General features: G+C 47.1%; 1 protein-coding gene across 1 annotated transcript; it reads right to left on the bottom strand.

The window, feature by feature from the left end:
* Positions 1-3973: 3973 nt before the first annotated feature.
* On the bottom strand, positions 3974-56042 carry LOC116986621 (lymphoid-restricted membrane protein-like). The gene is made up of 18 exons (XM_033042200.1): positions 55916-56042; positions 51383-51538; positions 50013-50065; positions 46316-46386; positions 45208-45257; positions 41715-41808; positions 40127-40199; positions 38081-38108; positions 35707-35847; positions 34604-34735; positions 33747-33894; positions 30541-30590; positions 26950-27000; positions 24204-24304; positions 22719-22832; positions 16104-16208; positions 5544-5675; positions 3974-4149 (listed from the first exon to the last, which is right to left on the bottom strand). Exons 2-18 carry the CDS (start codon positions 51512-51514, stop codon positions 4026-4028), a joined length of 1599 nt encoding a protein of 532 aa, XP_032898091.1. The 5' UTR covers positions 51515-51538; positions 55916-56042; the 3' UTR covers positions 3974-4025.
* Positions 56043-57005: the final 963 nt, after the last annotated feature.

Below are 57005 nucleotides of genomic sequence, written 5' to 3'. Positions count from 1 at the left end.
GTGCATGTGTGTGCATGCGTGTGCATGTGCATGACCAGTATGTGCACATATGGGGACTGGATGAGAAGGTTGGACATGTGTGCTACCCCACCCATTGACATAGTCATACATCGTGTAAACAGGCTATTTGGCCCAGCTTGCCCACACCGACCAACATGTCCCATCTACACTAGCCCCACCTGCCTGCGTTTGGCCCATATCCCTCCAAACCTGTTCCATCCATGTACCTGTCTAACTGGGGTGGGAGATTGCAACCTTCACATGGTCCGCCCTGTTTCGACGAATGCAATCAACCTGGCGTGCACAATCAAATAGAACAAATTGTCCTACAACTTTAGGCTGTGCACGCCATACGCAAGAAGAAGAAGAAGAAAAAGACCTGTCTAACTGTTTCTTTCACATTGTGATAGTCCCTACCTTAACTACCTTCTCTGGCAGCACCTCAGTCCTTGCAGTTAATATTACATTTTGACAAATTGTTTCTCATGTTGTATTTGCTGTAATCCTTTCTTTTTCCAAAAAGTTACCAGTTGTAATAAAAAAGGGGCGGCACGGTGGTGCAGCGGTCTAGTTGCTGCCCTACAGCGCCAGAGACCCAGGTTCAATCCTGACCACGGGTGCCGTATGTATGGAGTTTGTACGTTCTTTCCGTGACCTGCGTGGGTTTTCACTGGGTGCTCCAGTTTCCTCCCACACTCCAAAGACGAACAGGATCGTAGGTTAATTTGTAAATTATCCCTACAGGGTACAACTAGTGTACGGGGTGATTGCTGGTCGGCGCAGACTTGGTGGGTCGAAGGGCCTGTATCTCTGACCTAAACTAAACTAAGTCTGAAGAAGGGTCTCGACCCGAAACGTCGCCTATTTCCTTCGCTCCTTAGATGCTGCCTCACCCGCTGAGTTTCTCCAGCATTTTTGGCTACCTTCGATTTTCCAGCATCTACAGTTCCTTCTTAAACTAAACTAAGGATCACCAGTAGATGGCGTCCAACACCTAATATTGCAGAACCAATATTGGTGTCAATAATCCAAGCTGGGAACATGTCAGGCAGTTCTTTCAATTAAAATGTATTTACAATACATACAAGAAACAAGTCTCTCTGGAAGTTACTACAGGGCCTCAATAGACAGAACAAAATCAACAAACAGAGCTTGCTGCCGAAGAACCAAATGTAATGGTTAAAAACAAAGTGCGGCACGGTGGCGCAGCGGTAGAGTGGCTGCCTCACAGCGCCATAGACCCGGGTTCGATCCTGACTAAGGGTACTGTCTGTATGGATTTTGTACGTTCTCCCCGTGACCACATGAGTTTTCTCCAGGTGCTCCGATTTCCTCCCGCACTCCAAAGACGTACAGGTTTGTAGGTTAATTGGCTTCAGTTAAATTGTAACTTGTCCCTAGTGTGTGTAGGATAGCGTTAGTGTGCGGGGAACGCTGGTCAGTGCGGACTCCATGGGCCGAATGGCCTGTTTCCGCGCTGTATCCCTAAACTAAACGAAAGTGCCCGGAGTCTGAAGAAGGATCACGACCCGAAACATCACCCATTCTTTCTATCCAGAGATGCTGCCTGTCCCGCTGAGTTACTCCAGCATTTTGTGTCTATCTGAAGTGCTGGAGCGGGCTAGGTCGGGCAGCATCAGTGGAAGCTGCCTCAGCATCTCCTTATCTCATAGCTTTTCATCTTCTTTTCATCTCTATCCTTTGTTCACCCATCTGCCAATCAGTACCCCCTCACCTGTATCTACCTATTACCTTTGTGGCTTTGTCCCACCCCAGGTACACAAAAATGCTGGAGAAACTCAGCAGGTGCAGCAGCATCTATGGAGCGAAGAAAATAGGCAACGTTTTGAGCCGAAACCCACCCCACCAGTCTTCCACCGGTCTCCCTGCTACTACAATCGATCTGAAGAGAGCTCGTTGCCTGAAACGTCACTTATCCATGCCCTCCAGTGGTGCTGCCTGGACTGCTCAGTTACTTGAGCATTTTGTGAACTGGACTACAGGAGTCGATGCCTCCAAAAGGCAGCCAGCACCGACGAGCCTCACCAGTCACTCCTTCTTCTCCCCTCCCCCATCAGGCAAGAAGTACAGAAGTGTGAAAACGCACACCTCCAGATTCAAGGACAGTTTCTTTTCAGATGTTATCAGGCAACTGAACCATCCTACCAACAACTAGAGTGCGATCCTGAGCTACTATCTACCTCACTGGAGACCCTCGGACTATGTCTAATCAGGCTTTACTGGACGTTATCTTGCACTAAACGCTATTCACTTTATCCTGTAACTGTATACTGTGGACGGCTTGATTGTAATCATGTACAGCCTTTCCGCTGACTGGTTAGCACGCGACAATAGCTGGTCACTGTACCTCGGTACATGTAATAATGTATGAACACCAAACATGTTTGTAGTAGGTTCTTTACTGTAGTGGATAACTTGTCCATGCAAAGGCCGTGCACAATACAATTCGCTTGATACAATATTTATGTTCAGATTAATTCACTTATGTCTATTATTTCATTCCGTCAAAACCTTCGTACATTCATTGTTCTCTTTAAATAAGAGGCAATTCACAGTGGTCCTCACAAGCGGCACATGATGCCCATTCCTGGTAACGTCGACAGGGATGTCACAGAGATGCTCCAACATTATAGACCAGGGCTAAAGGTGCGGCATGGTGGCGCAGCGGTAGAGTTGCTGCCTCACAGCACCAGTGACCCGGGTTCGATCCTGACTACGGGTGCTGTCTGTACAGAATTTGTACGTTCTCCCCGTGACCACGCGGGTTTTCTCCGGGTGCTCCGGTTTCCTCCCACACTCCAAAGACGTGCAGGGTTGTAGGCTAATTGGCTTGGTGTAATCGTAAATTGTCCCTAGCGTGTGTAGGACAGTGTTAGTGTGCGGGGATCGCTGGTCGGTGCAGACTCGGTGGGCTGAAGGGCCTGTTTCCCCGCTGTTTCACTAAAACTGAACTAAACATCGGGTAGTATTCTGGCTCTGGTGAGTTACTACTATGACTCTCTCCCCTCCAAGCCACTTGATCAAATGAACCACACAATAACAATGAGTGTGAAAGGTTTGGTGCTTACCCTTGAGTGTCAGTGGCTGTTCTTTATTGAGTCTGTGCAGATCAGCAATAGTGCCTAAGTACTCGTGGAAATATAAACAGGCCTCCAGTCAAACTATGAGAGGAACTGCGAGAAATGCTACAAAGCTCAACTGAATTGTACTATTACTCTGAAAATGGACACAAAAGGCTGGAGTAACTCAGCGGGACAGGCAGCATCCCTGGAGAGAAGGAATGGGTGAAGTTTCGGATCAAGACCCTTCGTCAGAGTGAACAGTACTGTCTAAGATAGTGTCCTGACTCTCAGAGACAGAGAGGGAGAGTGACAGAGACAAAGAGAGAGATAGAGTGAGAGAGACAGAGACAGAAAGAGACTGAGACAGGTAGAGTAATAATATTATACACCCACTGACCGCCAGTTATCTAGACTACCCACCCTTCTCTCCCTCTCTCTCTCTGACTGATACTGTCCCTGTTATTATCTGCATATCTCCCATTCCCTTTGTCTCTGTCTGTTTCTCTGTCTCTGTCTCTCTCAATCTCTATCTCTCTGCCTCATTCACATTGCTACTGTCTCCCCCTCTCTCTCAATCTCTCTCTCTCTCTGTCTCGCTGTGTCTCTCTTTCTCTCTCTCTCTCTCCCTAGGTGGGCACGGTGGCACAGCGCTAGAGTTGCTGCCTTACAGCGCCAGAGACCCAAGTTCGTTCCTGACTACAGGTGCAGTCCGTACAGAGTTTGTAGGTTTTCCCCGTGAACTGTGTGGATTTTCTCCGGGTGCTCCGGTTTCCTTCCACACTCCAAAGGCGTGCAAGTTTGGCTTGGTAAAATTGTAAATTGTCCCTAGTGTGTGTGGGATAGCGTTAGTGTGCGGGGATCGCTGGTCGGCGCAGACTTGGTGGGTCAAAGATCCTGTTTCCGCGCTGTTTCTCTAAACTACACAACAATCCTGATTACTCATTAAGTTAGGTACGCAAGCATCCATGCGACGGTGAGGGTGAGGGTGAACACAGCAAAGGTGATCATCTTCCGGGAAGTTGAGAGGGACGACCACATCGCAGTTGATGGGGGAAGGCACTCCAAACTGAGAAAAGAAAGAAAGGTTTGCATTTCTATTGGGTCCTCATACCATGACAGGATGCGTCCTAAAATATTCAAAGGGTTGGCAATAAAAACAAGCGTTGGGAGTACATAGAACACCAGGGCAGCACGGTGGCGCAGCGGTAGAGTTGCTGCCTTACAGCGAATGCAGCGCCGGAGACCCAGGTTCGATCCTGACTACGGGTGCTGTCTGTACGGAGTTTGTATGTTTGTATGTTCTCCCCTTGACCTGCGTAGGTTTTCTCCGAGATCTTCGGTTTCCTCCCGCACTCTAAAGACGTACAGGTTTGTCGGTTAATTGGCTTGGTAAATGTGTGTTAAAAAAAAAATTTGTCCCCTGTGAATATAGGATAGTGTTAATGTTCGGGGATCGCTGGTCGGCACGGACCCGGTGGGCCGAAAGGGCCTGTTTCCGCGCTGTATCTCTAAACTAAACAAAACTAAACTAAACCCCGCGGACCGCAGCCAAATGGAGGGAAGCAGCCGAGCCGGGCCCTGCTTGTCCTCCACAAGACCCGAGACCGGATGACAGAGCCAACGATGACGACAATGGACGTGACGGGCGAGGAGAAAAGCCGGTAGTTACGTCACAAGGTCAGAAGGAACAGGAGTAGAAATAGGCCATTTGGTCCATCAAGTCTTCCCCGCCATTCAATCGTGGCTGCTCTATCTCTCCCTCCTAACCCCATTCTCCTGCCTTCTCCCCATAACCTCTGACGCATGTAGAGGGAACCGGGGTCTGGCCTACCTCGTCCTCAAGATCGGCTTTAGACTTTAGGCCTTACTTTAGACTTCGACCTGCCAAGTCCGCGCCGACCAGCGATCACCCCGCTCATTAGCACTATCCTACACAGTTTTACGATTTTTCTGAAGCCAATTAACCTACAAACCTGTACGTCTTTGGAGCACCCGGAGAAAACCCACAGAGAATGTACAAACTCTGTACAGACAGCACCCATAGGCGGGATCGAATCTGGCTCTCTGATGTTGCAAGTGCTGTAAGGCAGCAATTCTACCGCTTTGCCACCGTGCTGCCCTCAGGCAGTATCTCTGGAGAAAAGATTCTGAAGAAGGGTCTCGACCCGATACGTCACCTATTCCTTTTCTCCAGAGATGCTGCCTGACCCGCTGAGTTGCTCGATGGAGCAACTCAGCGGGTCAGGCAGCATCTCTGGAGAAAAGGAATAGGTGACGTTTCGGGTCGAGACCCTTCTGTCTTCAGAGAGATCTCCAGATGGTTCTTTTCACTCAGCTATTGCAGCGGCACGTTGATTTGTTCTGCACTTCCTTCGTTATTTTTGGTTTCCAGTCATCCTGCATGTTGTTTTAACTCTGGCAGCAATTGTACACGAGGTCGCCTCAAGACGTATCACTTACGTCAACGAGCCCTCGCTTGTTGTGTCTGGGCTGCTCTCGTCTCCACCCTCCTTCTCCGAGTCCCTCTCATTCAAGTCACAACTCGATGCTTCGTTCTCTGTTGCACTGCCAGCCGTCTCTTCCTGCTTGCATCTAAAGATGGGAAAAGGACAGAAGGGTGTGTTAAGTCAGGTCGGGGGGAGTTTCCCCCGCCACGGGTACCATGTAATCCCGTGCTACATAGAACCATAGAAACATAGAAAATAGGTGCAGGAGTAGGCCATTCGGCCCTTCGAGCCTGCACCGCCATTCAATATGATCATGGCTGATCGTCCAACTCAGTATCCTGTACCTGCCTTCTCTCCATACCCCCTGATCCCTTTAGCCACAAGGGCCACATCTAACTCCCTCTTAAATATAGCCAATGAACTGGCCTCAACTACATTCTGTGGCAGAGAATTCCAGAGATTCACCACTGTGTGAAAAATGTTTTTCTCATCTCGGTCCTTAAAGATTTACCCCTTATCCTTAAACTGTGGCCCCTTGTTCTGGACTTCCCCAACATCGGGAACAATCTTCCTACATCTAGCCTGTCCTACCCCTTAAGAATTTTGTAAGTTTCTATAAGATCCCCCCTGAATCTTCTAAATTCTAGCGAGTACAAGCCGAGTCTATCCAGTCTTTTTTCATATGAAAGTCCTGACATCCCAGGGATCAGTCTGGTGAACCTTCTCTGTACTCCCTCTATGGCAAGAATGTCCTTCCTCAGATTAGGAGACCAAAACTGTACGCAATACTCCAGGTGTGGTCTCACCAAGACCCTGTACAACTGCAGTAGAACCTCCCTGCTCCTATACTCAAATCCTTTTGCTCCATGGTCGGATAGTCGACGGCTAAACCGTCTCCCCCACCTGGTTTGCCAGGTGAGGAGGGAGCTGTGGAACCCCAAGCAGGACCAAAAACAAGACCTGTCAAAGGGCGGATGAATTCCTAGCGAGCCAACGGCCATCCACACTTCAGTAGAAGTTGCGATCATTGTAAGATATGCCCGTCGGAAACCAGCACTGCTACGTTGCTAATATTTTCAACGATTTGATAATAATAATAATAATGTTAATAAATTGCCTTCCACCGGTTCAGTGTTTCCGAACTCGAGAACCTCGGTGATCACCGTACAACGCATGCCTTCCACGGAACAGGTCCCATCACAGAAGGCAGACACAAAAAAGCTGGAGTAACTCAGCGGGACAGGCAGCATCTCTGGAGAGAAGGAATGGGTGATGTTTCGGGTCGAGACCCTTCTTCAGACTGATCTAGGAGTGCAGGTACATACTTCCTTGAATCACAGGTAGATAGGGTGGTCAAGGAGGCCTTCATCAGTCATAGTATTGAGTATTGAAGTTGGGAGGTCAGGTTACAGTTGTATAAGACATAGGTGAGACGACATTTGTGTTCAGTTTTGGTCACTGTTGTAAGAGTGATGTCGTCAAGTATTTCCTGGGCACAAGTTCACAGTCCTGTTGAAACCAGGAACAGTTGTTTCTCTGTCTGAAGAAGGGTCTCGACCCGAAACGTTACCCGTTCCTTCTCCCAGAGATGTTGCCTGCCCCGCTGAGTTACTCCAGCATTTTGTGTCTATCTTCGGTTTAAACCAGCATCTGCAGTTCCTTCCAACACAGGTCCCATCAGAGTAGGCAGTAGGCCCAAAGTGGTAGGCCTTTCCAGTTAAGGAGCCTGACTCTGAGACTCTGCCCCAGATGATATTTAAACCTGCCCTACAAAATCATTAAGTTATAACTCTGGGTTTGCATTCTGGCACAAGAGAGAGGAGAAAATTGTGACATAAATGAGTTATAGAGTCATACAGCGTGGAAACAGGCCCTTCGGCCCAATTTGCCCACGCCAACCAACATGCCCCATCTGCATTAGTCCCAACTACCTGTATTTGGTCCATATCCCTCTAAACCTGTCCTTATCCATTGAGTCAGAGTCATTGTCATACAGGATGGAAACAGGCCCTTCGGCCCAACTTGCCCACGCCAACCAACGTGCCTCATATACACTAGTCCCACCTACCTGCGTTTAGCCCCTCTAAATCTATCCAATACATGTACTTGCCTAAACGTTTCTTAAACGTTGCAATAGTCCCTGGCTCAACTACCTCTTCCGGCAGCTCGTTCCATACTCCCACCACCCTTTGTGTGAACCCCTCAGGTTCCTATTAAATCTTTCCCTCCTCACCTTGAACCTATGTCCTCTGGTTCTCGATTCCTCTACTCTGGGCAAGAGACTCTGTGCATCTATTCCTCTCATGATTTTGTACACCTCTATAAGATCACCCCTCACCCTCTTAAGAGGAACCTAGTCCCAGCCTGCTCAAACTCTCCCTGTAGCTCAGGCCCACCAGCAGCCATTTATTCCTCTCATTGTTTTGTACGTGTCTACATTTACGTAACGCCAGTATTCACTGTCCTGTTGAGACCAGGAACAGCTCTTTCTCAGCCTGAGGAAGGGCCTCGACCCGAAACGTCACCCATTCCTTCTCTCCAGAGATGCTGCATGTCCCGCTGAGTTCCTCCAGCATTTTGTGTCTATCTTCGGTTTAAACCAGCATCTGCAGTTCCTTCCTAAACAGTCGTTTCCTGTTGGATCATCGCAAGCCACAGTGACTGGGGTCAGTGAGTTTATTGACGTCTACTGGGTATGAACTAGGCTGGGGGATGGCTTACATATACACACACAGACACTCCCACACACACACTCATACGCACAAGCATTTATAAACATAAACATTCATATGCGTACACACGCACACACACTCAGTCATACATGCAGACATTTATATAGATAGTCATGCACACATAGACAAATAGAAAGGTCTATCATCTACAGATTTTTGGAAGGAAGTGAGAGCTCTTAGCAGTTGCAAAACATCTCTACCATGTACTGTAGATGGAATCTCCGGAACAGCTAATATCGCGGAGTTATGGCGACAACATTATAGCACTTTATTCAACTGTGTCCAAGGTGACTTGTATAGGGTGGAAAATATTGAGAGTAATGACTCGATGGTAATTATGTCACATGAGGTGTATCATGCCATGAACAAGTTGTCCAACAACAGAGCAAGTGGCTTGGATCATATCTCTGCTGAACATCTTAAGTATGCGAGTATGAGGATAGCTCCTCCCCTAGCTATTTGTTTTACTGGCTTTATGATTCATGGCTTGTTACCAGACTCAGTGTTGTCTGTCCTGTTAGTGCCGGTCATTAAGGACAAAGCTGGTAAAGTAGGCAGCCTAAATAATTACAGGCCCATAGCTTTAGCCAGCATATTGTCAAAAGTCTTAGAAAGAGTTCTGCTGGATAGAATAAATGAGTTTGTTAACTCCACAGATACCCAGTTTGGCTTTAAAGCTAAACATGGCACTGACTTATGCATATATGCCCTAAAGGAGATTGTAAACAAATATAGAGGCAAGGTTTGTCATAATCCAGCTAAGCACAATGCTAACAGATGTCCAATCGAAATGGATTGGCCAGGAGATGTGCCAATACTGTGAGATGTGGGAATTTGTCGACACCATTGATGTAGATGATCCCTACAGCTGCAGTAAGTGTTTGAGGCTAGCGGAACTCGAGCTCCGCATTGATGAGCTGGAGACCCAACTTCATACGCTGCGGAACATCAGGGAGGGGGAGTATTACCTGGATGTTTTGTGCCAGGGGATGGTCACACCGACCAGTTTAACTAATTCAGTAGTTAGTGAGCAAGGTGTGGCCATAAGCGAGGCAGGTAAGGGGAACCAGGAGGAGATGCGGCAGGAGCCACAGCCCTTGTCCCTGACGAGCATGACCGAGGCTCTTACTCAATGTGAGGACGGGATCAGGGGCTGTGGGAGGGATGAGCAACCTGGCTGCAGCACCGTGGATCAGGGGGCCATTCAAGAGGGGGGAGTTAGAAGAAATGCCGTTGTGATAGGGGATAGTATTATTCGGGGGGTAGATAAGGTTCTCTGCGGCCAGCAGAACATGTCCCGAAGGCTGTGTTGCCTACCCGGTGCTAGGGTTAAGGATATCTCTGCGGTGCTGGAGAGAAATTTGCAGAGGGAGGGGGAGGATCCAGTGGTCGTGGTCCATGTGGGGACCAATGACATAGGAAGGACGAGGAAGGAGGATCTGCTGAAGGAGTTTGAGCAGTTAGGGAATAAATTAAAAAGCAGAACCTCGAGGGTACTGATCTCCGGATTGCTACCTGAGCCACGGGCCAAATCGGCGAGGGTACGTAAAATTAAAAAGCTGAATGCGTGGCTCAAAGACTGGTGTGGGAAAAATGGGTTTGGTTTCTTGGGCCACTGGCACCAGCACTGGGACAGGGGGGATCTGTTCTGTAAGGACGGACTTCACCTGAACGGTGCTGGGACTGGGGTCCTGGCAAATCATATAACTAGGGCAGTAGAGAGGTCTTTAAACTAAGTAGCGGGGGGGAGGTATCAAGGGGGGTAATAACGGCAGGGGTAGAGGAAATAGAGCAGGGTATCAGTGGGGAAGCGGAAAATCAAAATGTGACAGAAGGATCCAGAATGTGTGAAGATAAAGCTCTAGATGTAAAAGGGGCAAAAACGGAAAGGAAGGGTAGTAAAAATCATCTGAAAGTGCTTTATCTAAATGCACGGAGTATTCGAAATAAGATAAATGAATTAACGGTGCAATTAAGTATATATAGTTATGATATCGTGGCCATTACGGAGACATGGCTGCAAGGGGATCAGGACTGGGAGTTAAATATAGAGGGGTACTCGACAATTAGAAAAGATAGACAGGAAAGAAAGGGAGGAGGGGTGGCCCTTTTAATAAGGGAGGGAATAACGGCAATAGAGAGGAAGGATATTGCGTTGAAGGATCAGGATAGTGAAACAGCTTGGGTACAGATAGAGAATAACAAGGGGAAAAAAACACTAGTGGGTGTAATTTATAGACCTCCAAATAGCTGTGACGCTGTTAGTCAGAACATAAATCTGCAAATAGTTGACGCATGTAAAAAGGGAACTGCTGTAATCATGGGGGACTTCAATTTTCATATTAATTGGGTAAACCAAACTGGGCTGGGTAGACTAGAGGAAGAGTTTATAGAATGTATTAGAGACGGGTTCCTAGAACAGTATGTCGCAGAACCGACAAGGGGGGAGGTAATCTTGGATCTGGTCCTGTGTAATGAAGCAGGATTAATTAAAAATGTCATAGTTAGGGACTCGTTGGGAACAAGTGACCACAATATGGTCGAATTCCATATTCAAATAGAAGGGGAGCAGGTTGAAACTCAGGCTAGGGTGCTTAGTCTAAATAAGGGGGATTATGAAGGTATGAGGACTGAGCTGATCAAAGTTGACTGGGATAGCAGACTCAAGAATAAGACGGTACATGAGCAGTGGTGTACGTTTAAGGATCTACTGTATAACCTTCAAGAAAAATTTATTCCTATGAAGAAAAAAAGGGGTAAGGGTAAGAACAGTCAGCCATGGCTCAGTAAAACTATAAAGGATAGTATTCGGCTGAAGGCAAGGGCATATAAGGTAGCCAGAAATAGTGGGAGGGCAGAGGATTGGGAAGCATTTAAAGGTCAGCAAAAAATAACTAAGAGATTAATTAAGACGGGGAAAATAGACTATGAAAGGAATTTAGCGAACAACATAAAAACTAATAGTAAGAGTTTTTATAGCTATATAAAAAGAAAAAGGGTGGCTAAGGTGAACGTTGGTCCATTGGAGGGTGAGACTGGAGAGTTGTTGGTGGGGAACATGGAAATGGCAAAGGCATTAAACGAGTATTTTGTATCAGTCTTCACCATAGAAGACACAAAAAATATTCCAACGCTGGATAAACAAGGGGCGGTAGGAATGGAGGAGCTAAATACTATTAAGATCACCAAGGAGGTGGTATTAGGGAAATTAATGAGACTGAAGGAGGATAAATCCCCTGGGCCTGATGGATTGCATCCAAGGGTCTTGAGGGAGATAGCGGTGGGGATTGTGGATGCATTGGTGATAATTTTCCAAAACTCCCTGGAGGCAGGAACGGTCCCAGTGGATTGGAAAATGGCCAATGTAACACCTATATTTAAAAAAGGAAGTAAACAGAAGGCGGGTAACTATAGACCGGTTAGTCTAACATCGGTGGTGGGTAAAATGTTAGAGACAATTATTAAAGAAACACTAACGGGGCACTTGGATAAACATGACCTCATCGGACAGAACCAGCATGGTTTTGTGAAGGGGAAGTCCTGTTTAACGAATCTGCTCGAATTCTTTGAGGAAGTAACAACCCGGGTGGATAAAGGGGAACCGGTGGATGTGGTATACTTGGACTTCCAAAAGGCTTTTGACAAGGTGCCACATAAGAGACTATTGCTAAAAATAAAAAATTATGGGATTGGGGGTAATATATTAGCATGGGTAGAGGATTGGCTAACAAATAGGAAGCAGAGAGTGGGGATAAATGGTTCATACTCGGGATGGCAACCGGTAACTAGCGGGGTTCCGCAAGGGTCGGTGCTGGGACCCCAGTTGTTCACAATTTATATAAATGATTTGGAGGAGGGAACCAAGTGTAATATATCAAAATTTGCGGACGATACAAAAATGGGAGGAAAAGTAGGGGATGAGGAGGATAGGAAGAGTCTGCAAAAGGATATAGATAAGCTAGGTGAGTGGGCAACAACTTGGCAGATGAAATTTAATACTAATAAATGTGAAGTCATTCACTTTGGGAAAAAAAATGATAGGGCAAGTTATTTTCTAAATGAGGAGGAGCTGCGTTGTAATGCAACGCAAAGGGATCTAGGGGTATTAGTACATGAATCACTAAAAGTTAGTATGCAGGTGCAGCAAGCAATCAGGAAGGCCAATGGAGTTTTGGCCTTTATTGCTAGGGGGATTGAGTATAAAAATACGGAGGTCTTGCTGCAGCTGTACACAGTATTAGTGAGACCACATTTGGAATACTGTGTACAGTTCTGGGGTCCATACTTAAGAAAGGATGTACTAGCCCTGGAGGCAGTGCAGCGAAGGTTTACAAGATTAATTCCTGCAATGAGGGGATTGACATATGAGGAAAGGTTAAGTAGGCTGGAACTCTACTCTTTGGAGTTTAGAAGAATGAGAGGCGATCTCATTGAAACATATAAGATCGTGAGGGGCCTTGATCGGGTGGATGCACCGAGGATGTTCCCAATGATCGGGGAAACTAGAACTAGGGGACATAGTCGCAGAATAAGGGGGGGCTCTTTTAAAACTGAGATGAGGAAGAACTTCTTCACCCAGAGGGTGGTTAATTTATGGAATTCACTGCCCCAGGGAGCAGTGGAAGCAGAAACGTTAAATATATTTAAGTCTAAAATAGATGGTTTTTTAGCGGCCAAGGGGATAAGGGGCTACGGGGAGAGGGCAGGGATATGGACCTAGGTATGGTTAGTATAGTAAGACCTGAGTGATCTCCTGGACAAGTGTCGATCGCCTGGATTGGGGTCGGAGAGGAATTTCCCGGATTTTTTTCCCGAATTGGACCTGGGTTTTTATCCGGTTTTTTGCCTCCCCCAGGAGATCACGCGGTTCTTGGGGTGGAGAGGGGTGATAGCGGTATAAAGGGGAGGGTAGTGTCTTGTGTTCTGTGTCTTGTGTCTACTGTTTGTGGGTAAGTGTGTCTGTTTAGTGTTCAGCCATGAGCGAATGGCGGTGCGGGCTCGACGGACCTGGTGGTCTACTCTCGCACCTACTTTCTATGTTTCTATGTTTTTAACTCTTCAATCCTTATGTGCTTTATTGATGCTTCCAAAACCTTTGACCGTGTTAATCACAGAAAGCTGTTTGGTAAAATGAGTCAAAGAGGGGTGCCTGAATACATTGTTAGAATTCTGGCCTACTGGTATGCCCACCAGACTATGCAAATAAAATGGGGCAATAGGGTCTCAGCCCTATTTGGGGTTAGCAATGGTGTTAGACAAGGGGGAATTTTGTCCCCAATCCTTTTTAATCTATATATTGATGATCTGTCTAAACAATTGAAAGCCTGTAACACTGGGTGCGTGATTGGTAATATTTTATTGAACCATATTATGTATGCAGATGATCTTGTGGTCTTTAGTCCATCTAGCGCTGGTCTCCAGCAGCTCCTTACTATATGTTCTGTGTATGGTGTGGAACATGACAATAAATATAATGCTAGTAAGAGTGCTGTTATGGTCTGTAGAACCAAAGAGGATAAATGCCTAAAATATCCTGTTTTTAAATTGTCTGACAACAATCTTAGTGTCTGTAATAAGATAAAATATCTAGGGCATATTATTACAGAACAAATGACAGATGATGAGGATATTTATAGGCAACGACGCATGCTGTATGTACAGGCAAATATCCTCTTGCGTAAATTTGGTGCGTGTGCAGATGTGGTGAAGATGTCGCTATTTAGAGCATACTGCACACCCCTCTACACTGCGCACCTGTGGTCGAACTATTTAAAGACAAGTATGCAGAGACTAAAGGTGGCATATAACGATGCCATGAGAACACTGCTAAGGCAACCTAGATGGTGTAGTGCCAGTAATATGTTTGTGGCTGCAGGAGTCAGTACTTTAGAAGCTATCCTAAGACACCACATGTATAAATTCATTTGCAGGATAAATGACTCTAAAAATGTGCTTATTGTGGCCTTGACAAACATAAGGGTCAGCACTACACGCTACGAATCCCAGCTGTGGAGACACTGGTATCGTTGTCTCGTTGTAGGACATTGATCATCTTTTAATCTGGATTTTTAACTTAAGTATTGTGGGTTTTTGTTAAATATAAATTATGATGTTTTTATGTGATATACCATGATTTTATATATATTTATGATATTTGATATGCAATGCATTTTTAATGTAATGTTGCCCCTTGTCTGGACCTTGAGTCCGTAATAAAGGTTATTATTATATCATTGAAAATCTGCAGGATTCAGTACAGGTGGGTTTGGGTCTGTCGCTGTATAACACTGGGGTACAGTACCGGTAGGGATGGGTCTGTCATTGTATAATCTTAGGGTAGAGTACAGGGCTCATGTTGTCGACCTCTTCGCGGTGAGTCCTGTCAACTGACCTCAGTCAGGCGAACGACATCCATCAAAGGCAGCAGCAGGAATAATGTAACCTCAGTCACCGCAGTTTGCAGCTGTCACTAATGCAACCACAGTCGCCGCGGCTTGGCGCCAACCCGGAGCGTGCGCCCTTTTTAGGGCAGGCACCTACGGATGACATCACCCTGCTGCAGCTGAATGCGGAAGGCCTAACTGGCTACAGCTCCTGGAGGGCGTTATATAACTTCAGCTGCCTCAAACGCAAGCAGAGGAAGAAGGGGAGAGTACCCGTGGGGATGGGTTAGTTGCTGTATAACACTGGGGTACAGTACCGGTGGGGACAGGCCTGTCACTAATGTTATTAATGTTTAGTGTTTTCTGAGGCATTCGTAACTGTCACTGTATGTCATGTTGTTACTTGTGGGCGGAGCACCAAGGCAAACTCCTTGTATGTGATACTTGGCCAATAAACTAACTTACTTACTTTACTTACTATATAACTTTGGGGTACAGTATTGGTGGGGACGGGTCTGTCACTTTATAACAATGCGGTACACCACAGATTGGGGCCGGTTTACTGCTGTACAACACTGGGGTAGAGTACCGGTGGACACAGGCCTATCACTGTAACATCTAGGGATACCGCAGTGATAAGCACAGGTCTGACACTGTCTGACAGAAGGGTAGAATAATGTGTAGGAAGGATCTGCAGTAGGGTAGCGTTAGTGTGCGGGGATCGCTGGTCGGCACGGACTCCGTGATCCGATGGCCGTGTTTCCGCTCTGTCTAATCTAAAACAAATCTAAACAATGGTACTTGACCAGAAGTTCCAAGTGGATAAATGTAGACACAAGGAACAGTAGGTTGTGATCTACAAAATAAGACATAACATGCACCTTCCACCTATAGCCCTTTCACATTCCCGCCTCTTCTCTCCTTGGCTTATGGGCCTTGTGCTCTTTTCATCTCTGGCCTTCGTTCACCCATCTGCCAATTAAATCTCCTCTCACCTGGTATCCAACTATCACTCTCTAGACCCTGTCCTGCCCCCACCTCTTCTCCAGCTTTCTCCTCCCTATTACAATTAGGCTAAAGGGTCCAGAATCGAAACGTCATCTGTCCATCTCTTCCACAGACGCTGCCTAACCCGCTGAGTTACTCCAGGCTTCATATTATGTTTCCAAATGGTTCAGAACAGTGGGTCTTGAGGATCGGTGGAGCCGGAGAGCTGTAGGATGAAGGGTCCCGACCTGAAATGTCACCCATCCCTTTTTCTCCAGAGAGGCCACCTGACCCGCTGAGTTACTCCAGCGTTTTGTGTCTATCTTTGGTTCATAATAGCCCCAGGACTTTCTCCCTCTCCTTGGGTTGACCCCCGTCATACCCAGGTAGTTGCTCAATTGTTGGAACGGGCATTCTTCCCCTGAGGAATGTGTCGTTATTCCACACAAATGCATGAAGCATCATGCCTACCTCTGGACCGAGCTTTCTGGAGTATCTGATGACGGCGTGGAGGTTTCTTCTAGACTAGTAGATTTGCAGATTGCAATTTCTTCCAAACCTCTCCTTTTGTGCGACCTAGAAAGTTGAAAAGAGTTTACTACGGACAATATTGATGAATGTGAATTTCATTTTGTTTATGGTCTCGTGTACCCAGGTACAGTGAAAAGCTTTTTGTTGCAGGCTATCCAGTCAGTGGAAAGATTGGACATGATGGGGCGCTGTCCTGTGCATGGCTGCCCAGCCAGCAGCTGTCTGTCTTTTCATCGTTTTATTTTTATTTTTAGTTAGTTAAAGTGTTTTGTTTGGAGGTCTAGGCTTTTTTATGTGGGGGGTGGGTGGGGGGGGGGGTAAGGGGGAAACTACTTTTCAGGGTCCCTACCTGGTCGGAGAGGCAGTTTTTCTCCGGGCTGCAGCTTCGACCAGCGGGCCTGGAGCGGCGTTTCCTGTCGGGGACCGCCCAGAACTTCGGCTTCGGCGGCGGCACAGCGCTGGAGCGCTATCGTGGAGCGGGCGATGCCTTGCCCGGGTCGCCGCGCTGGAGCTCCGGTGAGCTGAAGAACCGCCGGGAACAACATCATGGAGCTGCGGGTCTGCGGAGCGGCCAGCTGCGGGCGGCGGCGCCGAACTTTACACTGGGAGCCTGGGATCTCGCGACGAGATCGCCAGTAGTGGAGCTCCAACCAGCGCGGCCTTGTCGGCTTCGGAAGCCGCGGCCTCCAGTACGGAAGCGGCCATTCCAGGTGTCCCAAGCCGCGAAGAGGACTCTCCCAACGCCGGAGCACCACCACCCGGCGAGAACGGCCTGGAACATCGGGCCTCCGTAGAGGCAACTGTGGAGGCCTCAATAGGCCCGACTATGGGTGAACTGGGGTTGGGGACTGGACTTTGTGCCTTCCCTCATAGAAACATAGAAACATAGAAAGTAGGTGCGAGAGTAGACCACCAGGTCCGTCGAGCCCGCACCGCCATTCGCTCATGGCTGAACACTAAACAGACACACTTACCCACAAACAGTAGACACAAGACACAGAACACAAGACACTACCCTCCCCTTTATACCGCTATCACCCCTCTCCACCCCAAAAACCTCGTGATCTCCTGGGGGAGGCAAAAAACCGGATAAAAACCCAGGTCCAATTCGGGAAAAAAATCCGGGAAATTCCTCTCCGACCCCAATCTAGGCGATCGACACTTGTCCAGGAGATCACTCAGGTCTTACTATACTAACCATACCTAGGTTCATATCCCTGCCCTCTCCCCGTAGCCCCTTATCCCCTTGGCAGCTAAAAATCCATCTATTTTAGTCTTAAATATATTTAAAGTTTCTGCTTCCACTGCTCCCTGGGGCAGTGAATTCCATAAATTAACCACCCTCTGGGTGAAGAAGTTCTTCCTCATCTCAGTTTTAAAAGAGCCCCCCCTTATTCTGCAACTATGTCCCCTAGTTCTAGTTTCCCCGATCATTGGGAACATCCTCGGTGCATCCACCCGATCAAGGCCCCTCACGATCTTATATGTTTCAATGAGATCGCCTCTCATTCTTCTAAACTCCAAAGAGTAGAGTTCCAGCCTACTTAACCTTTCCTCATATGTCAATCCCCTCATTGCAGGAATTAATCTTGTAAACCTTCGCTGCACTGCCTCCAGGGCTAGTACATCCTTTCTTAAGTATGGACCCCAGAACTGTACACAGTATTCCAAATGTGGTCTCACTAATACTGTGTACAGCTGCAGCAAGACCTCCGTGTTTTTATACTCAATCCCCCTAGCAATAAAGGCCAAAACTCCATTGGCCTTCCTGATTGCTTGCTGCACCTGCATACTAACTTTTAGTGATTCATGTACTAATACCCCTAGATCCCTTTGCGTTGCATTACAACGCAGCTCCTCCTCATTTAGAAAATAACTTGCCCTATCATTTTTTTTCCCAAAGTGAATGACTTCACATTTATTAGTATTAAACTTCATCTGCCAAGTTGTTGCCCACTCACCTAGCTTATCTATATCCTTTTGCAGACTCTTCCTATCCTCCTCATCCCCTACTTTTCCTCCCATTTTTGTATCATCCGCAAATTTTGATATATTACACTTGGTTCCCTCCTCCAAATCATTTATATAAATTGTGAACAACTGGGGTCCCAGCACCGACCCTTGCGGAACCCCGCTAGTTACCGGTTGCCATCCCGAGTATGAACCATTTATCCCCACTCTCTGCTTCCTATTTGTTAGCCAATCCTCTACCCATGCTAATATATTACCCCCAATTCCATAATTTTTTATTTTTAGCAATAGTCTCTTATGTGGCACCTTGTCAAAAGCCTTTTGGAAGTCCAAGTATACCACATCCACCGGTTCCCCTTTATCCACCCGGGTTGTTACTTCCTCAAAGAATTCGAGCAAATTCGTTAAACAGGACTTCCCCTTCACAAAACCATGCTGGTTCTGTCCGATGAAGTCATGTTTATCCAAGTGCCCCGTTAGTGTTTCTTTAATAATTGTCTCTAACATTTTACCCACCACCGATGTTAGACTAACCGGTCTATAGTTACCCGCTTTCTGTTTACTTCCTTTTTTAAATATAGGTGTTACATTGGCCATTTTCCAATCCACTGGGACCGTTCCTGCCTCCAGGGAGTTTTGGAAAATTATCACCAATGCATCCACAATCCCCACCGCTATCTCCCTCAAGACCCTTGGATGTAATCCATCAGGCCCAGGGGATTTATCCTCCTTCAGTCTCATTAATTTCCCTAATACCACCTCCTTGGTGATCTTAATAGTATTTAGCTCCTCCATTCCTACCGCCCCCTGTTTATCCAACGTTGGAATATTTTTTGTGTCTTCTATGGTGAAGACTGATACAAAATACTCGTTTAATGCCTTTGCCATTTCCATGTTCCCCACCAACAACTCTCCAGTCTCACCCTCCAATGGACCAACGTTCACCTTAGCCACCCTTTTTCTTTTTATATAGCTATAAAAACTCTTACTATTAGTTTTTATGTTGTTTGCTAAATTCCTTTCATAGTCTATTTTCCCCGTCTTAATTAATCTCTTAGTTATTTTTTGCTGACCTTTAAATGCTTCCCAATCCTCTACCCTCCCACTATCTCTGGCTACCTTATATGCCCTTGCCTTCAGCCGAATACTATCCTTTATAGTTTTACTGAGCCATGGCTGACTGTTCTTACCCTTACCCCTTTTTTTCTTCATAGGAATAAATTTTTCTTGAAGGTTATACAGTAGACCCTTAAACGTACACCACTGCTCATGTACCGTCTTATTCTTGAGTCTGCTATCCCAGTCAACTTTGATCAGCTCAGTCCTCATACCTTCATAATCCCCCTTATTTAGACTAAGCACCCTAGCCTGAGTTTCAACCTGCTCCCCTTCTATTTGAATATGGAATTCGACCATATTGTGGTCACTTGTTCCCAACGAGTCCCTAACTATGACATTTTTAATTAATCCTGCTTCATTACACAGGACCAGATCCAAGATTGCCTCCCCCCTTGTCGGTTCTGTGACATACTGTTCTAGGAACCCGTCTCTAATACATTCTATAAACTCTTCCTCTAGTCTACCCTGCCCAGTTTGGTTTGCCCAATTAATATGAAAATTGAAGTCCCCCATGATTACAGCAGTTCCCTTTTTACATGCGTCAACTATTTGCAGATTTATGTTCTGACTAACAGCGTCACAGCTATTTGGAGGTCTATAAATTACACCCACTAGTGTTTTTTTCCCCTTGTTATTCTCTATCTGTACCCAAGCTGTTTCACTATCCTGATCCTTCAACGCAATATCCTTCCTCTCTATTGCCGTTATTCCCTCCCTTATTAAAAGGGCCACCCCTCCTCCCTTTCTTTCCTGTCTATCTTTCCTAATTGTCGAGTACCCCTCTATATTTAACTCCCAGTCCTGATCCCCTTGCAGCCATGTCTCCGTAATGGCCACGATATCATAACTATATATACTTAATTGCACCGTTAATTCATTTATCTTATTACGAATACTCCGTGCATTTAGATAAAGCACTTTCAGATGATTTTTACTACCCTTCCTTTCCGTTTTTGCCCCTTTTACATCTAGAGCTTTATCTTCACCCATTATGTCTCCTGTCACATTTTGACTTTCCGCTTCCCCACTGATACCCTGCTCTATATCCTCTACCCCTGCCGTTATTACCCCCCTTGATACCTCCCCCCCGCTACTTAGTTTAAAGACCTCTCTACTGCCCTAGTTATATGATTTGCCAGGACCCCAGTCCCAGCACCGTTCAGGTGAAGTCCGTCCTTACAGAACAGATCCCCCCTGTCCCAGTACTGGTGCCAGTGGCCCAAGAAACCAAACCCATTATTCCCACACCAGTCTTTGAGCCACGCATTCAGCTTTTTAATTTTACGTACCCTCGCCGATTTGGCCCGTGGCTCAGGTAGCAATCCGGAGATCAGTACCCTCGAGGTTCTGCTTTTTAATTTATTCCATAACTGCTCAAACTCCTTCAGCAGATCCTCCTTCCTCGTCCTTCCTATGTCATTGGTCCCCACATGGACCACGACCACTGGATCCTCCCCCTCCCACTGCAAATTTCTCTCCAGCATCGCAGAGATATCCTTAACCCTAGCACCGGGTAGGCAACACAGCCTTCGGGACATGTTCTGCTGGCCGCAGAGAACCTTATCTACCCCCCGAATAATACTATCCCCTATCACTACGGCATTTCTTCTAACTCCCCCCTCTTGAATGGCCCCTCATAATTGGAACCATTGTGGGGGGATGTTTATTATGTTCTAAAACTCTTATTAATGTTATGTCGGTTCTTTCTTTATGTGCTGCAAAATGGCAATAAGCATTTCACTACACCTAGTGTGTATGTGACTAATAAAATACCTTTGACCTTTGATTACAATTGAGCTGTCCATAGTATACAGATACAGGATAAAGGGAATAATGTTTAGTGCAAGATAAAGTCTGATTAAAGATAGTCTAAAGGGGCTGTCCCACTTGGGCAACATAATTGGCAAGTTTAGAAGAGTTTTGGAGAGTTTGAAAACATGACATGTTGAAGACCTCCATCGACTATGTAGAAGACTAGCTACGACTAGCTACGACTAACTTCGGGAAAATTGGACACCGAATAGTAGAGAGAGAAGGCGACCTCCTTTGATTTCCTTTGACCTCCCTTCAACCTCCCTTTGACTAGGATGAAGACTATCTACGACTACCTTCGACTACCGTCGATTACCTACGACTAACATGCCGAACTACTACGACCTACTACGACTAAACCAACGAGCAAAAAAAGTATCGATTTTTTCCACGGCGACCTTTTTTTACTCGCGGGCATTTTTTAACATATTGAAAAAGACGCCGCGATCTAGCTGAGGCCTCGAGTGCGCGGAGACCACTCTCGAGCATGAAGGAGAGTTACGAAGACCTCCTTCGACCTCATGTCGACCATGCTGCGAGTATGAGTCGAGGGCAAACTCGCCAGAACTCGCGGATTAGGTTGCCCAAGTGGGCCTGAAGGATCTCCAGTGAGGACGCTCTCTAGTTAGTAGGGTGGTTCAGTTGCCTGATAACAGTTAAATCCAAGGAAAAGGAACATTAATTGGCCAGAGGAAGCAGCAAACCGGAGGACTGGGAGAAATTTTGAATTCGACAAAGGAGGACAAAGGCGTTAATTAAGGGGCAGAGAAAAGGGCACGAAAGAAAGCTTGCGGGGAATATAAAAACTGACTGTAAAAGCTTCTTTAGATTTGTAAAAAGGAAAAGATTAGTGAAGACAAAGATAGGTCCGTTACAATCAGAGACAGGTGTAGTTATAATGGGAAACAAAGAAATGGCAGAACAATTAAACAAGTACTTTGGTTCTGTCTTCACTAAGGAAGACACAAACAATCTCCCAGAAATACTAGGGGGCCGAGGATCTAGTGGGAGGGATGAACTGAAGGGAACCCACATTAGTCAGGAAATGGTGTTAGGTAAACTGTTGGAACCGAAGGCAGATAAATCCCCAGGACCTGATGGTCTGCATCCCAATGTTCTCTCGACTCTGGATTGAGTTCCTGTGGACTGGAGGGAAAGAAAGTTTTAAGAAAGGAGGATGAGAGAAAACGGGGAATTATAGACCAGTTAGCTTTAGTGGGGAAGATGCTTGAGTCGATTGTTAAAGATGTTATAGTGGCGCATTTGGAAAGCAGTGGGAGGATTGGTCAAAGTCAGCATGGATTTATGAAGGAGAAATCATGCTTGACTAATCTTTTGGATTTTTTGAGGATGAAACAAGTAGAATGGATAAGGGAGGGCCAGTGGATGTGGTGCATCTAGATGCTTGTTCTGTCTGAAGAAGCGTCTCAACCCGAAACATCATCCATTCCTTCTCCCCAGAGACGCTGGCCATCCCGCTGAGTAATTCCAGCATGTTGTATCTATCGAAGTGGATGAGAAGTTCACTCATTGACAACACCACCCAGAGCCGATCAATGACAAAACATATTAACCAGCCTTATGAGAATCCACCATGGTCTGTGTATCTAAAGTTTACACAGACCTCCCTTGCTATAAGAAGGGTTGCCTTACCCATCAACAAGGGTGCCTTCATCTTCCTTTTCACTGCTTTCAAGAAGTGGTGTTTGACGGGACAGATTGGAGACTGTGTTCTCAGGTAAATCTTCATGAGGATTCCGCAGTGTACTACAATGCAAGAACAATGGACCATCACCATCACCACCTTAACAACAGTATTTTATTCCAAGGTTGGTCTACCCATCTCACTGCTGCCCCCCTTCACTCTCTTCCAATTCAGCTTCCACCAGATCCCCTTTCACGTCTTCGCTCAGGACAAAGTGTGTCGGACGGAACTGCAGATGCTGGTTTACACTGAGGATAGACACAAAATACTGGAGTAGCTCAGACGTTCAGGCAGCATCTCTGGGGAAAATGAACAGGTGATGTTTCGATTCAGAACCCTTCTTCAGATGCAAAGAAGCCAGACTGAAGAACTCTTCCGACCCAACAAGTCACCTATTCTATTTCTCCAGAGATGCTGCCTGACCCATTGTGAGTAACAGGCAGCATCTATGGAGGGAGTGGGCAGATTATGTTTCAAGTCGGGACTCCTTGTGTACCTCGAGACTATTGGAATTAGGCTATTGAAAAGGTTGTATGCTCCCCGTTGGACTGCAACCTTGTCGTGGTCGGGGAGCTTGTGTGTCTCAGTGACCACTAGAGCTATGCCACCGGGAGATTCGACTCCTGTTAGGGTCTCCCATGCTGAACAGGTGGAAGGGTAGAGGCGAGACGAAGAGCAATCCACTGGTCCTCCAGGTTGGAGGCTGAGCACAGGGCTAACAACCCTGTCTCGTAAAACAAATATGTTACGGACACAGCAACTGATGGACATGATGGACTTCCAGGGCTATCGACAGATAGAATACCAATATTGTAATGTTTTTTAGGGCTATTGGGTTCACATTTGTGTAGTCCACAAAGCAGTAAATAGTGAAGCAATGCAGGAGGTAGAAGACCATTTGCATACTAGATGGAATAAACTAAATCTGTACTGACCCGAATTCAAACGTGGGAGCTCTCTGGTCTTGCCAGATTAACACAACATCTTTGAGTTTAGTTTACTTTAGTTTAGAGACACAGAGCGGAAACAGGCCTTTCGGCCCCTGAGCCCACGCCGACCAGCGATCCCCATTACACTAGCACACACTACACACTAGGGACAATTTACGATTTTTACAGAAGCCAAATTAACCTACAAACTTGTGCGTCTTTGGAGTGTGGGAGGAAACCAAAGCACCCGGAGAAATCCCACGCGGTCACGGGGAGAACGTACAAACACAGTACAGACAGCACCCATAGACAAGATCGAACCCAGGGTCACTGAAGCTGCAAGGCAGCAACTCTACCGCTGCGACACCTTGCCTCTCCAAGTCAGAAGAGAGTTCTAAATCCACCATCACCTTCTCAAGCAATAGCGATAAATTACAGTCTTGTCAGCATTTAGTGAATGAATGAAAATATAAAGAAAATATTCTGGTTAATTCCAAGTATCACCCATCAAGTGGCTGCCCATTCTCCCCGGAGTGTGGTGCTGATTTATGAGCCAATCCAGTCTCTTCTCTGTCAGCCATTTTGGAGTCAGGACAATGGAAAATCTGTCGGAACAGAGACAAGAGAGCAAAAGAGCATTGAAAAGGAAGACAGAAGTATACGGCATAGATAGAGCTAATACAGAGTTAGTAAAAACTATAAAATAAAATTAGAGCTTAATAGTCTACAAACATGGCATTTGCAATAAGATGGATGAGTTGAGAGTGTAGATAGCAACTTTCAATGGTTCATAGAGCCCTGTCCCACTGTACGAGTTCATTCAAGAGCTCTCCCGAGTTTAAAAAAAAATCAAACTTGTGGTAAGCACGTAGAATGTACGTAGCGGGTATGTCGGAGCTTGGGGACGTCGCTTAGCGGCTCGTAACGCTAACAGCAGGTATTCGGGAAATGCGGTAAGCTCGGGAAGACTCGTAAAGATTTTTCAACATGTTGAAAAATGTCCACGAGAGCCACGAGTGCCTGCAAGCGGCCATTACCGTAAATCTCCAAGTTTGAATCAGGGCAAACTCGGGAGAACTCTTGAATGAACTCGTACAGTGGGACAGGGCTAAAAGGCACTTTTTTGTCACATGTAGTAAAGAAAGTAAACTCAATGCCAGCATTTATTTCACGACGGCTTGTATACAAAAACAGGGATGTAATGCTGAGGCTCTATAAGGCGCTGGTCAGGCCGCATTTGGACTACTGTGAGCAATTGTGGGCACCATATTTGAGGAAGGATGTGCTGGCTCTGGGGAGGGTCCAGAGGAGGTTTACAGGAATGATCCCAGGAATGAGAGGGTTGACGTATGATGAGCATTTGTTGGCACTGGGCCTGTACTCGCTGGAGTTTAGTAGAATGGGGAGGGACCTCATTGAAACGTACAGAATAGTGAAGGGCCTTGATAGAGTGGATGTGGAGAGGATGTTTCCACTAGTGGGAGAGTCTCGGACCAGAGGTCATAGCCTCAGAATTAAAGGACATTATTTTAGGAAGGAGATGAGAAGGAATTTCTTTAGTCAGAGGGTGGTGAATCTGTGGACTTCTTTGCCACAGAAGGCTGTGGAGGCAAAGTCAGTGGACATTTTTAAGGCAGAGATAGATAGATTCTTGATTAGTACCGGTGTCAGAGGTTATGGGGAGAAGACAGGAGAATGGGGTTAGGAAGGAGAGATTGATCAGCCATGATTGAATGGCAGAGTAGACTTGATGGGCTGAATGGCCTAATTCTACTCCTATCACTTATGACCTTATGCACAAAACACAGTGAAATTGTTTCTCGCGTTGCCATATTTGGCGCTATTTCCAAAGTCCTGTCCACCCGGGGAGGTGGCCAGCCATAAAAACAGCCAACATCAGCAAGGGTCCCCACCACCCTGGGCACGCTCTCATTTCCTCCTGCCATCGGGTAGAAGGTACAGGAGTCTGAAAACCGTGTCCTCCAGGTTCAGGAAAAGCTTCTCCCCAACGGCCATCAGGCTCTTGAACACTACAGACACCAACTACGAACTATCTTCGTTGCACGAGGGACTTCGAACTTTTGCCGTGCACCAATATATATTTTTAATTCATTGACATTTTTTTTTGTTTATTCTGTTATCTATGAGTACCGTGTTTGCAAACCTAAGATAGACACAAAATGCTGGAGTAACTCAGCGGGACAGACAGGAATGGGTGGCATTTTGGGTCGAGACACTGCTTCAGATCTGTTTACAACCTGTTGTGCCGCTGACAATAAGAATGTCATTGTTCCATTTTCGATACATATGACAATCCAACACTCTTGACTCTCGACTTCTCCTGCGCCTTTGCATCAACTTCCCTATCCCTTGTCTGCTGTTTAAGCAAACACCAACAGCTTCAGCAACCCTCATCTCCCCTCTCCCATCAGTCAAGAGGTACAGAAGTGTGAAAGCACACACCTCCAGATTCAGGGTAGACAAAAATGCTGGAGAAACTCAGCGGGTGGGGCAGCATCTATGGAGCGAAGGAATAGGTGACGTTTCGGGTCGAGACCCTTCTTCAGACTGATGTGGGGATGGAGGAGGAACGGGAAGAAGAAAGGAAGAGGCAGAGACAGTAGGCTGTGGGAGAGCTGGGGAGGGGAGGGGAAGGAGGGAGAAAGCAAGGACTACCTGAAATTGGAAAAGTCAATGTTCATACTGCTGCGGTGTAAACTGCCCAAATCCACCAGATTCAGGGGCAGTTTCTTCCCAGCTGCTATCAGGCAACTGAACCATCCTGTCACCAACTAGAGAGCAGTCCTGAGTTACAATCTAACTCTTTGGAGACCCATGGACTATCTTCAATCAGACTTTACTAGACTTTATCTTACGCTCAACGTTATTCCCTTTATCATGTATCTGTACACTGTAGATGGCTCGATTGTAATCATGTATCGTCTTTCTGCTGACCGGTTAGCACATATCAACACCTTTTCACTGTGCCTCGGTATATGTGATGCTGAACTAAATTAAACTGATCGAAAAGTTGTCACCAACCCACGCAAGAACCCAACTTCGGTGTTCGCGAGGATTCGCCGCGCATTCCACCATGAACCGTACCTAAATCTTGCACCAAGAGACGAAAGCCAGGCCTCCTGTGTCCAAAGCTAAAGCAAAAACTATTTGCTAATGTAAACCACCGAGGCAGTGTTTTTAAAATAATATGAAGAAGTCACTTACACTCGTTAAGAGACTGTACACTGACCTTCAGCTGCTTGGGGATCACAGCAATGCTCACTCTTCTACGGGCTGTGCTCTGGTGGGCAAGAACAAGGGAACAGTGTCACTGTCAGTGTCAGATTCAAACCAGATAGTTACATGATATGCAAGACAATCAAATTCACCATTCCTGTGCCCTTTGCTAAATAAATCCAGGTCATTTCAGAGAAGATACTTAAACAATGGCCATAATCTTGTCTTGGGGTCAAGGAAAGAGCGTTCACGTCGCGGCCCTGTTTCCACCAACCTTTCCACCATCACGCACAAGAAGCACAAGAAGCGACATGTGCAGATGCCGAGAAGTGTATTCAGCTCTGACTGATCTTGTCCGTGGACTCGATAAGAAGAATTTCGACTTGCTCCGAGGCTGCGCCGTTTATCCACTATCTGTAAAATTATAGTGTATGGCGGCACCGTAGCGCAGCTGCTGCCACGCAGCGCCAGAGACACGGGTTCGATCCTGACTACGGGTGCTGTCTGTACGGGTTCGATCCTGACTACGGGTGCTGTCTGTACGGAGTTTGTACATTCTCCCTGTTTCCTCTCACATTCCAAAGACAGGTTAATTGGCTTCAGTAAATTGTTCCCAGCGTGTAGGGATAGAACTAGCCTATTAACCGGCAAAGCCTGCACATCCTTGGAGTGTGGGAGGAAACAGGAGCGCCTGGAGAGCACCCACGCTCGCGGTCATGGGAGGAACGTGCAAACACCACACAGACAGCACCCGTAGTCAGGATTGAACTCGGGGTCTCTGGCGCTGCGAGGCATCAACTCTACCGCTGCGCCACCGTGCCCGCTCCTTTCTTATTTTCCCTTTTTTGGCAAGAGTTTTGTGAAACTGGAATGGGATTTGTTGGGGGATGTGAGCCATCTCCGTGTATCCTTGTGGCAGAGGTTGGTGTTGGACCTCGTTGATTCCTTGACGGAACTCCGATACGGAGAAGTTGGAAAAGACAATGAGCCTGTCTCCAGCAAGTTTATCCTCCTTCGTTCTTTTAATGAAAACATCGGTTTGTCTTTCGACCAAGTCTGGACTAAGGTTACTATTTATAAAGGAATCAATGTGGAACTGCCTGCAAATATTTCATACAAAAACAGAGCCAGGAAACTTTGATCTCACCAGGGATCTATTTACATACAAATCCAAGCTCCAGGAACAGTATTAACAGGTAAGTCAACAGTGCCTGGACTGTGTGACGTCAATAGACATTTTAGTTTAGATTAGAGATACAGCGCAGAAACAGGCCCCTTTATCCCACCGAGTCCGCGCCGACCAGCGATCCCCGCATACACACAATCCTACACACACTAGGGACAATTTACAATTATACCAAGACAATGAGCTTACAAACCTGTATGTCTTTGGAGTGTGGGAGGAAACCGAAGATCCCGGAGAAAACCCACACAGGTCACGGGGAGGACGTACAAACTCTGTACAGACGGCTCCCGTGGTTAGGATTCAACGGGTGGTACTCGCTAGAATTTCGGTTTGTACTCGCTAGAATTTAGAAGATTGAGGGAGGATCTTATAGAAACTTACAAAATTCTTAAGGGGAAGTCTTTTAGGACCGAGATGAGTAAAACATTTTTCACAGAGAGTGGTGAATCTGTGGAATTCTCTGCCACAGAAGGTAGTTGAGGCCAGTTCATTGGCTATATTTAAGAGGGAGTTAGATGTGGCCCTTGTGGCTAAAGGGATCAGGGGGTATGGAGAGAAGGCAGGTACGGGATACTGAGTTGGATGATCAGCCATGATCATATTGAATGGCGGTGCAGGCTCGAAGGGCCGAATGGCCTCTACTCCTGCACCTATTTTCTATGTTTCTATGAACAGCCCTGCTGCTGGGCCACTGTGCCGCCTTGACTCTATTTCCCCAGGGATGGAACTATCAAATACTAGTAGGCGTAGAGCTGTAAGATGAGAGGGTCAATGTTTCAAGGAGATGTGGGGGGCAGTCTTTTTTTTTTAAAAGGGTGGTGAGTGCCTGGAACTCGCTGCCAGGGGTGGTGGTGGAGGCAGGTAATAGTGGCATGTAAGAAACGTTTAGATAGGCACATGATATGCAGGGAATGGGGCGATATGGATTCTGTGCAGGCAGATAAGAGTTAGTCTTGGCATCAAGTTCAGCACTGGCATGGCGGGCCGAAGGGCCTGTTCTTGTGCTGTACTGTTCTATGTTCGAGTCTGAAGAAGGGTCACGACCCTGAAACGTCACCCATTCCTTCGCTACACATTTGCTGCTTGTCCCGCTGAGTTACTCCAGCTTTTTGCGTCGATGTTCTATCTTCTATGGATTAAAATGGTGGGTAGAGTAATTTAGGTTGCAACCCCTTTGACACTAAACTCAGACAACAGGCCAGCAAGTCAAGGAGTTTTATAGAATGAATATGAAGCAACAAGGAGAATGGCTTCTCCATTATGTGTTGCTTTTTCTTAGCCCTCTTTACAAGGGATGTAATGCCGAGGCTTTATAAGGTGCTGGCCAGACTACATTTGGAGTATTGTGAGCAGATTTGGTCCAGATATCTGAGGAAGGATGTGCTGGTATTGGATAGGGTCCAGAGGAGGTTTACGAGAATGATGCCGGGGATGATCGGGTTAACATATGATGAGCGTTCGACAGCTCTGAGCCTGCAATCACTGGAGTTTAGAAGAATAAGGGAGGACCTCATTGAAATATAGCGAATAGTGAAAGGCTTGGATCAAGTGGATGTGGAGAGGATGTTTCCACTAATGGGAGAGTTTAGGACCAGAGGGTACATAATGAAAGGACGCAACTTTAGCAGGGAGATGAGAAGGAAGTTATTTAGTCACAGGGTGATTCAGGGTGAATCTGTGGAATTCATTGCCACAGACGGCTGTGGAGGCCAAGTCAATGGATATTTATAAGGCGGAGATTGATAGATTCTTGATTAGTATGGGTGTTAGGGGTTGTGGGGAGAGGGCAGGAGAATGGGGTTGAGAGGGAAAGATAGATCAATCATGACTGAATGTCAGAGTAGACTCGGTGGGCAGGCTGGCCTAATTCTGCTCCTCTTCTTAGGCCCCCTTCGGTTGTGGCTGACCATGGGTGTCTCCAGGGCTGGAGGACGCCTGTGCGTGACTTTGTTTAACGTGGGGAGACTGGTGCACAGACAGCCACCCCACGATCCTTGACAGATCTGGGTCAGGATCCAGTGGCATGGAGTCAAAGACGACCGGAGACCCTTTTCTGCTGCAGCCTTCATCCGCCTTCCCAGCCCTTGTGACGCTCCACTGAGGTCAGCCATCATCCTCCGCCTGTTCCACCGTTGAGGTCTTGGTTGGATTGCTCTTTGTCAGAGACCTCCCCCCTCGACCTTACCGCCATGGGTGACCCTACCAGGAGCATAGCTCCAGACGGCATCGCTCTCAGGATCTCAGGACCACACATGCTTCTCCACCACGACAAGGTGACAATCCACGGACATTGTCCTATGATCCACGGATTCTGCTCCTATGACATGAATTTATGAACTTACGAGATGTGATATCTACTCCTAAGTTTGCAACATTTAAGAAACCTTCGCTTGCAGTTTTCACTCGGTGCCGGTTTACCTGATGTATCGCTCTCATCATTTGATGCTTATTTCGAAAGTCCACGTCATCTGCAAACGAAAAGTATTTTACAACATTTAGAAAGGTTCATGTCTTGGCTAACAAAGTTGAACCAAACCACTGGTGTTCTGCAGCTGTGGAGGTTTATTGCGAAGAATGCAAGGGGGTCATGTTTGTAGTATAGGGTTAAGATGCGTATCTAAGATGTGTCTAACAATACCATACCATACCATGGAACTTTATTCATCCCCGGAGGGAAATTGGTCTGCCAACAGGCGGTGCTGGCTCGAAGGGCCGAATGGCCTCCTCCTGCACCTATTGTCTATTGTCTATTGTCTGTCACAACACACAGCAATGTGCACGAAAACTTAATAATACCAATAATAAATCCTTTATTTCGGACAAACTAAAAAATAAAAAGCAAATATGACACAGCATACAAAAAAAGCAAAACAAGAATATGTATAAAGTGTCATAAATTAAAATTAAAAGAAAAGTGAAAAAAAACAAAAAACCGGCAAGCGACTGTTGGCGGGCTGCCGTGTGCACAGGGCCGTAACCGGAACAAATCTGCCCCAGCCGGCTGCCCGTCCCTTTTCCGGGGTTATGTCCGTGCCCGGGTGGTGTTAGAGAGGGACTATGTGCTGTCCACGGGCGCCCTGAGGGATTTCCGGGACCGCTGGGCACCGCGGGGGGTTGAATGCATCTTTCACAAGGATTGTAACATAGTTTATTTAGTATATTTGTTTGTCTTGTATTATGCTGGTGGGTTCTGTTTTTTTTTATTGTATTGTAAATATTATTTTGAATAATTGAATAAATATTTTGATTTAAAAATAAACCGGAGCAAACAAACAAACCAACAAAGGTTTATCCCCTGGGCAGAGGATTCTAAAACTAGAGTCCCTCTCCCCTCTCCCCCACACCGGGTTCCCCTTTGTCCTTCCCCGTCCTTCATGGCGGTCCCCCCCCACGCTGGTTCCCCATTGTCTTCCCTTCCCCCCCCCCCCAAGTGCTTTCGTACAGTGATACTCGCACTGACCTCAAAGCAAAAATGAGTTTCACTGAACCTCGGGTCATGTGACAGATAAAGTACCACTGTAACCAACAAGAGTTCAGAACTCCACTGAATTTTGAAACATGAGGCCAAGATGGCGGCCAACCCAGGGGACTATTTGCGCGCTAGCCACAGAAGCAGATCTACAAGCACATCTTACTATCACTCCACACTCTTTAATCTCCACTCCTGCAGCAACATTTCTTACTTTAACGATGATATTCTTAAACTCCAACTTTCTTTCATCAGACTTCACTGGCTTTACCTTGCACTAAACAATATTCCCTTATTTAGAGATGAAGCACAGAAACAGGCCCTTCGGCCCACAGTGTCCACGCTGACCCGTTCACACTAGTTATCCCGCTTTCATGTACACTCTCTACGCACCAGCGACAATTTTTACGGGGGACAATTAACCTACAAACCCGCATGTCTTTGGAATGTGTGACCCTCCGACTATCTTTGATCGGACTATACTGGCTTCACCTTGCACTAAACATGTATCATGTATCTGTACACTGTAAATGGCTCGATTGTAATCATGTACTGTCTTTCCACTAACTGGTTGGCAGGCAACAACAGCTTTTCACTGTACCTCGATACACGTGACAATAAACTAAAGTAAACTGAAATTGAAACTGAAACCTGCGTGTCGATACTGTCCTGAGCTCCAGTTAGCGTGAGCCTTTCTCTGAAGTGGCCAAATTCACCACCCTGTATTGTATACTGTTGGAGAATAAAATGGGAGTGATATAGAATTGTGTGCTTGATGTCAACATGCATTTGGTGGGCCGAAGGGTCTGTTTTTGTGTTCTACGATTCTGTTACAAATCTGAGAATAGACTTATTTAAAAGTTTAGTTTAGTTTATTGTCACTGTGCAGATATACACTGCGGACAATTATCTTATCCAAAGCCAATTAACCCGGATTGCGGGAGTAAACTGGAGCACTCGGAGAAAACCCACGCGGTCACAGGGAGAACGTCCAAACACTGTACGGACAGCACCTGCAGTCAGGATTGAACTCGGGTCCCTGGCAGTGTAAGACAGCAACTCTACCGCTGCGCCACCATGCGTGCCACCCTTGTTTAATCCTTGAACTATGCTCCAGTTTTGTAGGTTAGCTTCAGATAGTCTTGGCACGTCCTGGTACCTTGATGCTCTTGGAATCATAGTCATACACCATGGAAACAGGCCCTGCAGCCCAATCTTTCCACGTTGACCAAGAAGCCCCATCTACGCTAATCCCACCTGCTTGCATTTGACTTTAACTGTTCTAGCAACAACTGGAGAACAGATTGGAGGATTTTACTGGACTTTACCTGGTACTAAGCGTTATTCCCTTTATCGTGCATCTACACATTGTGAATGGCTCGGTTGTAATCAATAGACAATAGACAATAGGTGCAGGAGTAGGCCATTTGGCCTTTCGAGCCAGCACCGCCATTCAATGTGATCATGGCTGATCATCCCCAATCAGTACCGCGTTCCTGCCTTCTCCCCATATCCCCTGACTCCGCTATTTTTAAGAGCCCTATTTAGCTCTCTCTTGAAAGCATCCAGGGAACCTGCCTCCACCGCCCTCTGAGGCAGAGAATTCCACAGACTCACCGCTCTCTGTGAGAAAAAGTGTTTCCTCGTCTCCGTTTTAAATGGCTTACTCCTTATTCTTAAAATGTGGCCCTTGGTTCTGGACTCCCCCAACATCGGGAACATGTTTCCTGCCTCTAGCGTGTCCAAGCCCTTAACAATCACGGGTAGTTTTTTCCGCTGACCGGTACACGTGACAATAAACTAAACTGAAACTAAACCAGGGTAAGAAGGAACTGCAGATGCTGGTTTACACCGAAGATAGACACAAAATGCTGGAGTAACTCAGCGGGATAGGCAGCGTCTCTGGAGCGAAGGAATAGGCAACGTTTCGGATCGAGAGCCTTCATCAGACTGAGAGTCCCTAAACCTGCCTCAACTACCACCTCTGACAGCTCGTTCCATATACCCACTCTCCTCAGTGTGAATTAGTTGCCCCTCAGGTTCCTACTGAATCTTTCCCCTCTCAGCTTAAACCCGTGTCCTCTGGTTCTTGATCCCCCCCCACCCCAGCTCTGGGTGAAAGATTACCTCGCGTTTGGTGAGAAGAGGTCCTCACCTCTGGTTTCTCTGAAGGGCCAGTTCCGGGAATTCTGCTGGACAATCCGCTTCATCTCCTGGAGCTCGGCCCGCTCCTTGGCGTGTAGACCTTTCAGGTTCATCGCGTGCTGGATCATCACCTGCATCCCCTGGCTCACTCGCGCCTCCTGCAGGACACAGTCCGGGGCTTCCGTTATAGAGCCAGATTACAGGGGGCATGTGTGGCTGTGTCGGTGATTCTTTCCCCAGGAACTGGAGTGGTGCAGTTGTCGGATGGGTATCAGGGGTGATGGGGCAGGAAAATGGGGTTTGGAGGGAGAAATAGATCAGCTATGATTGAATGGCGGATTAGACTTGATGGGCCGAATAGCCTAATTCTTCTAACACTTATGACCTTATGACAGTCACATTGTGCATAGTTTAGTTTAGAGATACAGCGTGGAAACAGACCCCTCGGCCCACTGATTCTGCGCCGACCAGCAATCACCCCATGGACTAACACTATCCTACACACTAGGGAAAATTCACAATTGTTTACCAAAGCCAATTAACCTACAGACCTGCATGTCTTTGGAGTGTGGGGGGGAAACCAGAGCACCCGGAGAAAACCCACGCAGGTCACGGGGAGAATGTACAAATTCTGTACAGACAGCACCCGTAGTCGGGATTGAACCCGGGTCTCTGACGCTGTAAGGCAGCGACTCTACCGCTGCGCCACCGTTATTGGCACAGTAATGATGTAGGTCCATTTGCGGTTGTATTAGTGGGACTGGAGTGACGCAGTTGTGGGAGTTATTCACGTCGTGTGATGAGCTTTAATAAAATGTGCAGCAATATAAATCCATCAAACCACGGAGTCACCAAACTGGGTCATACCTGGTGCAAGGCTCCCAAAACCTCGGAATGGCTGCTGGCCCGAGTGATGGAAGTTTCCAGGATATGAAGGCAGCCCTCCAACTGCTTCACAATCTTCTGCCGCCTCCCATCTGTGCAGATAGCCCCCAGTCTCTGCACAAAACCAATCACAGCCTGTCTTACTCTCCTTATCTGGATTGGCACCAGCGCACACCACCGCAGAAATGTTGACTTCAGACACCAACACTGGGATCTTCCCTCTACCAAGATTTCCCTGCTACCCCAGATCCAAACCCCCTTCCCCAGTGTCCAGAGTTCTTCCCTTCTGCCTCCCGCTCCACATTAACGAATGAATGAATGATACGTTATTATCACGTGTGACCTGTCACAGTGGATCTCTTTGTTTTGCACACCATGCACAAAGTATGCAAAGGGTCGCCACGTATAGGGCACTGACAGAGTTACCAAGTGTTCAATGTGGTCCCCCCCCACCGCCGGGTCCCTCTCTGTTCTCTCAGCGGCGTGTCCTCGTCCGACCTCCGCCACCAACCTTAATTCATTCACATTCCCCCCCATTCACACGCTGATGAGTCACGCCCAGACTTTGGCTCCAGATACGTCCATTCCCTCAATGACCACAGTGGTCCCTCTACCACCAGCTCCAGTTCCTTTCTCCATCGGTCACAGAGTTCCCCGCTAACCCGGCAGAGTTAAGTCTAGTTTAGTTTCGAGATACGGCGCGGAAACAGGCCCTTCGGCCCAACGAGTCCGTGCCGACCAGCGATCCCTGTACACTAGCGCTATCCCACACTCTGGGGACAAGTTATAATTTTTACCGAAGCCAAATAACCTACAAACCTGGAGTGTGGGAGGAAACCAGAGCACCTGGAGAAAACCCACGCGGTCACGGGGAGAACGTACAAACTCCATACACACAAGCACTGGTAGTCAGGATCGAACTCGGGTCCCCTGTCACTGTAAGGCAGCAACTCTACCGCTGTGCCACCAAGCCACCCCTCTTGGACTTCTGGGCTCCTCCTCCAGTCGAGGGTATTGCCATCTTTCCCCCAGCTCCACTCTCCGGAACCTGCAGCACCACCTTCCATCCCCCCATCTCCCGGTACCTGCAATATCTCCTTGCATCCCTCCAGCTCCTCCTGGGCGTTTTCCTCGGCAACATCCCGGGCATGTTCTTCCACCTGCAGCCTTTCCTTCAATGTGAAGACGTCGGATTTGAAAGCGAGAGACAGGTGTATGAACGCAGTCTTGGGGGAAGGAAAGAGAAAGTACTCCTCTGTCACAATCCGAAAACTAGCCCTCACCTGTTCCTTTTCTCCAGAGATGCTGTCTGACCCGCTGAGTTACTCCAGCTTTTGGTGTCCATCCAGATCTGAAACCTAATTAGGTCTCACCCCTGTCACTCCCTCTTCACCCCTCTCCCAACATGCAAGAGGTACAGAAGTGTGAGAACGCACACTTCCAGATTCAGGGACAGTTATTTTCCAGCTGTTATCAGGCAATTTAACTATCCTACCACCTACTAGAGATCGGTCCTGACCTCCCATCTACCTCACTGGAGACCTCCGAACTATCATTTGTTCTGAAGTTAAAGTTAGAGAAGTTGATGTTCATACCGCTGGGGTGTAAACTACCCAAGCGAAATATGAGGTGCTGATGGGGTGTAAACTACCCAAGCGAAATATGAGGCACCTCATATTTCGCTTGGGTAGTTTTACACCCCAGCAGTACGAACATTGACTTCTCTAACTTCAGGTAAGCCCCTGCTTTCCCTCTCTCTCCATCCCCTCCCCCTTCCCAGTTCTCCCACTAGTCCTACTGTCTCCGCCTACATTATTTCTTTGTCCTGCCCCCTCCCCTGACATCAGTCTGAAGAAGGGTCTCCACCCAAAACGTCACCCATTCCTTCTCTCCATAGATGCTGCCTGTCCCGCTGAGTTACTCCAGCATTTTGTGTCTACCCTCGTCAGGGCCGGATTTAGACGAAGAGAGGCCCTAAGCTGTTCCACTTGTGAGGCCCCCTCCCTCCGCGTTGGTTTTCGGCGCTGGCGGCGAGCGGCCAGCAATGGCGGCCAAATCTCCCACAATTCAAAGCGAGGGAGAAAGTGCCCAGCGCCGACCAGTTGCCGTTGCAGTGCGCATGCGCAGGGCGGCCGATGATGTGCTGGCCGTGGTTGTGCGCGTGTGCAGGGGGAAGGACGTGCAGGCCGCAGCAATGCGCATGTGCAAGGCGGCCTGCCATGCCGGCGGATGAGGAGCGAGCGGAGCCCGGCGGCCCGGACACGGATAGCGGGGGGAGATAGAGAGAGAGATAGAGAGGGGGGGCCCGCCCAGAGTTGAACGGTAGGTGTCCTGCCTTGACCGGAGGCCCCCTGGATTTCGAGGCCCTTGGCTTCAGCCTATGAAACCTAGTGGTAAATCCGGCTCTGCGAGGCCCCCCTAGACCTCGAGGCCCTAAACTGAAGCTTGTCTAGCTTATAGGTAAATCCTGCCCTGACCCTCGTGTGCACTGAGTCGCTTCATTCAACCACCGCAGCTAATGGTCTCAGCACCAGTGGGCTGAGGGTGAGGTGTCTGTCGGGGCTCCCATTCCTGACCATCGGCTTACATAGAAACATAGAAATTAGGTGCAGGAGTAGGCCATTCGGCCCTTCGAGCCTGCACCGCCATTCAATATGATCATGGCTGATCATCCAACTCAGTATCCCGTACCTGCCTTCTCTCCATACCCTCTGATCCCATTAGCCACAAGGGCCACATCTAACTCCCTCTTAAATATAGCCAATGAACTGGCCTCGACTACCCTCTGTGGCAGGGAGTTCCAGAGATTCACCACTCTCTGTGTGAAAAAAGTTCTTCTCATCTCGGTTTTAAAGGATTTCCCCCTTATCCTTAAGCTGTGACGCCTTGTCCTGGACTTCCCCAACATCGGGAGCAATCTTCCTGCATCTAGCCTGTCCAACCCCTTAAGAATTTTGTAAGTTTCTATAAGATCCCCTCTCAATCTCCTAAATTCTAGAGAGTATAAACCAAGTCTATCCAGTCTTTCTTCATAAGACAGTCCTGACATCCCAGGAATCAGTCTGGTGAACCTTCTCTGCACTCCCTCTATGGCAATAATGTCCTTCCTCAGATTTGGAGACCAAAACTGTACGCAATACTCCAGGTGTGGTCTCACCAAGACCCTGTACAACTGCAGTAGAACCTCCCTGCTCCTATACTCAAATCCTTTTGCTATGAAAGCTAACATACCATTCGCTTTCTTCACTGCCTGCTGCACCTGCATGCCCACTTTCAATGACTGGTGTACCATGACACCCAGGTCTCGCTGCATCTCCCCTTTTCCTGGTCGGCCACCATTTAGATAATAGTCTGCTTTCCTGTTTTTGCCACCAAAATGGATAACCTCACATTTATTGTTGAAGATGACAATGAGTTATCCTCCGAAGTTGTAGATTTTGTTTTTAAAAAGAGCCTTACCTCTGCTTCCTTCTCCGTGTAGAATTCCCTGCAAAATAAGAAAAGATGTTGAATTTATTTCGTACCCAGCTGTTCTCTCAACGGAGAGGTTTGGACCCGGGCAAAGAGCCCTCGCTGGTCACAACTGATCTACAATGAGAGGTTCCACAAGATGACGCTGGAATGGTCACCAAGTTAGGCAGCACATCAAATTAGCACAGAGACAGACACAAAGTGCTGGAGTAACTCAGCGGGTCAGGCAGCATCTCTGGAGAAAAATGACGGGTGACGTTAGGGGTCGGGAAGAGAAAGGCTGGGTGACGTTTACGGGACATTTCTGAAGACAGTGTCCATGTGCCCTGTTCCTGTGCTGGGCTCTTCCATGTTCTAGGTGGCACAGCGGTAGAGTTGCTGCCTTACAGCGCCAGTGACCCAGGTTCGATCCTGACTACGGGCGCTGTCTGTACGGAGTTCGTACCTTCTCCCCGTGACCTGCGTGGGTTTTCGCCGAGATCTTCGGTTTCCTCCCACAGTCATGAGACGTACGGGTTTGTAGGTTAACTGAATTGGTATAAATGTAAATTGTCCCTGGTGTGTGTTGGTGTGAGGGTGATCGCTAGTCAGCGCGGACTCGGTGGGCCGAAGGGCCTGTTTCTGCACTGTATCTCTAAACTAAACTATGTTCAACAAATAAATGGGGCGGAAGATTGCAACCTTCACGTGGTCCGCCCTGTTTCGACAAGTGCAATCAACCCGGCGTGCACAATCAAACTTTAGGCTGTGCACGCCACACGCAAGAAGAAGAAGAACAAATAAATCTTCCCTCCAATCTGGACTCAACAAGAACAGAAGGACAGGAAGGGTCTCACATTGGTCTGTATGTATTCCAGAGAAGATGAAGACTACAGCACATGGAGAATCATTAGGGTTAAGAGGAATTATTCACTGGTTTACTACTGGGAGTATTGTTAAGCCTGGGGGTCGGTGTAAGACAAATTACATGCCTCACAAATCTCATGTGATTTTCCATCCCATAAATAAGTAAATGTGACTCCTGTGATTCATGCAGAAATTCTCTAATCTCATCTGTGAATTTGTCGACCAAATATAACAAGCAGTGTGAACACACGAAGAACTGCAGATGCTGGAATCTCAGGCACAACACAAAGTGCCGGAGGAACTTAATGGGTCTGACGACAGCATCTATGGAAGGAATGGGCAGACCACATTTCGGGTCAGGACCCTACTTCAGAATCATCAGTCTGACTACGGGCGCTGTCTGTACGGAGTTTGTATGTTCACCCCGTGACCTGTGTGGGTTTCTCCTGGAGCTCTGGTTTCCTCCCACTCCAAAGACGTACAGGTTTGTAGGTTAATTGGCTTGGTATGAATGTAAAATTGTCCGTAGTGTGTATAGGATAGTATTAATGTGCGGGGATTGCTGGTCGGTACGGACTTGGTGGGCCGAAGGGCCTGTTTCTCTAAACTAAACTCAGCGGGTCAGGCAGCATCTCTGGAGAAAAGGAATAGGTGACATTTTGGATCGAGACACTTGGTCTTGATCTGAAACGTCACCTATGTCCTTTATCATACATTGTGGATGGCTTGATTGTAATCACGTACAGTCCTGACTTGATTATAATCACGTAGAGCCCACAATGGTCCACTGTTGGTGGTGGAGAAGATGACAAACGAGTGGATACAAACAGTGAAACTAAGCAGGATGACAGTGAGACTAGTAGGCCGACTAGGGTGGGGGAGGGGCGGAGAGAGAGGGCTTCAGAGTAACAGTTTACAGTTAAGACATTAATCAAAACTGCTATTGGCGTAGTTAGCAAACATTGACCATCAGATTATAACGACAGCCGTCGCCAACCCACGACGCACTTGAGCCCCCGCAGTGACCGCCGTTCACAGAAAGCCTCCAAAGTCCCGGTGAACAGCGAGTGCCCCCTCCACAGTTACACAAGGCACGGACACAAGCCTGGAAGAGGGGCAGGCATGCATTAAGGTTAGATGGCAGGACAGTTAGTTGCAGCATCATACACACTTGCTTTGGCTGCCTACCTCTGGAGTCCCAGCCTTTTCAAAATCGGCACCTCTTCCGCAGAGCTGCTGAGAAGCTCGCTGGAACTACTGTCTGCGTGTGAGATCAGAGTGACGTTAGAGGGAAGGCTCTCGTCCTCCATATCATTACATAGTTCGGGTGGCACGGTGGCGCAGCGGTAGAGGTGCTGTCTTACAATACCAGATACCTGGGTTCGATCCTGACTATGGGTGCTGTCTCTATGGAGATTGTACGTTCTCCCTGTGACCTCGTGGGTTTTCTCCGGGTGCTCCGCACATTGCAAAGATGTGCAGGTTTGTAGGTTAATTGGCTTCTGTAAATTGTTAATTGTCCCTAGTGTGTGGGACAGTGCTAGTGTACGGGGTGATCGCTGGTCGGTGTGGACCTGGTGGGCTGAAGGGCCTGTCCCACTTGCCGATTTTTTCGGCGACTGCCGGCATCATTGACTGACGTATCAGGTCACCGAAGAATACACGGCGTGACGATGTATGAAGCGGCGTGATGACGTGTGATGCGCGGTGTTTTTTTGACGTCGCTGGATTTTGAAATGTTCAAAATCTTTCGGCGACACTGATATGACGCCAGCAATATCGCCAAGTGGAACAGGCCCTTAAAGATGCTTGGAGTTTTTTTGTATATCCATTAGCGGCACAGTAGCGCAGTGGTAGAGTTGCTGCCTTACAGCGCCAGAGACCCGGGTTTGATCCTGACTATGGGTGCTGTCTGTACGGAGTTTGTACGTTCTCTCTGTGACCGCAAGGATTGTCTTCCTGGTGCAACACTTTCCTCTCACACTCCAAGGATGTACAGGTTTGTAGGTTAATCGGCATTTGTAAATAGTAAACAGTAAATTGTCCCGAGAATGTAGGATAGAACTAATGTTTGGTCGATTGTTGGTTGGCTAGGACTCAGTGGGCCAAAGTGCCTGTTTCCACACTGTATCTCTAAACTAAACTAAAAAATATGTACAAAGATAGACCAAAACGCTGGAGTAACTCAGCGGGTCAGGCAGCATCTCTGGAGAAAAGGAATAGATGACGTTTCGGGTCCAGACACTTATTCAAAAATATGATCACCAGACTGCTTCCAGAGTAGCCCAGGAAGGATTTAGTTTAGTTTAGAGATACACTGTGGAAACAGGACCTTCAGCCCACCGAGTCTGCACTGACCAGCGATCCCCGCACTCATGCACACACCAGATTCAGATTCAATCTTTATTGTCATTGTGCAGTGTACAGTACAGAGACAACGAAATGCAGTTAGCATCCCACCCAGAAGAGCGAACATAGAATAATGGAACAGTAAAATATATATATGTACCAGTGACAAATGTACATTTACACCAAGCCAATTAACCTACAAACCTGTATGTCTTTGGAGCGTTGTAGGAAACTGAAGATCTCGCAGAAAACCCACGCATGGAGAACGTACAAACTCCGTACACCCATAGTCGGGATCGAACCCGGGTCTGAGAGGCAGTGACTCTACCGCTACGCCACCATGACCGCCCTCGATGTTCGTACCAAAGAAGATCAGCTGGTGCGATACAAAGAACATCAAGTGATACCCAGATGTTGTCACACCTACCTTCTCCACTCTCATCACTCTCTCCCTCTTGTTCATCCCCAGATGATCCTGAATCACATTGGACTTTGCAGTTTGCTGGAGTTACGTCAAATTTCTGAAAGAATGAATAAAAACAACTGACTCCATGTGTTGAAGATGGACACAACCTGCTGGAGGAACTCAGTGGATCTCTGGCGCTTTGAGGCAGCAACTCTACCACTGCGCCACCGTGAGATTAAAATGATTGTTGGCTGTGAATGTATTAAAATGCAAGGCTCTTTGTTTGGATACAGATGCACAGTAAGCAGTAAGGGCCGGCACAGTGGTGCAGCGGTGGTGTTGCTGCCTTACAGCCCCAGTGACCCGGGTTCGATCCTAACCACGGGTGCTGTCCGTACGCGATTTGTACGTTCTCCCCGTGTCCGCGTGTTTTTTCCCCGGGAACTCCGGATTCCTCCCACACTCCAAAGACGTACAGGTTTGTAGGTTAACTGGCTTTGGTAAACGTTGTAAATTGTCCCTAGTGTGTAGGATAGTCTTCGTGTGCGGGGATCACTGGTCAGTGTGGACTCGGTGGGCCGAAGGGCCAGTTTCCGTGCTGTATCTCTAAATTAAACTAAGCACTGGCTATTTATTCCAAATGTAACATGCATTGTGTATTAACAGCTGCAGACAGCAGACTGAGATATAGCCCGCATTTGTGCATTTATATTCCTGTACCATGTGGCCTCCGATCTGCAGATGAACAAGTTGCTTTCTTTAATAGACCACAATGAGCTAACATTGCATCTTTCTGTAGAAATTCTTGTGAAGTGTATGCTACAAGAAGGAGTGACATCTTTCTTCTGCTGCAGTGAAGTTGAATTTTGCCGAAGGTAGACACAAAATGCCGGAGTAACTCAGCGGGTCAGGCAGCATCTCTGGAGAAAAGGGGTAGGTGACGTTTCGGGTCGAGACCCTTCTTTAGACTGAGAGTCAGGGGAGAGGGAAACTAGAGGTATGAAAAGGTACAAAGAAGAAATGAATGAAAGATATGAAAAGAACAAATCAAAGCCAGCACCGATGATCACGGAAAAAGTGGAGCCCACAATGGTCCATTGTTGGCTGTGGAAAAGGTGATAAGGGGGGATATAAAATGTGAAACTCAGCAGGATAACGGTGAAACTAGTAGAGTTTTGCCTTTGTATTTTGAACAATGAGAAGTAGACAACCTATTTGACATTGTGCTGTATTGTTTTTCCTGCATTGATAGCAACCAGATGTGCAAAACCCTTCAGCAATTTATCACCAGTTTCTCGCTGTAAATGGAGATTAATTGTGTGGAATTACAGCCGATACTGGTTTAAACCGAAGACAGACACAAAAATGCTGGAGTAACTCTGCGGGACGGGCAGCATCTCTGGAGAGAAGGAACGGGTGACGTTTCGGGTCAAGACCCTTCTCCAGACTGAAGAAGGGTCTCAACCCGAAACGTCACCTATTCCATTTCTCCAGTGGAGGTCAGTTTCCCCACGACCTCCTCAACACCGCCCCCCCCCCCCCCCCCCCCCCCCACCCCACTACCACCCACCTAGACGTTCCAAACCTCACAGCAGTTCCGCCATTTACGGAAAAAATCACCTTCTCCCATCCATGGTATACAAAAAAGCTGGAGAAACTCAGCGGGTGCAGCAGCATCTATGGAGCAAAGGAAATAGGCAACGTTTCGTCCCGAAACGTTGCCTATTTCCTTCGCTCCATAGATGCTGCTGCACCCGCTGAGTTTCTCCAGCTTTTTTGTGTACCTTCGATTTTCCAGCATCTGCAGTTCCTTCTTAAACACTAGATTAATCCATGCTCTCCCACTGCCAATACTCCATGACGTGTATAAAGTTTATTCCAACAGCGTCAGGTGGAATAGAGTGGTCATTGAAGCACAGAATTCAAAGGCTAAAAAACTCCATGATATTGTCCAGGAGACAGCTCCCGTCGAATTTCCATAGAGCTCGGTGTGATTGAGTTCGGCAATGTTCCAACCCTGCCTTGTAAAATAGGCGGCCACTATATTCCCTTTTGCACAGAACCCATTTCAGGGCCGATCAAATCCCTCTGCATAAACTGAACAGTATGTCCTAGTGTACTAGTCGCCAACAGCAAAATGTTAGAGACAAATGACGGCATGATATATGATTTGCAGCTTCTGGTTTTGTTTTTGAAAACCCCTGAGGAAAATTAAAACACTCGGGCAAAATCTCTAGCGGCACCAAGTATCTGTGTGTATATTCATTTACGATAGACACAACCAGATACAACTAAATTTAAAGTAGCTCTTTCTTCCCAATAACCCTTTCTGGCTTAAGCCCTCCCTTCACCACCTCCAGTTTAAATTCCATTTGGAATATTTTGGAGGACCAAGAAACCAAGAACCAAGAAAAAAATCTGGAGTAACTCAGCGGGTCAGGCAGAACCTCTGGAGAAAAGGAATAGGTGACGTTTCGGGTCAAAACCTTTCTTGTATATGTATATGTCTGTTCATGAAAATACATATTCATTTAGTTTAGTTTTGAGATACGGCATAGAGATAGGACCTTCGGCCCACTGAGTCCATGCCGACCATGGATCACCCGTACACTCGTTCTATCCTACACACGAGGGACATTTTACAGAAGACAATTAACCCACAAATCTGCACGTCTTCGGAATGTGGGAGTTTAGTTCAGTTTAGAGGTGCAGCTAAAGACGGGCCCTTCGGCCCACCAAGTTCGTGCCGACCAGCGATCCCAGCACACTGGCACTATCCCACACACTAGAGACAATTTTACAACTTTTACTGATGCCAATTAATCTACAAACTTGCACGTCTTTGGAATGTGGGGGGAAACCGGAGCACCCAGAGAAAACCCACACGGTCACGGGAAGAACGTACAAACCCCGTACAGACTGCACCCGTGGTCATGATTGGACCCGGGGCTCTAGCGCTGTAAGGCAGCAGCTCAATTGCTGTATAATGTTCAAACTCATTTCAAAGTAACGGGGTACTGATTGTGTATGATCAGCCATGATCATATTAAATGGCGGTGCTGGCTCGAAGGGCCGAATGGCCTACTCCTGTACCTACTGTCTATTATCTAATGGCACAGATGGTAGAGCTGCTCACTGACAGCGCTAGAGACCCTGGTTGAACCTAACCTCGGGTGCTGTCTGTGTGGAGTTTGCACATTCTCCCTGTGACCCGCGTAGGTTTCCTTTGGGTGCTCCGGTTTCCTCCCACATCCCAAAAGACGTGCATGTTTTTAGATTAATTTTCTTCTGTACATGTTCCTCTTGTGTGTGTGGGGAGTGGGTGGGGAACGTGGGATAACATAGAACTAATTGTGAACGGGTGATCATTGATTCGGCGAGGACTTTGGTGGGCGGTGGGCTGAAGGGCCTGTTTTCATGCTGAATCGCATTATAACCCATTTCATTGTAATATCCATGCATAACAGGTTTCTGAACCCATGTAATGACCCCAGACTCAATCAGAAACCCTCACCTCCTGAGGAGTTTCCTGACGTTCAGCGTTCTTTGTTTCCATCGCACCATCTGCAGAAGGACAGGAAAATTCCTGTTAAACAGGAGAATTAACAAAACCTCAGGATATTGGTATTCAACGAATGTCTATCCTTCAGAGATAAGCTTTTATATAACCTCATTAATTTGAATGAATCAATCAATCAATTAATTAATTAATGGATGAATGAATGGATGATACCTTATACTTTATTGTGTGATTAATGTGTTATTAATATCATTTCAGACTGCTGAGGTATTTCTGAGGTATATTCATAATTCTAATGTGGAACTATGCAGTAAGTAAGCTGTGCAATAAAAAGCTCTCTCAGAAGTGACAAAATAACAAAATAATTTGCTTCCGAGCGTACCACATAGTACAGGCCCTTCGGCCCACTTTGTCCATGCCAAGATAAATGATGTCAAGTTAAATGAATCTCCTGTGCCTGCATGTGTTCCCTATCCCTCTATTCCCTGCATATCCATGTGCCAATCTAAAAGCCTCTTCAATGCCACTATCCCATCTGTCTGCACCACCAACCCTGGCAGCGCGTTCATTTGTGTAAAAGACTTGCCCCGTACTTATTTAGACTTTGTTCCTCTCACCTTAAAACTATGCTCTCTGGTCCTTGACATTTCCAAAGGCCTTCTTTACCACTCTATCTAAAAGTTCCAAAAGCTATTCATTACTGGCACCACACTGTATCATCTCCGAGACTATTGTCAAGTATCGACTATTACCGCTGGCTGGTTAGCGGGCAACAAAAGCTTTTCACTGTACCTCGGTAGACATCAGGCCAGGTACATGGATATGGCAGGTTTAGAGGGTTATGGGTCAAGCACAGGCAGATGGGACTAGTGTAGATGGGGCATGTTGGTCGGTGTGGGCTAGTTGGGCTGAAGACCCTGTTTCCATGCTGGATGAACTTTCTTCCAACAAGTCCCATGTTCAAACCACTCTCATATCCCCCAGCACTGGGTTGTGACATTTGGTTTCTACAATCGCAAGGTTTGTTGTAAACAAACGATGACTGCCAGACCTAAATGATATCACCATGGATTGCAAAGAAAGCCTCCCGCTCACCCCTTACCAGCGAGGGCGGTGGAGGCTGTTGCAGAGATGTTTTCCCGTTCTGATTTCTGTAGTTTTAGTTTCTCCATCCTGTAAGAAAAAGCCACGACATTCGCTGGGTTGGAACGTGTGTCAACTCAGTCCAAAAAATGCACCCGTCACTGCAGTGCCTGGGTATCATCCTGGGGGAAAGGGTAGGGTGGCACGGTGGCGCAGCGGTAGAGTTGCTGCCTTGCAGCGCCAGACACCCTGGTTCACACCTGACAACAGGAGCTTATCTGTACGTTCCCCCTGTGACCTGCGTGGGTTTTCTCCGGGTGCTTCGGTTTCCTCCCACATTCGAAAGATGTACATGTTTATAGGTTAGTTGGCTTAGTATAACCGTAAGTTGCCCCTTGTGTGTGTAGGATAGTGCTAGTGCGCGGAGATCGCATGGATACGGTGAGCCAAAGGGCCTGTTTCAGCGTTGTATCTCTAAGGTAAACTAAACTAAACTAAGTAGGCTATATGGTTATTCAAATCTGCTCACACCATTTGATAAGGTCAAGACTGATCTGACTTTGGTCTCAGCTCCACCTTTCTGTGATGTGTATGACCCTTGACTCATCCATGGATTCCACCAGGTGGCGCTTCAATGGCAGCCTCGCATGCAGTCTGTCTGTCCTTTTGGACTTTTTTTTGTTATATTTAGTGCGTTTAAAGAGTATGTGTTAATGTTCTCTGGTTTGTTTTATGTGGGGGGTGGGCGGGGGAGGGGATACTTGACAATCTCTTACCCTGCCGGAGATGCGATTGTTTTCCGGATCGTATCTCCGGTCGCTCTGCGGCCTAACATCATGGAGCTGGAGGCCTTGCTCGGACTGACTTTGAGCCCCACCGCGGGGCGTGGACTTGCCATCGGAGCCGATTCCTTGACTGGGATCGTCTCTCTCAAGCTGTGGACTTTAGCACCAAGGAGCTCGCAATCTAGGGAGAGACCGAGTCAGGAGCTCCAAAGCCGCACAACTTTCGTCTAGCCCCGACCCGAGGTCTGATCAGCGGCGCGGGGGAGCTAACATGCCCCCAATGCAGGAGCTTGATCGCCCCGACGAGGAGGCCCGTCAAGATCGTCCCATCAACGGAAGGCTCAAGGCTCCCGACCGCTGGAGGACAATGAAGGGGGAGATTGAACTTATTTTCACCTTCCACCACAGCGAGGAATGTGGAGGAGTCACTCTGGTGGATGTTTATGTTAAAATGTACTTTGTGTGTTCTGTTGCTTTTTATTTGTATGACTGTATGGCAAATCAAATTCCTCGAATGTTGCAAAACATACTTGGCTAATAAAGTAGGATTATGATTATGACAGTTGATGAATCAGCTTCCAAGTGTAACAACAGATTGAGAGAAGAAATGACTACTTCGTGATCCCTCACTCTGAAACTATGTGTACTGGTTCCACATTCCCCAATAGGAGGAAACCTTTCCCAGTATCCACACTATGAAGTCCCTTAAGAATCGTATTTGCTTCATTAAGATCATCGCCCATTCTTCAGAACCTCAATGAGTAAAGACCCATCTAGCTTGGCCGTTCTTCTTAACAATCTCTACGTTCCATTCATCCCATTATTGAATACGCTCCAAATTGTCGCCAATGTATTTATGTAAACAAGAGTACAGCACAGGAACAGATGCCATGGCCCAGCATGTCTGTGCCGAACATGCTGCCAAATGCTGACCAGCGATCACACTAACACTATCGTACACACTAGGGACAATTTACAATTTCACCAAAGCCAATTAACCTGCAAGCCTATACATCTTTGCAGTGTGGGAGGAAACCGGCGCACCCGGAGAAAATCCACACCGTCACTGGGAGAGCATGCAGACTCCATACGGACAGCACCCGCAGTCAGGATCGAACCCTGGCGCTGTAAGGCTGGAACTCCACCACTGCGCTGTGCCATTCCTTGCCTATCCACCTCTCTTTCTAAAAGCCTCTCAAACCCCACTATCACATCTGCCTCCACCACTAACTACCCCTTACACTGCATTCCAGGCTCCTACCATTCACTGTGCAAAAAACCTGCCTTTAAAACATCTCCTTTAAATCTAACATCTCCAAGTTTACGGATGACACAAAGCTGGGTGGCAGTGTGAGCTGCGAGGAGGATGCTATTTGACTTGGATAGGTTGGGTGAGTGGGCAGATGCATGGCAGATGCAGTATAATGTGGATACATGTGATGTTATCCACTTTGGTGGCAAGAACAAGAAGGCAGATTATTATCTGAATGGTGTCAGATTAGAAAAAGGGGTAATGCAACAAGACCTGGGTGCCCTTGAACATCAGTCACTGAAAGTAAGCATGCAGGTATAGCGGGCAGTGAAGAAAGCAAATGGCATGTTGGCTTTCATAGCAAGAGGATTTGAGTATAGGAGCAAGGTGGTCCTACTGCAGTTGTACAGGGCCCTGGTGAGACCGCACCTGGAGTATTATGTGCAGTTTTTGTCTCCTAATTTGAGGAAGGACATTCTTGCTATTAAGGGAGTGCAGCGTAGGTTCACCAGGTTAATTCCCGGGATGGAGGGACTGACATGATGAAAGAATGGATCGACTGGGCTTGTATTTACTGGAATTTAGAAAGATGAGAGAGGATCTTATAGAAACATATAAAAATTCTTGAGGGACTGGACAAGCTAGATGCAGGAAAAATGTTCCCCATGTTGGGGGAGACCAGAACCAGGGGTCACAGTTTACGAATAAGTGGTAGGCCATTTAGTACTGAAATGAGGAAAAACTTTTTCACCCAGAGAATTGGGAATCTGTGGAATTCTCTGCCACGGAAGGCAGTGGAGGCCAATTCACTGGATGTATTCAATAGAGAGTTAGAGATAGCTCTTAGGGCTAAAGGAATCAATGGATATGAGGAAATAGCAGGAACAGGGTACTGATTCTGGATGGTACACAAAAATGCTGGAGAAACTCAGCGGGTGCAGCAGCATCTATGGAGCGAAGGAAATAGGCAACGTTTCGGCCCGAAACGTAGCCTATTTCCTTCGCTCCATAGATGCTGCTGCACCCGCTGAGTTTCTCCAGCATTTTTGTGTACCTTCGATTTTCCAGCATCTGCAGTTCCTTCTTAAATACTGATTCTGGATGATAGCCATGATCATATTGGAATGGCGGTGCTGGCTCGAAGGGCCGAATGGCCTACTCCTGCACCTATTTTCTATGTTTAAACTTAACCCCCTTTCATCTTAAAGCTGTCCTTTAATATTGAACATTTCCACCCTGAGAAAAATACCCAATCTGTACCTCTTATTATTATATAAACCTTCAATGCTCCAGAGAAACCAATCTAATATTCTCTAACTTCCTTATATATCAGTTTAGTTCATTGTCAGGTGTGCTGAGGCACAGTGAAATCAGAATAGTACTTTATTTGCCAAGTATGTTTTGCAACATTCGAGGAATTTCATTTGCCAAGTCAGCCATACAAATAAAACACAACAGAACATCTAAAACACCTACTGCCGCACGCATCTATATTTTTCTCAACGTCTATGATGTATATCAGAAACAAACAGAGATCCCAGCACTGATTTCTGTGGAACACCAGTGGTCACTCATCGAATTCCACATGGCCAGCGTTGGGAGGTCCGGTTTTGGGCAACTAAGTCTGTCTTTCCACTGGTATGAATATCTACAAAGACATGATAGAAACTCCGCCTCACCTGAGTAGCACAAAACTATCCTTCTGCAGAGGCTGTTGCTCTTTGATGGTCACCTACAAAAGAAAACAAAATTCATCAAATGGGAACCGTAGATGTCAATGAGTGATTAATGAATTGAGTTTTAGTTTAGAGATACAGTGTGGAAACAAGTCCTTCGGCCCACCGAGTCTGCGCCGACCAGCGATCACTCCGTACACTGGTTCCACGTTATCCCAGCTTCGCAACCTACACATTGGGACTAGGGGAGATTATGTGTTCGGCACGGACTTTAACAAAAGCCAATTAACCTACAAACCAGCACGTCTTTGGAGTGTTGGAGGAAACTGGAGCACCTGGAGAAAACCCACGCGGTCGTAAGATGAATGGACATACTCGTTACGGACAGGACCTGTCGTCAGGATCGAACCCAGGTCTCGTTGCTGTAGGGCAACATCTCTGCTGCTACGCCACTGTGCCGCGTTATATTCCTGTAATGGGACGACCAGAACTGCACGTAATACTCCAAGTACACAGACAGCCGGTTGATAACTGGAATCCGTTGCCAGAGGAGGTGGCGAAATCAGATACAAGTAACATGCAGAAAGTAAAGGGGCTTCAATGTACATCATAGCAGAACATTGCATAGTATTGCAGAAATGTCTTTAGTCAGAAGTCGGTGAATCTGTGGAATTCATTGCCACAGACGGCTAAGTCAATGGACATTTTCAAGGCAGAGATTGACAGTTTCCTGATTAGTACAGGTGTCAGAGTCATAGAGTGATACAATGTGCAAACAGGCCCTTCGACCCAACTTGCCAACACCGGCCAACATGTCCCAACTACACTACACCCACCTGCCCTGCGTTTGGTCCATATCCCTCCAAACTTGTCCTATCCATGTGCCTGTCTAACTGTTTCTTAAATGTCGGGATAGTCCCAGCCTCAACTACCTCCTCTGACAGCTTGTTCCGTACACCCACCACCCTTTGTGTGAAAAAGTTACCCCTCAGATTCCTATTAAATCTTTTCCCCTTCACCTTGAACCCATGTCCTCTGGTCCTCGATTCCCCTATTCTGGGCAAGAGATTCTGTGCATCTACTCGATTTATTCCTCTCGTGACTTTTATACACCTCTATAAGATCACCCCTCATCCTCCTGCGCTCCAAGGAGTTATGGGGAGAAGGCAGGAGAATGGGGTTGAGAGGGAAAGATAGATTTAATGGCAGAGTAGACGATGGGCTGAATGGCCTAATTCTGCTCCTGGAACTTAAGAATATAGTTGGGGCATTTTGGTTGGCATGGGCAAGTTGGGCCAAAGGGCCTGTTTCCATGCTGTATGGCTCCATTCCTACCACAGTCAACCTTGCAACCCCAGCATCCCATTCCTTACCTCGGCCGATGCACCGGCATCCTTCAGTATCCCTGGATGTGGTGTGTTGATACGGGATGCCACGGGAAGCGGGTGTAGGGAGGAGGCAGACTGGGAGCGGAGGAGGCTCGGGGATTTCTGTAGAGCGCTCATTCTACTTCAGCAGAGAACGTGGACCTGAATCATTGAGAAGACAATGTCAACAAAATAGAGAGAGTACAGAGGAGATTTACTAGAATGTTGCCTGGTTTTCAGCAACTAAGTTACAGAGAAAGGTTGAACAAGTTAGGTCTTTATTCTTTTGAGCGCAGAAGGTTAAGGGGGGACGATAGAGGTATTTAAAATGATGAGAAGGATAGACAGAGTTGACGTGGATAAGCTTTTCCCATTGAGAGTAGGGAAGATTCAAACAAGAGGACATGACTTCAGTCCATCTGTCTCCTCAGATCCTGGTGAACTTCTACCTCTGCACCATCGAGAGCATCCTTACCAACTGTATCACAGTATGGTATGGCAACTGCTCTGTCTCCGACCGGAAGGCATTGCAGAGGGTGGTGAAAATTGCCCAACGCATCACCGGTTCCTCGCTCCCCTCCATTGAGTCTGTCCAAAGCAAGCGTTGTCTGCGGAGGGCGCTCAGCATCGCCAAGGACTGCTCTCATCCCAACCATGGACTGTACCCTCCTACCATCCGGGAGGCGCTACAGGTCTCTCCGTTGCCGGATCAGCAGGTCCAGGAACAGCTTCTTCCCGGCGGCTGTCACTCTACTCAACAACGTACCTCGGTGACTGCCAATCACCCCCCCCACCCGGACACTCCTCCCACAGGAAAAACACTATGTCTGTATACATGCTAATGTAAATATTTATTCAAATCATATGCTATGTCGCTCTTCCAGGGAGATGCTAAATGCATTTCGTTGTCTCTGTACTGTACACAGACAATGACAATTAAAGTTGAATCTGAATCTGAATCTGAATTAAGGGACAGAAGTTTAGGGGTAACATGAGGGGGAACTTCTTTACTCAAAGAGTGGTAGCTGTGTGGAATGAGCTTCCAGTGGAAGTGGTGGAGGCAGGTTAGATTTTATAATTTAAAAATAAATTGGATAGGTATATGGACGGGAAAGGAATGGAGGGTTATGGTCTGAGTGCAGGTAGATGGGACTAGGGGAAAATAAGTGTTCGGCACGGACTTGAAGGGCCGAGATGGCCTGTTTCCGTGCTGTAATTGTTATATGGTTATAAGACGGACGATGAAGCATCCCCTCAGATACTCTGCCTTCCCGTCTCACAGAGTCACTTCCAAGTCATCGTAGCCCTCTCCCATCTCAATCCGTCCACTGAAAACCAAGGTGACCCTGTCGAAGAAATTCAAAGGGAAGCACAAGGAACTGCAGAGGCTGGAATCTTGCATCAAGCACAAAGTGCTGGAGTAACTCAGTGGGTCGGGCAGCATCTCTGGAGGACATGGGCAGGGTCCAGACCTGAAACGTCGCCTATCCATGTTGGCCAAGAGGAGAGAAGGGTCCCATTCAGAACCACAATAGCAGCTGTCACTTCCTGAGGGAGGCAGGCAGGCAGGTAGAACACACCACGTCTAGGGGGGCAGAGGTATATCACCTCATCCGCTGAGGTAAGGGATGAGCGGGAACAGAGACAGAATGCTGGAGTAACTCAGCGGGACAGGCAGCATCTCTGGAGAGAAGGAATGGGTGATCTCCCAGTTTGCCACGCCTAGGCCGAAGCGATCTCCCGGTTGCTAAACACATAAACTTCTCCTTCCACACTGACTTTTCTGTCCTGGCCTGGGCCTCCTCCACTGTCAGAGTGAGGCCCATCGCAAAGTCGAGGAACACCACCTCATAATTTGCTTGGGCAGCTTACAACAGGGCGGTATGACTGTTGATTTCTCTAACTTCAAGTAACGCTTGCTTTCCCTCTCTCTCCATCCCTCCCCCAACCTAGTTCACTGTCCTTCTCATTAAGTTACTGATTGCATGCCTCATTGTCACCTTAACCCTCTGCTAACAATTAACCATTCTACATTTTCCTTGAGCTGCTTCCATTTTGATCTGTCGTTTTCACACCTTACCCCTCCATATCTCTAGACTCCCTCTTCCCTGACTCTCAGTCTGAAAAACATCCAAAACTTCATCCATTCCTTCCCTCCGGAGATGCTGCCTGACCCGCTGAGTTACTCCAGCATTCTGTGTCTATCTTTGGTGTAAACCAGCATCTGCAGTCCCTTCCTACACAGTGGGGGTGGGGAGGCGAGGTAGCAAGTGGTAGGAATGAGTCTGAAGAAGGGTCTCGACCCGAAACGTCACCCATTCCTTCTCTCCAGAGAGATGCTGCCTGTCCCGTTGAGTTGCTCCAGCATTTTGTATCTATCTTCTGAAAATATCTCTCGTTCTTCCAAACTTTAGGGCATCGGGACTCATTCTTTCGTCTTCTCCCTCTCGCGCTCCCTCTTTCTATCCATCTCCACTTTTCTTTTTCAAAGGGCGCAGCGGTAGAGTCGCTGCCTTACGGCGCCAGAGACCCGGGTTCGATCCTGACCACGGGTACTGTGTCTGTACGGAGTTTGTACGCGGACAGTGTTAATGTGCGGGGATCGCTGGTCGGTGCGGACACGATAATAATAATAATAAATTTTATTTAATGGGCGCCTTTCAGACATCTCAAGGACACCTTACATAGTAATCGGAATAAAAACATATAATCGGAATATAACAAGTAATAAAGACATCACAGAGACACAAATTAAAAACAGGATTCAATCCAAAAACAGAAAATCAAAAACACAGTGTGACGATGGACCAAAGGGCCTGTTTACGCGCTGAATCTCTAAACTAAACTCATCACTGTCTATTCAGTGTATAGGAAGGAATTGCAGGTGCTGGTTTAAACTGTAGACACAAAAAGCTGGAGTAACTCAGCTGGTCAGGCAGAAAATCTGGAGAAAAGGAATAGCTGTCTATTCAGTCCAGGTGCATTTCACTGCACCTTCGGGTACCTGTGACGAATATAATTGACTTTGACTTTGACAGTCCCTTGGACTCTACCCTGTTTTTGTTTACTCTTGTAGATCATTTTGCCTCTCTTTTCTCTAATCTCACTTTCTTCTTCCCCTCTCCCATCTACCTCTGCTTTCTGGAGAAACTCAGCGGGTGCAGCAGCATCTATGGAGCGAAGGAAATAGGCAACGTTTCGGGACGAAACGTTGCCTATTTCCTTCGCTCCATAGATGCTGCTGCACCCGCTGAGTTTCTCCAACAAGTTTGTCTACCTTCGATTCCCAGCATCTGCAGTTCCTTCTTAAATACCTCCCTGTTTTCTCCCTGTTTCCTTGTTTGTCGTTGAAATATATTACTTCCCCCTCTGTCTCTGTCTCTCTCTCACTCCTTTTACTTTAATCCTTGTCTTTAATCCCTCTCTCGCTCTGCCGCTCCCTTTCCTCGGACTCTCTCCCCCTCTGTCTGCTTGGTTACTGCCAGAGTTACTTCCTTGCTTTTCGTATCCCTTTGGTTATGTATCTCTTTGGTCAGATTTGAAGCTCGCTAAACGCAGGGAGGTCGACAGCGGCAGATCTCGGCAGATGCCACCGCGCCGATGAAAGTTTTCATGCTCAGTTTATAGGGGGGGTTGCACGGAAGGTCACTGGGTCAGAGGGCTCGACGCACGGAGCCGCTAAATCCAACTGGAAGACATCCGTCACTCCCGGTATATGTTATTAATGCTAGAAACGCGTACTTTCCTACCTGTTAAAAACCGCCAAAATGCTGAATTTTTGCGTTGAAAAAAATTGTGGGAGTCGGGGTAAGTGTGAGAGACATGTACCCAACTTCAGAATTCCAAAAGTGAAGCGAAATGAAGGTATAGAGAAGCGAGAACTGAAGGGACTACAGCAGCTAAAGTGCTTGATAAACATTGAGAATATTGGGAATTATCTCGTTTGCTCACTGCATTTCATCAAGTAAGGCATTATTTGTGTTTTTTCTTGATTCCTTTGGGATCTAAAAATTCTCAGAAGTGATCAATCTGGCTGTAAATGTTTCTTCAGATGCGTTTTCATTTTGTATGTAAAAACCCACGAGAACCATGGGCGATTTAAAAAAATTACAGCCAGATTTATCACTTCTGAAACTTTTTAGATGCCAAAGGAATCAAGAAAAAACACAAATAATGCCTGACTGTTGATGAAATGCAGTGAGCAAACGGCCAATGTTCGGCAAGCTCTCTGGCTGTTGTTGTCCCCTTCAGCTCTCGGTTTTATCTACCGTCATTTCTCCTCACTTTTGGAATTGTGAAGTATGCTAAATGTCTCACACGCTTATCCCGATTTCCATAATTATTTACAGCGCAAAAATTGACAATTTCAGCGGGTTTTAACGGGCCCACTACGCTGGAAACAATGGTAAGTGCCTACCTGCAGTACATCGCGTGTAATCCATTTGGAATAGTTTAGCAACAGTACGGGTCACGGGTCGTGACCCGACTGCCGTGAAACCTCCCTTATACACGAGTCACGAAAGTTTCATCTCGCCTTACCTGGATCAGCAGAAACACAGGGTGAAAGTCCAACCTGTGACTTAGAAGACGACTCAAAGAGTTCCACCTCCTACAAGGGTTCTTCGCCTGAAAATCCTCTGTTGTGCAGTTCTGACTTCCCTGTGGCTCTCGGCTGGACGTGGAGCCTCTAATGATGCTTGTGTGTGGTTTACCATGTGTTTATTGCCTGCTGCAGTCCCACGGTCTGCACTTCATCAGCGAGCATACACAGCCTGCTAGCGTTTAAAGTGACGATCGTTGTGTTTTTACTGGGAAGGCCAGTAAATACAGCAGAGAGACACAAAAGTGCTTGATTAACTCGTTGTTTAAGAAGGAACTGCAGATGCTGGAAAATCGAAGGTAGACAAAAATGCTGGAGAAACTCAGCGGGTGCAGCAGCATCTATGGAGCGAAGGAGATAGGCAACGTGAAACGTTGCCTATCTCCTTCGCTCCATAGATGCTGCTGCACCCGCTGAGTTTCTCCAGCATTTTTGTGTACCCGCTGGATTAACTCGGCGGGACGGGACAGGACAGGCAGCATCTCTGGAGTTAAAGGATGAACGACGTTTCGGGTCGGGACCATTCGTAAACTCGTACAGGTTATTGGAGCAGAATTGGGCCGTTCGGCCCATCAAGTCTACCCCCGCCATTCCACTATGGCTGGTCTGTTTAATGCCTTCTGTGATGGGATGTTGCAAATGGGGAAACGTGAACAAGGATTGGCAAATCACCATAAACACCAGCGCTTTCAACCTCTCCCCAATTACAATATTCTCTACATGAACTGCAGACGCTGGTTTAACCCGAAGAGAGGCACATACAGCGGAGTAACTCAACGGGTCACACAGCATCCCTGGAGAAAAGGAACAGGTGACGTTTCGGGTCGAGGCCAGAAGGGTCTCCAGCTTTTTGTGTCCATCTACAATATTCTCCACATTACTATTTCTCCTTCCAATTTGGATGAACTCAAATTTTCCACATTATATTCCTTCTGGGTGAGTCAGATATTTATTTGACTGAGAGAGATATTAGATCATGGGATATCAACAAAACATCAGGAAATGTTGTAATATCCTCAAGTACCCCCA

This window comes from Amblyraja radiata, chromosome 24 (assembly GCF_010909765.2).
Source record: "Amblyraja radiata isolate CabotCenter1 chromosome 24, sAmbRad1.1.pri, whole genome shotgun sequence".
In the NCBI taxonomy this organism is placed as follows: Eukaryota; Metazoa; Chordata; class Chondrichthyes; order Rajiformes; family Rajidae; genus Amblyraja; species Amblyraja radiata.
This window is presented reverse-complemented; position numbering and strand designations above follow the sequence as displayed.

What these genes read in the sequence shown, in the direction of transcription:
- LOC116986621 (XM_033042200.1), bottom strand. Translation starts at nt 51,514, where the DNA reads ATGAGCGCTCTACAGAAATCCCCGAGCCTCCTCCGCTCCCAGTCTGCC. An exon ending in GATGCAAGGAGATATTGCAG is followed by an intron (nt 34,736 to 35,706) that starts GTACCGGGAGAT and finishes GGTTTTGTGCAG; the next exon opens with AGACTGGGGGCTATCTGCAC. An exon ending in GCCCTTCAGAGAAACCAGAG is followed by an intron (nt 30,591 to 33,746) that starts GTGAGGACCTCT and finishes TTTCGTTTGCAG; the next exon opens with ATGACGTGGACTTTCGAAAT.